This window comes from Oculina patagonica, chromosome 5, assembly GCF_052425735.1.
Source record: "Oculina patagonica isolate OP01 chromosome 5, crgOcupat, whole genome shotgun sequence".
Taxonomy (NCBI): Eukaryota; Metazoa; Cnidaria; class Anthozoa; order Scleractinia; family Oculinidae; genus Oculina; species Oculina patagonica.
In genome coordinates, this window is record NC_135762.1 from 10,490,686 (window position 1) to 10,560,884 (window position 70,199).

The window sequence follows — 70,199 nt, forward strand, 5'->3', positions numbered from 1 at the left end:
TTAGAATTGTGCTCCTATACTTTGTTTTTAAAAATTTTCCACCCAAACTGTCCAAAAACTTAAAGCGATAAGCCTCAACCGCAAAAAATGACCTCCTTGTATACGAAAGGAAAATATCTAACTTATACCTTTCTTGTCATTTACAACGTGCTTTATCTAAAATAGAAAAAAGTCTAAGATTTATTTTAAGAAAATTGCGACCAGTTTATTAGTAACGACTAAGTCAAACGTTTCTTTTTAGAGTAAAAATATATATTATTTTAAAAAATCATTGTCCCTGCATTTACGAAAACGCGTAAAAGACACATCCGTCTGTAACAGACTAACTTAAACCCGACCTGCGTAAATTTAGACCCCCCTGAAAATTGTGAAATTAAAAAAAAAAACTTGATTTATTATATTCCTGCCTGGCGAAATGCGCTGAACGCGTAAAAATTATTTGTGTAAGTAAAATTCGCAATACGTTAGCTTATATGCTTATATGCTGTCGTTCTCGATCAATACGAAAAAAGCCTATCAATCAGTACAAGCATCTTGCAACACATGAGAATCTGCAAAGGCTCCGCTAGACTGGATCGCCTAATACATTTTTTTTCTGCACAATAATTTTAAGCCAAACCAGAAAATTAGAAAATTGACTTCTACTTCTTCTTCACTGTTGACGTAAGAAATAAATAATTTTGGGTTAATACTGTTCTGATCACTTTTATTTATTATTCTTTGAAAACTAGCTAGACTGCTGTGGATCAGCTGTGATATATGATCATCAACTGACAATCAATGTAAGAAACAGTTCTTTTTCTACATTTTCTACATTTGGATGAACATATAACTTGTTTCAGAAAAGCATTTAGTTTTGAGAATTTTGTTATACTTTAAATTATTAATAAAATCTTACACTTCAAGCCAAAAAAAGATTGCCAATAATAAACAGTAAAAAATTCAATTCTACAAAGCTTGTGGGTCAGTGTACAAATTAAAATATAAAAAATACGTGTTTAATGATATTCTAAAACTGTTAAAAATTTCGAAATTTACTACAAACAATTTAAAAATTCAATAAAATTTGTGACTGTTAGCGCAGATAACGCCTCGAAGCTGATGTATTTGAGAATGATCTTGCCTTTCACTATATTAAAATAAAAACGATTTAAATGCTGTTTTTAAATCCATATTTTTTTTTCAGACGACGAATATGGAAGGGTCGCAAGTGTTGTCCAACCTCTCAACCAATAATCAGTCTGCTCTCCTTAACACCACAGAGACAAGAAGTCTAATTTACGTTTTCACACCAGCAGATTTCACCACTAAACTCGTAATAATCTCACTTTGTGCAGTTGTTGGAATTGTCGGATTTGTTGGCAATTCTTTCATGTATTACTTTATCTCTTCGAAGAAAGAAAGTGTCTCATATATGAAGTACAATCCATTTTTACGAAATTTAAACGTTTACGTTAAGAGTTTAGCTCTTTCAGATATCTTTTCTAATATAATTTCGCTTCCTTTGATTTGTATTCAGATTATGTTTGATGTATTCCAACATGCCTGAGCATGCAAAATTGTTCGATACCTAAATATATTGTTTACTTCTATTACAATGAATAATTTAATAGTAATAAGCATTGAAAGGTTCTTCGCAACTCGTGCCGTTCCCCGCTCGTTTAGTGTCTCCACTGTTCGTAAACTAGTGTTTAGCGCATGGATTGCAGGTTTTATTATCGTCTTACTTCCAGCATCAACAATCAATGGGATAAGATACGATCTTAACGACACCCATTATACAGTAATTTGTAAATATGATAGCAGTTATTTTGTGTTTAGTGTACTTTTTGCAAGTTATACAGTACTACAGCACCTTATACCTAGTGTTATTTTAAGTTATCTAAATATTTCAGTTGCAAAAACCATGTGGACAAAACAAAAAAGAAGAGTAGATATTCAGAGGGACAACGCGATCAGGGCCAGTGCGAGGGCGGCTACACTCCGAGGGACATATCTCCTTGTTGCTGTAACGCTTTCTTTCATCATTCCATATTCATCGATACTTTATGATGGAGTCTATGAAATGTTGGCGAAACCCTCCATTGATTTTCAAGCAGACTTTATAACAAGGTATCTTAGCGCTGTTCTGGTTTTTTCAAACAGCGTCATTAACGTCATCATGTATACAGTACAGATGAAAGATTTCCGCGCATTTCTTAAGAAGAAGTTTTGTGTCAAAGGGAATGCTATAAATCCTAACCCACCCGGGAAAGGGATTCAACTGCAGGCTTTATAATTCAAGGCAATCCCTGACTCCGTTGGGCCTATAAGAACATCCCCAATTACCGGGAGACCTCCTTTGAAAATATGACGGGGTGGTCGTCGCGCATTTTTCAAAGAAACATCTAAATATAATGCTACCAGTGTCTCGTTTTGTGGGCGTGGTTTCAATTTCGTCATTGACTGACAGTTTTACCATTCGTTGCAGCGATAGTCGTGATAGTTCCCTGTCATTTTATCCAGCTTAATACATTGAACGTGTCGAGATTACCTTAAGGAATCTTGTTTTTGCTTTGAATACCCTCAATGGTATCATCTAGAAATATTAATTCCGTTAAACATACGTACAACGATCACCCAGTCACATTTTATGGTTGTCTCCCTAGGAACGATCTCGAAAGTTAATTTTTAAGTTAAGTCAACAACTATCGCCTGGAGAAGGGCAAAATTAAAAAAAAAAATCAACAACTTTTAAACCTGGCCAGAATGTGGGTCTATGAAGCTAGTACTAAAAAGTATTATAAGTTCAGTTTATTTTTCAGCTCAATTCAATTTTTTCAGATTTTTCGTCTCAAACGACGACGATGACGGTTTGAGAGTTCTTACATCTGTTTTCAAGTGGTTTTTACAAAACATGACTTAAAGGGCACCAACAATTTACATAAATAATTATACAATAAATTTGAAAAAAAAAACGAAACAAACTAAAAGAAGGCTTTCTTTGATTTGAAGTAAGAGGAAACTAACCCAATCTAAGGTTTATCGAACTGCCCTCTTCTTTTGCTCGTTCGTATTAACCCGCTGCCAAGACATTTTCAAAGTGCAAATGAGAGTTTGTTGGAGAACGTAACAATTGCGTCGCGATCTGAAGTGGTTCTTTGCAACGCGCAAACAATAGGTAGAATTTACACATTTTACTGCCTATTTAAAGGGCAAGTTTCTGATTATAATTTTCACACAGAGGCTTTTTTCTCAAATGTTATATCGATGCACGAGCTCCTGATTTTAGGTGTATCTTTTTCTACAAATGGCGCGCTCTGGTTTACAAAGATCATGATATATGGGAAGTAACTTTTACAATAAAATCAACATACAAACAAATACCCCTCGAAAAATTCCCCGAGTAAAAATGGTGCATTTTCAAAACAATGCTACGTCTTTTTGATATCATCTGTCCACCTTCACACGATCCACCCATTTTGAATATTGGAAATTATGGGACCACAATGAAAAAAAGGAACCAGAGCTTTTAAATTTCATATTAGCCGAGTATTTTGAACAAACTGTCTTTTTTAACACAAAATCCACATTCACAATTTTTGTCTTTCAGGGCAGAGAATTTCGTGCAGGAATTTAACTTTTATATCAATGAATTCCAGTGCAGAGAATTGCGTGTAGAATTGGACTTTTATGAATTGAAGGCATGACCAAACACCTCTTTAACCGGTAAAGAAATTGTGTGCCTTGATTCAAAGAGATCTTTTCATAATGGATTTTGAAGCAAGCTTGATTTCGATTTCATTAGCAAGCGTGAGAGAAATAATGAATATTGTGAATACTGATTTTAAATCGTAGAGGAACGTTGAATGTTGTGCAAACTTTCTTACTTACGAAAGAAGATACTTTTTCAAAGGGAAATTAAATAAAAATAATAATTAAATAAAATAAATATTAATAAATATATCGACTCTAAAAAAATCTATTCATACTTGTGCGTTCTCGGTTTAGGATTAATGAGCAGTGCGTCAACCACTTCAGCCCTATGGCCACTTATGAAACGGACATACGATAGTGTCAGGTGAATTCAAACAATGATAAAGTATCCACCCAACCATTTGTGTCATTTCCGAGGTTTTCAAAACAGAGCCTGCTGCAAATCTTTCCTTTGAAAACGAACGTGATTCGCATGAAAATAAGATAACTAATTTTCATCTGAAAGCAAAATGCAACTAAAACGTCTGGAAAAGCTTCCACGAACTCGCATCACATTTCATTTTGTAGCGTGAAGATCAGTGCTACATGGAAGAAAAATATCAACTTGATACGAAGGGTATTTTACGAACGGTAAGTAAGCAAATGTGCACGATTTTGTTTAAATAAGCTTTCTGATTTGGCAAGCGTCAATTAAATACAGCTTTTCACGGTTAATCGGCCACAATTTACCGCGCTTCAGTGATCGAAAAAGGTAGTCGATCATAAACAAGGTAAGAAAGCCATATTTTACTAGGCCAAGCAAAAGGCCGGAGTATTAAGTTATTTTAACTCATATTTTACTTTTTCACGAGGCGAGCACGATTTAACTTGCCTTGCAACTTAAATTTGATCTTAACTTCTTTTTTAAAATTCTCAACTCAAATCGTCTGAAAACTAAAATCTTTTAGAAAAAGAAAATATCTAACTTGTAACATCAAAAGTTCTTGTAATTTATAACGTGCTTTATCTAAAATACAAACAAATTACTTAGATTAATTTCCTGAACATTGCGACCAGTGAATTAACAGCGACTAAGTCAAACATTTCTCTTTTTCAGTAAAATATATATTTTAAAAAAATCACTGTCCCGGCATTTACGAAAAACACGTAAAAGATACATTCGTCTGTAACAGACCAGGTTAAACCAGACCTGCTGAAATTCAGACCTCCCTGGGCCTTGTGGATAATTGCCTGCAGCCTGGCCATGGCGAGATACGCTGAACTCGTTGGCATTATTTGTATACATTGTCATTCACATCCCTGTTCTGGTAAAAAACGGGTAACGTAGTTTTTACGGTCATTTTGGCCAAGCTCGAGAAGGTGGGAGGGAGGGGTATGTCTTTTCCTCGATTTCGAAAGATTTGACTTTGATTTTCCTTTTACACATGTACTCTAAACTGTGATCTGCCTGAGATACAAGCAGTAACGAAAACGTTATTACGCGGGAACACGGAGAAGTAAAAAATAAATACAATAAATACAAAATGGATAAAATTTTGTAAAATAGTAAAATAGTAAAAAATAAATACAATGGATAAACACAATGATAGAGATCCACCAAATGTAACTTAAATTTACTCTCATCTCTTCGCCGTTTTTTAGTTCTTTTTTTTTTTTGTCAAAATAAAATTCTTAACACGACAGCTTATATGTTGTCGTTAAGTTCTCATACATACATACATACATACTTTATTTAACGTGGAAAAAAGTACACACTTAGCTGTTAGCTAGTTTACAGGTGCTCCACGATTAAAAGTTTAGTATTTACAAAAGTATTTACATCAAAACAAAGGGTATAAAAGTATTACATCAGACTATTTTAAAATGGTTAAAAAAAAAAAAAAAGAAACAAACAAACAAACAAACAACAACACCATCTAGCTAAATTAAGATTCCTAAAAAATATATATATATAAATATAAAAATCCTATCTAAAAGCGATAAAATATAATTATTAAACATTGAAATCAGTTTGTCTAATCTTTTTCAAAAAGTCCTTTGAGCCTGCCATGGAACGAATATCTCGATCAAAACGTAGCCTATCAATCAGTGCACGCATTCTGTAACACATGAAAATGTGGATAGGATCTGCTAATCTGGATCGGGTTATAGATTTTTTCGCCACAATAACTTCAAGCTAAACCAGTTGCTTATTGCTATAAATTCTCCTGTAAGTAAACATTTTTTTCTTTTTTTTAACTTAGATATCGCTTTACGTAGCTGAATTCGATGAAACTGCTGACGCTGGTAATACTATGTACAGTGTAAAACTGCTGGAATATTAATATTGCCTTCTCTCTTACTGTTAAGGTATGAGTAAATATCTTCGGTTAATGCTATAAAGTAAAATAAATTGCAATCGATTGCCACCATGAAACCAAGCAAGAACAAGTATCACAATTAGACAATTTATTTCAAAACATTTTGTGGGATATATTTTTAGACCACGAACCATAGTGTGGTAATATTTGTCTGTAATAAAAGAGTATAAAAGAGTACATGTTCTGATGATTTTTCTTTCTCCCTCCAAATCTAGCCGCCATTAGACTGCTGTGGATACCAGCTGTGATATATGATAATCAATCAGGGGGGGCCGAAGACTCGCGGATTTTTCGTATCACAATCATCGCCGGTAATTTGACGTCACATCCGGTCAAAAATGGGCAAAAATGTCGAGCACATCGTCTCCGCGAATCGCCGAAAATAATTTTCAAGTGGACGTGTTTGTTTCGTTTTTTTGAAGTGGACAGCCTCGATTAATTTGTCCATGCAGTCGAGGGAGGTGTGGGGACATCCGACTATTGTGGACAGAGTCGATAAAAGATAGCTTTACTGCAAATTGATGGCAAATAACGACGGCGTACTTTTGTGTCATGGCGGAAAATTTCGCTTACTCCAAATAATTGACCTGCCGACTTTTGGATCTAGCAATCACGGATGTAGCAAAAGTGATGATTAATAGCCTATTCGTGACAACACCAGGATCAAACATGTGGTTAGTTGCAGTGGCTATAGCGGGAATATCAACACAAGCCTGAAGTTAAATTGAGCGAGTAATCCGCAAGACGTCGAAAAGAATTTTAGCAGATGTTTTCGAATAACAGTTTTATTTGTATTGAACGGAGAGAGGTTGCAGAAAGAAGAGAAGACAGAAAGTTAGGAAAAGGAGAGAGACGCGGAGAGCAACGGACCCCGAGTCAAAACGGAGATTTTCCCGCGAAGGGATAGTCAAACCCCAACCGTCCAGAACGACTTGCAGGCAGGGGGAGGAAATAAAAAGGACAAAAAATAGGAGAAAAAAAAAAAAAAGCTTTGCCTGGCTAAAAAAATCCAGTTAGAAAAAAAAAGGAAAAGTGGGGGAGAGACAGGTTGCCTACTCAACCTCCTAACTAGCTGTTCTTATTTTGCATTTATAAATCTCAAACTGACCATTTTGCTAATATAAAATCTCAAAATTAATTCATTTTATTTATTAATTTATTGTGTGATTTTTTTTTATGGGTTGATAGAACAACATAAGACTTACAAACCATAAACCACAACCTAAAGAACAAATGCTGCTCCATATTTCATTATTATTTATTTTTCTGATGTATAGTGAATGATATTTTTAGGTAGCTCGATCAGTAATAGAGTTAAACATTGGCTGCCACAAGATAAGTGAATTTTTTTATTTTAACAAACAGAAGTCCCCTTTTTGTTTAAGCTGTTTATGTTTTATTGAACAGCCCACTTCAATGGTATTGGAAAGCTGAAAGGAGAGTAAGCAGAGATGAAACCATGTTTAAGGAGACAATGCAGGCAGAACAAAAGTTTAAAAATATTGAAGGCATGCAGTCAAGGAAAAGGAGGATATTGGATCTACCTTGATGGAAAGGTGTGGAAATACCATTTCCATGCATAAAGAACAAAAGATGACTGTTTTAAGAAAAACAAAATTGCTCACAAGTTTATAATAGAAATTAAAATAACAGAAAAGTTACACAAGATTCAAGTAGTTCCAGAAAATAGCTATCCCCCTACATTTTGACTCCCCCCCCCCCCCCCCCCGCATACCCTGGAATTTTTAATTAATTTATGATAATCCCCAAACCACCACCTCTTTTGGAATCAATCTTGTGGGGACAAATAAATTCATAAAAGTAATGATAAAACGGAAAAAAAATAAAAATGGGAGTAAAATGCCCAAATAAGGTTGAAAAGTGAGAAACACCAAAATATAGATGAGAACGAGAAAATACAGATTAAAGGTAGTAAAAAATGAAAAGTAATATCAAAGTATATGGTAAAAATAATTAATAAAATTATTTTTTTTTACCAGAGAAACTGCCCCTAAGTTTAGTGAACCCAGAAAGCAAAATGGAAGGCACCACAGAACAGAAAAACAACTCAAAAAAAAGAAAACGAGGGAGAAAAAACAATTGGAAAAACTAAATAGTCAAAAAAAAAAAAAAAACAAAAAAAGTACAAAAAAAAAGAAATAAAAAAAAAAAAATTTTAAAAAAATGACCTAGAATAATAATAATAAGTGCCAGGCGTAATTAAAGCGGTGGCTCCCAGGGGATGCAAGGAGGTGGGGTGGAAAGAGAAAGCGATAGGTCGTCGGCGCGTGTTGTAGTTGGAAGAAGTTCGGAGTCGCCGAGGAGTATAGTACTAAGTAAAGTGCCCAGAAACAAATCGACGAGAGACGCATTAAGGGCCGTATAGCCACTGAAACAGTGTATGTGTAGGTTCATGTCGTGAGAGAAAAGCGGAGGATTGGAGAGGAAGAAGTGCGGTAAGAGAAGGAAAAAGGAAGAGTCCCCACAACCCCCGACGGAGAGGCGCACTTCAAAAAAGATTCGGCGAGAGGCGAATTGCATGACCGGATGTGACGTCAAAACCGGATGAGGTGATACAAAAAAAGTGCCAGGCGTCGAGAAGTCTTCGACCCCCCTGTAATCAATTGACACCCAATGTAAGAGACAGGTCTTTGTATTTTGTAAAGGTTGTTTTCTATATGATCAGTGGAGATCGCTTGACTTTCAAGATCTGGGTCTCTTGTTATGCCATAAGCAAGTTATCAAGAAGGGCACACAGGATTATTTTTAAAAAACCATCCACTCCAAAATTTTTGATTTTTATAGAGTTTTAATTATTAGCACTTGGATGTACCGGGGGGGAGGGGTGTAGACATTGGGGAGAAAAGTTAGATGCTTAGATGCCATCCACTACGAGGTTTTTCCGTTACTTTTAGAAGATTCACTATATGATGCTTAAATTCAGTAGCTGTTCATTCATCTCTTGCGAAAATTTTGATGTCAACTATGTGACCATGATTGTAGGGGGTTGCAATGACGTTAATTACAAGCAGGTTTGGCCAAAAATCTTGTTGTTGTTTTTAAACAAAATTTTGCAATTTGTGTAATTTCACTTCCCATTACCTTCTTTCTTGCTTGTGCATCAATTTCCACCTGGTTATTTTATTTTATTTCCGTTATTTCCTAATAAAAGTGTGAAACCCAGGATGGCGGATCCAAAATGACGGAGTTAATGTGGTCATATCACATCATATGACGTCACAGCCAACCTGTAGAGTAGGGGGGGGGGGGGGAGGGGGGGAAGGTAGGAGCTTTCTACTCAGTCCACGCCGCGCATTACAACCACACCCCACACTAACCCCTCCCCCTTCCTTGTACCACGATGTGGGGGGGGGGGGTGAATTTGCATGTACGTCCGAGGGTTAACAATATTTGACACTTCAAGCAAAACATTGACATTTAATTCATAGCTTAGTAGAAGAAAGCTGATGTTCTTTTTGTTTTTTTCAGACGACGAACATGGAAGGGTCGCCGGTGTTGCCCAACCTCTCAACCAATAATCAGTCTGCCCTCCTCAACACCACAGAGACAAGAAGTCCAATTTACGTTTTCACGCCAGCAGGTTTCACCACTAAACTCGTAATGGTCACACTTTTGGCAACTGTTGGAATTGTAGGATTTCTCGGCAATATTTTCATTTATTACTTTATCTCTTCGAGGAAACAAAACGTTTCATATATGAAGTACAATCCATTTGTACGAAATGTAAACGTCTACGTTAAGAGTTTAGCTTTTTCAGATATATTTTCTAATATAATTTCGCTTCCTTTGATTTGTACTCAGATTGTGTTTGATGTATTCCAACATGCCTGGGCATGCAGAATTGTTCGGTACCTTAATGTATTGTTTCCTTCCATAACGATGAATAATTTAATAGTAATTAGTATTGAGAGGTTCTTAGCAACTCGTGCCATTCCCCGCTCGTTTAGTGTCTCTACAGTTCGTAAATTAGTGTTTAGCGCATGGATTACAGGTTTTATTATCGCTTTACTTCCGGCATCAGCAATCAATGGCATAAGATACAATCTTAACGAAACACATTTTACAGTAGTTTGCAAAATTGATAACAGCTATTTTATGTTCAGAGTAATATTTGCAAGTTACACAGTACTACAATACATTATACCAAGTGTGGTCTTAAGTTATCTTAATATTTGCGTTGCAAAAACCATGTGGGCAAAACAAAAAAGAAGAGTAGATATTCAGAGGGACAACGCCATTAGGGCCAGTGTGAGGGCGGCTAAGCTCCGAGGAACATATCTCCTTGTTGCTGTAACGTTGGCTTTCATCATTCCATATTCAGCGATGCTTTATTATGGAATCTATGTAATGGTGGCGAAACCCTCCATTGATTTTCAAGCAGACTTTATAACAAGGTATCTTAGCGCTGTTCTGGTTTTTTCAAACAGCGTCATTAACTTCATCATATATACAGTACAGATGAAAGATTTCCGCACATTTCTTAAGAAGAAGTTTTGTGTCAAAGACAATGTTATAAATCCTAACCCACCCGGGGAAGGAATACAACTACAGGCTTTGTAATTAAAGACAATCCCTGACACTGTTGGTCCTAAGAGCTCATTCTCTCAATTACCCGGAGACCTCCTTTGAAAATATGACGGGGTAGTCGTCGCACATTTTTCAAAGAAGTATCTAAAAATAATGCTACCAGTGTCTCGTTTCGTGAGCGTGGTTCCAATTTCGTCATTGACTGACAGTTTTACCATTCGTTGCAGCGATAGTCATGATAGTTCCCTGTCATTTTACCCAGCATAATACATTGAACGTATCGACATTACCTTAAGGGTACTTGTTTTTGCTTTGAATACCCTAAATGGTATCATCTAGAAATATTAATTCCGTTAAACAGACGTGCAACGATCACCCAGTCACACTTTTGATGGTTGTCTCCCTAGGAACGATCTCCTGCCTTTTCTCAGACAGGAAGTACCGTAAAATCCCGATAAACAGCCAACCAATATTTCATGCAACCCCCGCCTGTCCAAAAACAGAAACGTCTCAGACGGGAAAACCCTTTGGATAATACGCCCTTCCGAATACAACTCCCGTACGATTAGATTTAGTTCGTAACGGTCGCACATTTACCAATCAACGGTAGTACGTTAATGAAGTTTTACGGTATCTTCTGTTCTCCTTTCAGAACAAACGATTTAATAACTATTGATAAAAAAAAGAAAAAAAAAAGCAAGTAAGTAAGTAAGTAAGTGAGTGAGTACGTACGTACGTACGTACGTTAGGTAAGTAACTTTAAGAAAACCAGAACGGTACCCGGTATTCAACCAATCGCATAAACTTAATAACTGCGAACAAGGCAATGATCCAATTAATACTCGGCACTGGGTTGCTTACAGTAGGGGTATCAAATGGTCTTTGCGACCATTTGCGAGCATGCGAGCACAGCGACATTTTGAGGGACCATTCATGACCCCTTACAGTTTAAAATAAAATTCCGTCAAACCGTTTGAGATGTAAATGGAGCATGGGTGTTTACCGTTTAACCAAAAATCCCGGAAATTCCCTGGAAATCAAATGGAGGAGTAACTTTCAGGGGGATCCGTTCGGAAATTGTTGATTACATTTTATTGTGGTCCTTTTATTCCGGTTGGCAGGAATCGTCGGAAAATTCTGTACCAGAATTTCTCCTGCTTCCATTCTCCCGGCAAGCGAAACCAATAACCGGATACTCAATTATAGCTGAATGGTAAGCACAATCTGTCTCACACTTCTTTCTGTCGATCGGTTTGCTCATTTTGGAAAAACATTTACTATAGCATTATTTGATGGGCATTCCAACCGGTTTATTTTGGCAAATGGTTAACACCTAACGACAATTTGGTTCGTTCTACTTGAAAAGGTGCGGAAGGAACGAAACTTCTGAGAAGGTAGTTCCTTTTCTCGGTTGGGACTTTCCCAAGGGAAATTTGTGTTCTGCATACTGTTTGCATCTTTTGCACCATTACCAGTCCTTTAGGCTCTCAAGGTCGTGCCAAAATTCCGACATTGGAAGAAACCTTAATGTCGGGTTGTTTGAGTAATCTTCAAGTGCAGCACATTCTTTCCGAACAGAAATTCCCAACCGAAATCTACGGGGCGATTCCTTCTTGACTTGACTGGATTAAAGGTTAGTTAAGCAATTTGAATTTTACCGTGTATTTCTGGCCGTATTCTTACTTAACCTTTCATTTACGACCCGGGGTTTACGAGCCTGTGATTCTCCCTATTACAGCGATGAAATTCAGATTATGCGGCGGTGCGGCAATCGCATCTTCCATATTTTGAATTTTGCAATTCAGTTTGAAAATTAGTTTGGACCATTTTGTTATCGTAAAAAAACAAATTGACAACAGTTTTTTATGCGTCTGTCCTTGTATTGATGATAAATTTCGACCTAACATTGTCAAAGTTTGTTGTAGAAGGCGTGTCACACAACTACAGTGAAAAACCTAATTAATTAAATGAAAGGTGCTCCCTAACGACCAGGACCCCTCAGCCAGCACCAGATTAGAAAATCGTTGAATAACTTCTTTCGTTATTTCGCCACCATCCCATTTTCAGCCCCGTGTCACTTGGTACCAGTTTACCGTCTTTATAGCTGATATTGTTAAAAAGTTAGAATTTTTTCCCAACATTGATAAAGATGAAATGTTTCACGAGCGTGGGACAAAGAAAAATTTAAGTCGACGACGGGAATCGAACCCATGGCCTCCCAGATAGCGGTTGGGCGCTCTAACCAACTGAGCTACGAGAGACTCGTGATGAGCTCGGCCATTTACTAGGTTCATATGTGACACGCGTCCTGCAACTGCAAGCTCGGCGATGTCGAAATAAAAAAACTGAAAAACGTTTTGCCGAAAAAAGACTCTGGGCGGGCAACATTGCAAAGTCTAAGTCGTCAGAGGGTAACCGTTACCAAAAAACTGTTACCAAAAAAATTAATTGTGCTATATAACAAATCACTTAATGACTGGTCCCTCCGGAAACCAGTAAAGTTTGTTTTCTTCGAATCTCAATGTTTGTGATTCTTGGGAAACAAAATTAACTGTTTCCGTCGGGACCAGTCATTAAGTGCTAATTATTCACTGGTTCTTTCACGTGACACGTGGAGCAAACGATCTTCATCGATACGATCTAAGAGTTAAACATGATAACTGAACAAATACAGTAATTTCCGCGAGTAAGAACCTATTGTTTTTCAGATTAGCCTAAACAGGTTCTTACAAAAATGGCTATTAACACAAACTTAGGCTAATTAGGTTCTTAAAAGGTTCTTAATTTCTGAGGAAAAACTTTCAATGTCGTTTAATAGAGATTTTAGTGGTATTCGGCCTTTTTCTTAATAAGGCTTCAAGGTTACGTATCTCCAAAGATGATCCATAATGGTGACTTATTATATTTTTCCCAAAAGTAAACATATTTAATCAATTTTAGAAAATAAGAACCTGTTTTCAAATTTTAGGCTAAAAAGGTTCTTATAAGAATGGTATCTAATTTGCAAATTTTAGCCTAACAGGTTCTTAAATGTTAGGTTCTTTCTCGCGGGTTTTATCTGTAGTTTATCTGATTATCCGAGAGGGCTCAAAATTCAAGTCTCGAAAACTGTACTTGACAGCGTAAAATTTTAACCGATAACTTAAAAGGGAAGTAAAAGTATGACATGTACTCCTTTATTTAATTATTTATTCACGTTTTTCAATATGTACTTGTACATTTAATATCATATAAAGTATTTATAATACTAAGTTTACTAGCATTCTTTGCCTTTTCCTAAATACTTATGAATTACTGAACCTTTATGTCTTTATTAAGGTAAATATCTGAGCCTGGGTTTTCCTTGCAGTTGCCCCCGCCAGGAAAACTAAATTTCCAACAAAGTGTTTAATTTTGCTGGGCCATTTCTTGTAGCTATATTGGAGTTTGCCCCGCAGCAGAGTTTAGCAGAGTTTGCCCCCGCAGACAAAAAATCCTAGGTACAGCCCTGGTATGTCCTTGTTCTAGAAAAAAGCGTTGTTTTTACAGGCAGCAAAAACGTATTTTAAAGTTTTACGGACGGTCAGTGTAAAATGAAAACTGCGCACTAGGGGTAAAATGCAGACTAAGGGTAAAATGCAGACCGCAGACTGCAGACTAGGGGTACAATGCAGACCTAAAGTAAAGTAAATGAAATTTGAGTCACAGTGCCATTTTACATCGCCGGCTCCAAAGTTCGAAGGAATGTTCGTCAGTCAAGGTTTCACATGAGTGATCACGAAAATAAACTGGCGATAAATAAATTTTTTGCCCATACAAATTTTATCAAATTTAACTTTTTGATACTGCTAAGGCATTTTCAAGATTTTTGTGACACTTTAACTTAAGTCTCAAGTCTTCTGAGTTTATAAACTGAATTAAAATGAACGGCTTACAGATCTTTTAGGAATATTCACTTTTAGCTGGGCCAGTTGCAATCGAAGCCGACACAGCCAGATCATGTTAACGGCTCGCTTACGATTTGTACTTTTTAAATAAATGTATTTATCACTACTTCAACTTAGGCAAATTTTATGATGGCTCGTGCGAAACTTCGTCTGACGTGCATTTTGTCAAAGTTTTGATAACCATTTTTAATACGCAATGTCAGATTATGTTCTTTGCATCACGTGTTGTTCACTCTTAGGTGGAGCAGGCAGGAAAAATGGCTTTGTGAATCATATTTCGTTACTAAACCCGAGGTCTGCATTTTACCCTTGGTCCGCAGTCTGCAGTCTGCAGTCCGCAGTCTGCGTTTTACACTGACCGGTTTGAAAAACTCGTTGTATGAGGAAGCTAATGTAAACAATTCCCTGTTTCTTCTTTCCTCGAGATGCACTTGCCACAATAAGCAAAAGGGAAGGCTTGAGCCAGACAGTTACGATCAAAATCTCATTATAATAGATGTATATCTCTCTTTAAAATCTAGCGAAGCTCTATCACGTCAACATTGTCTGTTTGAAAAGATGCAATCCTATTTCCAGACAAATGCAATGAACGACATTTAAAAATGTCACAGAGATGAAGACTCAAGGTTTTCAAAGCGTGACGATAATTTGAACTGAACGTGAACAGAATAACTGGGTTAATAGCTGTACTGAAAGATGGAAAAACATAGAAAAACAAACCTGTGAGTATAGTGCATCTATCTTTAACAAACAATGTAGGATGAAACATTTTCAAAGACAGATAAATGCAAAGTGGAGTCCAGCAGATAAAAAACGCCGCAACGATAGATATCAATATTTTTGTTATCTTCTGGTGCTGTTTTTGTCTTCGGTTGTTCCTTCGAACTTCGTTATTTCTCGGCCTTTTTCTTAGTGCCTTTACAATGCGAGTGTAAAGGATAACCATTGCAATGAATGGAGCGCAGTAAAATATAACAAAACCAACAGCGTTGAAAATTGTGTGTGCTGATTTATCCCAAACTACTCTGCAGAATGTTTGATTTTTCACTTGCACAACCTTAGCGTAAAGAAAATAAGGGAAACAACAAAAAAGTGGTATGATCCATGTAAACAGTGATAAAATAACACGAGGTGTTCCTTGATCTAAAATCGTCATCTTCAAAGGAAACACAATGGCGACATATCTGTCCACAGCGATGAGGACCAAGCTCAAGAGGGACACAACTTGTGATATTACTCTAAAGCACAGTCCTAGTTTGCATACAACTGAAGCCGCAGGTTCGGTGATGAATACTTTACTTGACAGCATCCCTTCAGTTGCATAAAGCGGCCAGTTAAAACAGGCGCAAAAGAGATCGGACACCGCCATGTTGACTATGTAATAGTTGGTACTCGTTCTCAGGCTTTGGGTCTTTACAAAGGATACTATGACAAGGATGTTGCCAATAAAAGCAGCTAGGCTTACTGTAGATAGAAGAACTGTAAACAGCGTGGAAACCACGTCAGGGCAAGGACGTTCATGATTGTAGATATCCGTAGGTTGAAGTGAAGAATTGTTCATGGTATTTCAGTGCTGCCAAAATCATAAATGATACTTGTTTAGCTTAAGACAACTGAGATGAGAATTGATATCAGAGTCGGTATGATTAGACACGCCGTGTACTATATGGCAATTGTGGTAATATGTCTGAGAGACGTAAATACTGTGCCACAAGGGTCTAGCTCGGACATCACATTTCTCAGTGCCTTCTCTGTCTAACTGTCCTAACTTTGAAAGCGGTTAACCATACAAGACAGCTACTTCTCTCCCGGACAGGGAATGCTTTTCTCTGTGGTTCAAATAACATTAAAAAAAATTCTAGTTTGCATATTTGTCTTTAGTCGTTTAAATATAAGTTGCTTTACAATTAAACCTTATACATGTATATAGATGGAATTTTTAATTAAGTTTTTTGAAACGTATTTGATCCAACTGTGAGATAAAACACAAACAACGGAAAGAATTATTTAACTTTTAATCAAGATGCATTAAAGTTATTTTGAACCGGACAAAAAGAATTCTGAATATATTCATTTACCGATTGCGAACGTCATAATTCAACGACAAAATTGACTTGTTCGTCATGTATTTACATATACATATCTTAATAAAAAAAACTGTAATTCATCTTTATACCAAAAAGTATTATCACCTTATTTAAACATAATCAATAATCTTCCAAGTATTAAGTAATATTCAGTGTAATACATTGAGAAATAAAGATAATGCTAAAAAAGAAAGACATTTTTTCTGATGATAAAAAAACGCAGTTCAAGCTACATTCTATTTACCTATTAAAATAAGATCTGTCACCGACAAAAAGTGTATTAAGCTAAGCGGCATAGTTCTTATAATTTCTTTTATATAATGACTGACATTTGACGAGTAGCGACCGGTCAGGCTAATTTTGGTAATTGTTTTCCATGTGTTGTATAAATAAAGACCTCTCTCAACTTTAATATAAAAATGAAAATTCAAGGTCTAAAGAGTCAATGAAAAACAAGCGAAACTGCGCCGATCAATATTCAGGCTCAGTTAGCTGAAACAACAATACGATCTAAGTGACAACTATATGAACACAATTTCAACGAGGTTAATTGTTAAATATTCGAAGCTTACGGTCCAAAATTGCCCGGCACAACGCGGTTCCGAAGCATGAAGCGATTACAATACTGTTGAAGTATTTCTAACCCTCCATGCATGGGATGCTAGTCCATCGCAGGCTACTCCAGCATTTTTGTTTTTCAGGTTGCCCTAACTGAATGTGGACCACTAAGCTCCTGGGTGGATATCCACCGCAGTCAAACGACAGAAATATGCAAAAAATAAGAAAAGTACTGCAAAGATAAGGTTTTAATTTTCACAGTTCAAAGTTCGATACATAACGGTTCCTAGGGTTTATTAATTTTTTTTTGTTTTATAAAAAATTTTTTTTTTTTAAAAATATATTGGTGGGCGCTTTTAAAATTTTTTGGGGAGAAAAAAATTTAAAAAAAAAAAAAATTTTTGGGGAAGGATTTGTCACTTTTTTTTTCTCCCTTCTCGTAATTACACTTCAATTTAAAAAAAAAAAGGGGAAAAAAAAAAAAAATAAAGGGGGGGGGGGAGGGGAAAAAAAAAAAAAAGAAAACAAAAAAAAAAAACAAAAGACGCTTGAATCAGATAGAGGACAGCAGGATCCAAAGTCAAGCGCGCTAATTATTGGGCAACCACTATTTCTTATATCTTGGCATGTATATGATAATGTTTAGTAAGTACAGAAGGATAAGGATCCAGAACTAGGCAATAAGGATTCAGAACTATCTAGAACTGTAAACTTACAGTGCAAGGAAGTTAGAAATTCCCGATCTGGACCATCTTCTGGTTTCTTTCGTTTCGCCGTGAAGGCGAACAAGGGAGAAGAAAACAGGAAGTTTTAGACGTGGAGTTCTTTTAAATTGCAAACTTAAAATTAAAATAATAAGCAACTCTCGTTGTTGATGACAAATAGCCTTTATTATTTTTACGTATATTTTTCCCTTGCTCTTGATTGGTTGAGAGACCACTGTCTGCAAGTACTTTGTTTTAGGTATCAGGAAGTACTATAGTTGATTGCTCCGGTCTGACAAACCTTGTCCAATACGTTTTTATGCCGTTATCTAGTTAACAGCACGGTTCTCCCGGCTGAGATAACCAAAAAAAAACAGGAAGTTTGAGAAATTAAGATGTTTTCTGTAAACAAAAACAAGCAAAATTAGCATACTAATTACTGAGCATTACTCGATAATTATTGTATTCTTTACTCCGTTATCTGGAAATGGAAAGCATATTTTACTTTCAAAGTATGCTCTATTATTTTGTTTTAAGCAAATCCTAAAACAAAAAGAAGAAAACAAAACACAGGTCCTCCGAATGGACTGAATAACGTGCCCGAGTTTTTGTGAGGGAGTAATCGACGATGCGCAGCTGCTCATAGAAAACAAAGGCGAGTCGTTTTCGCACAAACTATTATATAGGATGGCAGTCAAAATTCTACAATGTCAGGATTTACCTGATTACTTTTTATAATGAAAAAAGGTTAAAGCATTTTTTTTTTTACACGTTTTTTTTTTAAATTTAGTTGGGGGGCCGGTATATAAAAAAAAACAATTATTTACCCCCACCCAAGGGTAACTTGAGTGTGGGTCGTAATCTATCAGCGAGTGGTAAAAGATGAGAGAACCTATCAAATTCGCAGATCTACAACAGAACACGATGAGTGTTTATTGATATTAATGTACCCTTACATTAATCGATTCAAATAAATTATCTTAAATTGATTTTGTCAGTGAGGTACTGTTTCAAATCAAGGCGGATCGAAGTTATAGGCGACAAAATCTCCCCCCCCCCCCCCCCGCCACCCTTCAATGATTTTTCTGCATGCCTTGTCGCAAAGATATTTCGCTTTACAAATTACATTGCTTCGAATTCATTTTTACACCAGCTTTGCGCGAAATTTAGTTGTTCGAAATGACGAAGGCATAGGGGTGGAGTCTGTGAGGATTTATGTAATTTAAAGAATGAAACAGTTACTTCAATAATCTTTAAAATTACGAAACAAATAGGAGTCAGGGATACCGTATTTTCTCAATTAAACGCCCCCGGCGTCTATTTCAAACTTGGCTCCGTGGATCCGGCGTTTATTTGAATGGCGCAGTTTATGGAAGCAAAATTTTTATTAAACAAGGGTTTTAAATCATTATTTGCGACATGAACGTAATTTGCCATCATACCTAAACCATATTACACCTCAAATAAATGCCTGGAAGGCTTACTTACAAATCTGCTCGGAGACCCGGCGTTTATTGGGGGCCCGGCGTTTAATCGAGAAAATACGGTATATAAAATAAGATTGAATTGATTTTGAGTTAGCCTGAGTTTCATCTAGATCAAGCTCAAGATATTAATTTTGACATTCGTTTACTTTTAATGGTGGTGCATCAAGGAAGTGTTTCTTACTTGATCACGTTCTGTATTCTTTTTAGCCAAGCCTAAAAGCGGTCGTCCCCAGTTAGTTTTTCTATTTAAATGAGCGAATAGTCAACGAGGCGCAGCCGAGTTGACTATCGATCATAGAAAAAGAGGGCGAGTAGTCTATTTGTTTTAGTAGACACTCTAAAGGATTGCAGACCAAAAGCTACATTTGTATGTAATTTTATGTCAACATTTGTCCCTATAAAGAGCAACGGGCTCACGATCGTGTTCTATCAGCGAGTGGAAAACAATGAACAAACCAATTATATTCGCGTACTTCCATAACAAGATGGCTTAGATTCCCTGACTATTGAGAGCCGTAACCAGACCTTTGCCATAGGCGACACTAGATCTTGCTAGGGGTTCTGGCGGCAGGACCTCCCGGAAAAAATTTTGAAATCTAGAAGCTCCGAAACTCTTTTAGATACATTTTTAATGACGTATTTCTTGGGAAAACTCAATCTTGTTTCACTTGGGATTTTTTTCCCATTAAACATATTTTGTTTTTAATTTTGGGTAAAAACTCTAGACGAGGCAAGTGCCTCGTCTTGCCTCTTGGTAGTTACCCCCCTGCTATAAGCTTTATTTAATTCTGCATTTACGCCATGATATCATTTAAAGTTTGATTAATAACTGAGAGAGATGTCAATAAACGCGAGATTGCAGTGCATTTTTATTCTGTTTATTGGCTAAGAATTTGTAATTAAAAATTTACTTGTTTTATTTAAATATTTACATTAATTTAACCAAAGCAATCATTAAACGTAACAAAAACAAAAAACAAAACAACGCCTGCTGTCTAATTAATACTTCAATGCAGATAATTCATTTCAGGCATTTGCCCATAAACTCTCCACCGAAAAAAGTTGTTTTCTTTTATTCTTCATAGTTTTGAGTCTATTCTTAAATGTTCTTCTGAGATTGTTTTGATGATGAAAACGGTTTAAACTGCCACTAAGCGCATCTTATAAAGTACCAATGCGTGCGGGTCTAGGACCCCTCTAAATATAACGTCAGGTCACAAAGTAGCCGTTGAAAAAATTATTGGGGTATAATAGAGAGAGCAAAGAAGCGAGTCCCCTGACTCGACCATGCATTTATACTGCTTGCTAAAAAAAAATAATATAAGGAAAAAAACTTAAATTACTTCGAAGGCCTTCCTTGTGTCCCTTCTGTAATCTGGCGTAGCTCAATTGTGTCATGGTTGCCGATATGCGATGTTGCAGTCATATTTCTTTCCGTGTTAAGTAAATGATCATGGTTACATAGATGAAGGCACCAACTCTTTAACGCCTGACGATAATTTGTACTGAACAGAAAGAGAATGAAAGGATTAATTGCGGTGCTAAAAGATGGAAAAACATAGAAAAACAATGCTAGAAATAGCCTGCATTTATCTTTAGCAATGAGCGCTGGATGAAACATTTTTAAAGCCAGATAAACGCAAAGTGGAGTCCAGCAAATAAAAAACGCTGCAACAATCGAAATCAATATCTTCACAATCCTCTGGTTGTTCCTTTGCCTCTTATTACTTAGATGATTTTGCAATTTTAGTGTAGCATTGTTTGGTCGCTTCCCTAACGCTTTTACAGTCCGAGTGTAAAGGATCACCATTGTAATAAACGGAGCGCAGTAAAATATGACGAATCCAACACCGTTGTAAATAGTGTTCATTGATTTGCTCCACGTAGTTCTGCAAAATGTCTGATCGCCTTCTTTGACAATTTCGGTGTAATGAAAGAAAGGAAATCCCGAGGTAATTGGTATGATCCATGTTAACAATGCCAAGGCTAGTCGAGCTCTTTTTCGGCGTAACATGGTCATCTTCATAGGGAAAACAATGGCGACGTATCTGTCCACGGCGATCAGGACCAAGCTTAAGACGGAAACAACTTGTGATATTCCTCTAAAGTACATTCCTAGTTTGCATACAACCGTCGCCATAGGCTCTGTGATGAATACTCGACTTGTCAACATCCCTTCAGTTGCATATAGCGGCCAGTTGAAACAGGCGCAAAAGAGATCGGAGATCGCCATGTTTACCATGTAGTAGTTGGTGCTGGTTCGAAGGCTTGGGGTTTTCAGAAAGGATACTATTACAAGAATGTTGCCAATGAACGCTGCTAAAGTTATAATGGATAAAGCCACTATAAACAGCGTAGAAACCGTTTGAGAACAAGGTGGTTCCTGATTGAAGTTATCCGGTGTTGGCGCCGTAGAATTATTCATGATTTCCTTTCCAGAGTTGTAGTATTTGGTATAAGACGCGGTGCAATTTCAAGTTGTACACCTGTTAAGAAATTTAACGAGAATCATTCCTTGTCAGAACAAACTGAGCTTTAATTACGTAACGTAAGCACAGGACTTAATGAAATAAGTGCAATTTCTGTACTGATAACCACATCTTTAATGACACTGGAAAGAGTTTTTCTTTCCTTTTTTTGGGGGGGGGGGCGGGGTTGGTGGGGGGATTGGTGTTTATTGGATTGCCCCAATCGGTGGAGAACTTACGTCTCAACAATTAACCACAAGTCTAAAAGGTAATTAGAATAAAAAACAAATACATGGACACGAACCAAATTAGCCACCTATACAAAATTTTACTCCTCGTCCCTTTGATGAAAAAATTCAGGCTTTTAATTTCAACTGGATACGTATACGGTTTAAAAAAAATTTAAAAATATATAACAAAGTAAATGCTACCATTTTAACATGCTTGCAAACAGGACTTTGAGAGCGATGCTCAACGAGTTTGCCAAAAAGCAGAGAGGTCTATGAAGAGTCCATTGGCAGGGACGAAACGCTGCAACAAAGTACGTAGAGAAACTAGCGTGTCATTCAAAAGCAGCAAAACAAAGATGTTTTCAGAACAATTCATTTAGATTCATGAAATGTTTTGTCTTTAATGCCCAAAAATGGCGTCAGGATAAGTCCCGTGCAAACCGTGAGTAGAATGGGTTTGGGTGTTAGCCACAGCGTCAGGTTAAAAATTTTGGAGAATGTTGACATTTTTTTTTTCTCATTTTTCTAATGCTTATTAATTATTTACTTGGTAATAAACGTTTTTTAGGTGGTCTTTTGTATCAAGTGCCTTATTTAATAACCCCATGCAGTAATATTCTCTCAGCTGTGTTTGAACAAAATCTTTCGATCCTCTGACTTGGGTTAAGGTCGCGGGGGATACCAACAGCATGAATAAATTCATGAAGGGAAATTTTGCTTGACCTGCACCTTTTAAAACGCTTATTTCTCGGCTGTTATGGGTGCGATTAAGCTCAAAATTTACAGAGACATACAGAAATGATGAAAGACTATGAATGTGATCTTTTATTTGGTAGATTGCATTTTACGGTGATGTTATAGCCTCGTTAGTGCCAAATTGGGAAAAACATGATTTTGTGGCAGAGTTTGCGGAACGAGTAGAAGACAGCACACTGCGATTTTGACAAAAACTAATCAGTCAATACCTCTAGAGTGTCATAACAGAAGCGGATTTTTTAATTTAAAGTTTGCCAGCAAGTTATGGCGGTTTAAGTGCGCAAATTTGAATTTAATGTCTTCTACCTCTTTCTAAAAGCGCTCTTTTAAAATTCCGCTTCTGTTATGACACACTACAGTATTCATAGTTTACCTATCTGCAGTGGCAAGTCATGAAGTTCTGTATCCGCGCTGTATTCTCTGCCACAAAATTGTCGGAAAAGTCCAAACTTTGATATTTCCGAAGGTGTCCCGACCTAAATACGATCATTTTGCCAAGGAGAGATGTAATTATGGTAATTATATTCCACGCTTTTATGGTGAGAACAATGCGTTTTCAAAAAGGACACGATTGTTTATGCCGAATATTTTTGTGATTACTCTGAGTACACTAGTTACAGAAATAGTCAAATATAAATCAAAATAAGCTCAAAGACTTCCTACAATCTATATGAACGTATATCGCTAAGTGTTGTTTTAAATTGGTTAAAATATCAAAGAAACAGGGATTTTTTACAAATCACGCGCACGCGCCCATATTTTTCTCCAGTCATAAATATCTCGTAAAGTTGTCGATGTGAGTCGTTGTACTTCGTGCATACGCTTTAAATAAATGCATAATGATGAGCCTAAGGTGTCCCCCGCGACCTTAAGTTTCGTTACGTAAATAACTTTGAATCCAGCCACAACAGCAGAGACTATAAATTCTCGATAGTATTCTTTTTAAACTAGCTGGCAAGAAATGACAATGATCTGATGAGTATGGCGTTCTTCTCCAGCAACTGTGATGCTTTTATTTGGCTTTAGAAGAGCAGACTTAATTAAACAATACTCTTTTTGGTATGCATAATTTTTTTTAATTGAGTTGAGGTAAAAAACGGCCCAACTAATTACAGTCTAATTACACAAAACCTTTTTAAAGAGTTAAAGAATTAAAATTGGCCATATCATTACTTGTTTCGTATATTTTTTCGTTTTAATTTTATCGCACTCTATGGGTGGTTTCAAAATCATTGCGAAAATTTCAAATGCTAAGGCATTTTAAAAGTTCACGAGTATTGCAAAACACCCAAAGAAAACAATGACAAGTATATGATTGAAACATCATTTCAAAGAAACGAGTAAACACCTGCTTCTTTCAAGGAGTATTTGAGTTTTGCATTTGATAAACTTAAATTAGCATTAAAAAACAAAATTTATTTTTCATGCTTTTGGTTTACAAATAGCAGGAATTTGTTTTTAATGACTATCTAACGCTAATACGCACAGGCCTATTTGACCTAATTGTGACTTTCTTGACTAAACGCATATTAATTTGTTCGTGGAGTTTCTGTAAAACATACTTCCACATTTTTAGTTCAAGTTGAACGTGAGATAACGGTTAGAAAAGCGAAAAAAATCTAACAACAAATGAAGAACAGTTTGACAACAACGGTACGTTGGAGCAGAGAAGGACAAGGGACTGAGTTTATTTAAACCCAAGTAGGGAAATAATAACAATTATGACTAAAGACAATCATGGCAGTTCTTGTTCGAATTTTAAGCAACTGGAAAGGATCGTTAATCAAAAGATAGCGGGAGACAATCTTTGCAATGTTTTAATTGTAAACAAACTTGTCAGTGATGCTGTCGATTATTTCAAGTGTCATTTACGGTTCGCTTTTTTAAGTCTTTTGAATCATGCAAGTTTTTGTTATTTTTCGTTCAGTTGTTGCTATTCTGACACAGTCCGGAAAGGTAAAAAACGATATACTACAACAGTACCGAGTATCGTTCAGAAACTGCGCGATATGATTGTTTTATTAAATAATTTCATTTTGTCCGTGTGGATGAAAAACGTATCCATTTAACAACCCATTTTGGTTACTGCAGTTGATAAGTAAATTAAATTAAAAGTACAGTTACTTACTTGTTTTAGCTCAGTCGTTAGGTCTTGGTCTCTGTAGAAGTCCGTAAGCGGTTAACAAGACGAAACACGTTCTTTAGAAGACAGCGCGTACACGTCTGTACTTCGATTGAACAAATTATTTAAGGGTTGATTTTGCCTCGAGAGATTTGCATATCAGATTGCTTTTTAATGAAGGTGTTAAAACTGATGTGATAAAAATTTCTTGTCATGTTTCCAACTAAGAGAATGGAGTTCAAACAAAGATAATTATTGGGTTTTTCATAAAATTCACGATGAAGATTTTTATCTAATTTCTTTCGGAAGTAACATGGCACCATTGTTGAAATTATTCAAACAAAACAAAAAGTCTATTTTTTCCCGTTGTAGATTTTATTCTATGTTGCTTTGCGTTGACCAAAAGTTTTACTGAAATAGCAATATTAAGTATAAAAAGTACGATAAGTTCTCTTTGTTATTCAAATTTTCTCCCAGTTTAAAAAAATGACTTGCTATTTTTACAGCTGATTGCTCTGTGGTTGGCAAATCAACACATCGACAGGCAAGATTGTCAAACCCATTGAAAAGCAAATTATCCCTGTACTTGGAAAACATTTATGTTATCCCAGAAAGCTTTATTAAACTCTTATTAAGCAACACCATTAACGTAATTGAACTACTTACCTCAGTTATCGTGAAAGTCTTTCTATCATTTTTTTGCTTTTATGAGACATTCTCAAATACATTGTTGTGTGTAAAAACGATACACATGTATTTCATTTTCACGTTGAGAAACAATAGGCCCAACCGAGAGCATTTTGCAACTGTTTCATTTGATTCCGGTACAAATTCTACATCCAGCATGAGATCAGGCTCTAAGTTTAGTCGCTTTTAATTAACAACTAGGGGTGGCTATTTTATATATCATCGCTTAATTCGTTATGTAAATAGAACGCAAGAGTAACTTTCATAAATCATCACAATTTTGCTGAAAACTCCAGTATCCGCTCGATAAAAAGATGTGGGCTATTTGACGTCCCCTTTTAAAATAAGTGTTTGTTTTCAAATGAAGTTCTCAAAAGGGTTGGACTTCAAGCAAACGGTGAAAATTTTAAACTGTCAAAAATACCAATAAGTTCTTTTCACTGTCAACAACAGACAACAACAGTCAACTTAGTGCAAAGTGTCATAAAACCTTTAAGCTGGTATGTGTGGTGTGTGCAGCTTTTACTGTCAACCGTCAAAAAACGTTCAGATGGACTTAATTTCTCGGGGGGGGGGGACTCCCACATGAAACGGACGGGGATGCTCGTCGGAAATTTTGAAAAGAACCCCGAAAAGAGACCAATCTGGGTGTGGCTCAAGCTTTTCTTGACCCCTAAACGATACCAAAAAACTAAGAATGGAGTTTATATTTGTATATTTCCTGGTGTGTAACCCTAAACGAGACCATTATGGCTAAAAATATTGGCGTTTTGGGCGTTTTGCCCGGAACACCCTAAGCGAGACCGAAATAAATCCGAAAGCGAGACGACGAGCATCCCCGTCACTTCATGTGCGAGTCCCCCCCCCCCCCCCCGGGCTTAATTTGGTGATGGCTCCGACTATAAGCTGACAAATTTATTATTGTCAACAGTCGAAGGATTCCGGCTTAGGTGTAGAAATATTTGGGTTTACCTCGGTGTAAAAAAAACATGACAATATTTGCTTTGTTTTAGAACTATTGTTTTCCTGCTTTTATTCTTTTTTTTACGTTATTTGTAAGTCTGACAGCATTTTACTACGAGGATGTAATATATCAAACACGAGACAGCGTTTTTCGCTTATGTTTTGAAAGAAGGGTCTGGCTTAATGCTAATTTAGTTGCCCTTGGCCACTGACTAGGCCATCTTTACACACTCAGAAAGAAGCATAAAATTACTCGAATTACGTTACGCTTGCAAACTTACATTGATTAGGAGTGCAGAGTTTGTTTAACGGTCCACTTTGCATTCCTCCTGTTGCAAAAGAATCCATCGATGGAACGAGGATCAGGGCGAAAAGGAACACAGCAACCCAGAACAGCTTCATGCGTTTAAATTCCAGTAACTTCAAAATCAAAAACAAAATGTTTATGATGAAAATGAAAGACTGCATGAAGGCATATTTAAGTAGAGCGCTGAAAACTCATTGCAAATTCTGAAGAAATATTTAAAGGGACTGTGTCAGGAATTTTAGTGGAATTAAGGCATGGGAAAATGACCATCAAGCTCAGTGAAATATAAAAATAACCTCTTAAAACAGTGAAGGAGCATTTCAATATCACAGCAAATACAAAAGAAGGAACGGATGGCCAAAAGTGACGAAGATTGAAACGGATTGCGATATGAGTTTTTGAAATGTTGTTGGGCTGAACAGTTTCCAAAGTTACTCTCGTTTGCTTGTAACTTTAAAATTTTAACGCCCGGGAGACAAATTCGGTTTCAATGAAGCTACGGTTTTCTCATTTAGATCGATAAAAGTAATTACCTTGCAAACATTAGGATTCATAGCGAGTATTTGGCAAAACTAAATAAAATAAACTTCACTCACCCGTGACACAGTCCCTTTAACTCAATATGGCGTGAGCAAGAACTGGGAAAACATTTTTTTTTAAGTTGAAACTGATGTCTACTTACAATTTTGCTGGCAATTGTTCTACTAGTAAAGGAGCAGTTCGCTGATTAAAATTTCAGCTGCTGTCAAACCTCGCGGATGGAACTATATCAAATCTTCAAACGACCAAACGGTGAGCTAAAAGCCGAAAAAACTCAAATTTATAGCTGCCAAAATTACTGACACGCCTTTGAAGGCGTCACAGAATATTTTCATACATTCTCCAATTTCCCCCCGAGAGATGATCTTGTTAGCACTTCTGTTTAAGTCACTACAATAGTAAGATCCAATTTAATATAATGTGTCAGAGTGTTACAGTTCATAAATTATATGATGATGTAACTTTTCAAAAGCTATTACGAGTGCTTTGAAAGGGTTGATGCGCAAAAAGCATAATAACAGGTGAAAGCACAAACACATACTACTTATTAACCGAGAGTGAGGTCATTACAGGGGAATCTCAGACCTCGGCCTTGATGTATTGACCGAGCGATAGCGAGGTCAATACATCAAGCACTCGTAATAGCTTTTGAAAAGTTACATCATCATATAATTTATGAACTGTAACACTCTGACACATTATATTAAATTGGATCTTACTATTGTAGTGACTTAAACAGAAGTGCTAACAAGATCATCTCTCGGGGGGAAATTGGAGAATGTATGAAAATATTCTGTGACGCCTTCAAAGGCGTGTCAGTAATTTTGGCAGCTATAAATTTGAGTTTTTTCGGCTTTTAGCTCACCGTTTGGTCGTTTGAAGATTTGATATAGTTCCATCCGCGAGGTTTGACAGCAGCTGAAATTTTAATCAGCGAACTGCTCCTTTACTAGTAGAACAATTGCCAGCAAAATTGTAAGTAGACATCAGTTTCAACTTAAAAAAAAATGTTTTCCCAGTTCTTGCTCACGCCATATTGAGTTAAAGGGACTGTGTCACGGGTGAGTGAAGTTTATTTTATTTAGTTTTGCCAAATACTCGCTATGAATCCTAATGTTTGCAAGGTAATTACTTCTATCGATCTAAATGAGAAAACCGTAGCTTCATTGAAACCGAATTTGTCTCCCGGGCGTTAAAATTTTAAAGTTACAAGCAAACGAGAGTAACTTTGGAAACTGTTCAGCCCAACAACATTTCAAAAACTCATATCGCAATCCGTTTCAATCTTCGTCACTTTTGGCCATCCGTTCCTTCTTTTGTATTTGCTGTGATATTGAAATGCTCCTTCACTGTTTTAAGAGGTTATTTTTATATTTCACTGAGCTTGATGGTCATTTTCCCATGCCTTAATTCCACTAAAATTCCTGACACAGTCCCTTTAAATATTTCTTCAGAATTTGCAATGAGTTTTCAGCGCTCTACTTAAATATGCCTTCATGCAGTCTTTCATTTTCATCATAAACATTTTGTTTTTGATTTTGAAGTTACTGGAATTTAAACGCATGAAGCTGTTCTGGGTTGCTGTGTTCCTTTTCGCCCTGATCCTCGTTCCATCGATGGATTCTTTTGCAACAGGAGGAATGCAAAGTGGACCGTTAAACAAACTCTGCACTCCTAATCAATGTAAGTTTGCAAGCGTAACGTAATTCGAGTAATTTTATGCTTCTTTCTGAGTGTGTAAAGATGGCCTAGTCAGTGGCCAAGGGCAACTAAATTAGCATTAAGCCAGACCCTTCTTTCAAAACATAAGCGAAATTAAACACCGTTTTATTTTTAACAGTCTTCAGATTAACAATGTTTTCAAGGCAACCATGCGAAGAAGCCAGAAGATCTTAAAAAAAGGAGGGAGTTGTTTAGTAGATATGAGTGGTTTAATTTGAATTAGGGTTTCAAGGGAAACATAGCAACGCCTGGTAAACTAATTAATTGCGATTTGTTCTTCTAGTGATGAATTTCATTTCCTAATTATTTTCGAGAATTTATAATCTCGGGTAAAGTTATCGATGAAATTTGGCTAGTTAATGTAAACAGTTACTCTTAGGAATAGAAATCATAGTAAATGTAGAGTAAGGGGGCATTTAATGGCCTTCTGTATCAGTAGATGTTATATAATAACATTAAACAATGCTGTCAGTTTCAGAATACCGAATGGTGTTTCCAGAACGCACTAACAAAAATTACGCGTTGAAAGAAAACGCCTTTGGGAATGGTCTCAAGGCAGTTACGTTGTGTTTCTTTGCAAAGGACAATCCAAACGACTCCAGTAAGAAGTTTCAGTGCCCTTTCAGTTACGGAGTTTCCGTATCACACAACGAGTTGACTTTGTGCACCTCCCCTACGCTACGAGTGATGGTCAATGGAGAAATAAGGTTTGTATAAGCTTTATTTACGGTATTCAGCAATAATAAGTACCAGAAGCTTATGTAAGTACGGATAAAATCCATTCTCGGAGACCTAGGAGCAGTTAGTGGGGGTGAGGGAAACGCGAAACTGCGGGGAAAAAATAATACAAAGGGAATACAAAGAACTTTTCTGCTCAATCAGGACATGCAGGAGGCAGTATTCAGATAGCTGTTTGGAACTGGCCTGGTAAGACTCTTTCCCCAGGGGCACCTTTCACTCACTCCAACTTTTCTTTGCCGATTTTTTTCTCGAAGTTTACCGTTTCTGTACATGCATTCTGTATGTGCTTCCAAATTTCATTGCCAAAATACCATAAAATACAATTAATATTTTTCTCTTTATAGGGATACCGACGTCAACATGGAAGATGGTAACTTTCATCACATTTGTTTCATCTGGAAAAACTCCGGTGGAGAATACCAGCTTTTCATGGATGGTAAGATGGTGGCCAATGGCATGGGCCTCAAAGCGGGGTACACGATTCAACAAGGAGGTTCCGTGGTTCTCGGACAAGATCAAATCAAGCTTGCTGGAGACTTCGATCCAGATGAAGCTTTCGTTGGCGAGCTGACAGAAGTCAATGTGTGGGACACAGTTCTTTCGCGTGGTGCTGTTGTAGCCCAGCACAACTCCTGTCGCGTCAGAAAAGGATCAGTCACCAGGTGGTCTCAGTTCAAAACTGCTGTTCACGGCGGAGTGCAAGTGGTTGACTCCACCTCAATCCCCTGAGTGTTTATAGCAAGCAAATGGAAATAAATGATGATTAAAGTGAGAGCATCTTGAGAAGTTTTCTAAGTTTTTGTGTTCACTATGCTAGAATTATGAGGGTGTACTCACTGATCAACAAAAAAACTTTAAACAAACATAAAGGCATAAATTAATTCTCTAAGATGTGAATAAACTGTGATTAATGGTTTGTAAAAAAAAAATTTCTTCAAAGTTTAACTGTCAAACTTGAAAACGTCGGCCCGACTTTTTCATTTTAGGCCAATTGTTTTCCTACCAGTCCGTAGCCACACCACTTTCAAACAATTTTTCGACAATTACAACTTACATTTTATAAAGGCAAGGGCCTGGTTGTTCAAGATATTAAGCTAATCCAGGATTAGCGTGAATTTTGATTTCAATTTTATATAATTTCGTTGAGGTTTTCTGTTAATATTTTCTGTCCAACAGTTTTGACATGGACCAATCTCAAACTTAACAAAATATTAGCTTTGGGAAACCCTTTAAAACAAGAGAAATTAAAATCTTGATCATCTTTTAATCCTGAGTTAGCGTTAATCGTCTTTCGAACAACCCAGCCCAGGCCACTGTACTGTAAGTGGATTTCCAATTTATACCAACACCTTTATTGGATTTCAAGTAGCATTTAATGTTGATGATACTTCCCCTTTAAACAAATGATAACTTTGATCGACTTACAATTTAAAATAATACACGCAAACAATAAGTTGACCCAGCATCCACGATCTTGTAGATCTTTGTAGCCGGGTTCTTTAGTCCAGTTCTTTCGCCGTTCTCACCGCGCGCTCATCGATCGAAAAAACACGAGAAAAATAGAGGGCTGTAGACAGTCTATTTAGTCACCGATGGATTCATCATTCAAAAACTCCCTTCCCTTCTTGATCCCTTTGCTAAACTTAACGTTTTTTTCACACCTGATTAGCTGATTAACTACGAACCAATCCCAAGAAATTCAAATAACGACTAGCCGGCGAAATCGCAAGAACAAATCAGACAAGCCAATTAGAGATTTTTTGTGCCTGCCAACACAATTAGGACGTCACTTGCAATGCAAGAATAAGGTTTAAAATTTAAAATTTCTTCCATTCAAAGTCGTAAAGTTTGGTTTTGGATTTTCGTGTTGTGCAAATGGAACTGAAAGTCAACAATCGTATAACAGAAGGGCCAATTTAAAAAAAAAAAAAGACATTTTTTTATACTGCATCAAAACAGAAGAAGAACTTCGTACGTTGAAAAAAATTTATAAACCCAGGAGGGCTATCAACCGCTTATATTACATAAGTAAAAGTCCTGTTGTAGAGTTTTGTTGCCTTAGAAGCGTACTTAGAGTGAGAAAAAGATTGAATTTCGGTAAAGCTAAAAATATGATTATCTGAATTTAATTTGTTCAAGAAAAACTTCTTATCCAAAACGAAAATATATGTTGACCGTGTGGATTGCAAATAAAAATTGCTAGGGGAGATTTTTAGCATCTATTTTTAGCCATCATCGAGTGGCATCTTAAAACACACTCTTTGAAATGCAACGACTTGGGTTCTTCAACCGAAAAATTCTGTCGAGAAAAGCACTAGTGCAATTTATTTAGCGATAACTATTTCTGTGAATACAAACCGTTTTTTGCCAGAAGCACTAACGAAATCCATTCTGAAACACTAACACGAGACATTCAATATGAAGAGTTTATTGAGGATGCGTCAGCCAGTCATCTGAGCTGATGTAAAATGTATCCTAATACAGTGCATCTGAATGTACCCTGATTACCATCTTGCAAAAAACAACAGTTGGTTCTAAAAGTATTAAGGTGTGTGCTACGCCAGATACGAAAAACTAGAAAAAAAACATCCTTTAGATGTGGCCAAAAATATGTGGAAACGTATCCCTCATCTAATGCAGCAGCACGAGATCCCGAGAAAAGGGAACAATTAAATAAGCTAGAACATTTTACAATAGACTATTTACAAAAGCTGTACAAACAAAACTTTAAAGAAAAAAGAAAAGCAAGCGAAGACGAGGACTGACGACCTAGAATGACCTAAATCAACCGCCAAAAACCTATTTATACCTACACATGCATCCCATAACATCCCGCGAACCAGTCTCAATAGTGCCGTCAAGATATTACTTTCTGACTAATTTATTCATTTAAACGTCAGAAATTACATTTCCTGCATGTCAAATAATTACAGACTACAGGTGGTCAAACTCAACGTTAAACAAATAAACGCCATCAAGCTTTTACTAAAGCAAGATGGCATATGGTCATTTTTTTAAGCGTCAGTCCTTCTTAAAGATCTCTTTGAAAGGATTTGACATCCAATTTACTCCCTTATATCCCGATAAATGTGACTGACAATGTGGGTATTGTCAAACTGCGACGCATAAGAAATAAAAGTGCCTTGTACCTATTTATTCTCCAAACAATATCGAAATATTGTCCAGCAGACAGGTAATAAGAACACAGAAAATCATCAGCAGGCGAATTTCTTCTGTATTTACCGCAAAATTATCAGATCTAACGTCAAAAAAAAAACGAACGGACTTAATTGATACTGTGTGTTTACCTTACGCAGAAAACATAGAGCAGATTTTTAGCCATCTTTATAGCTTGCAGTTTCAATAATCAAAGAAAAAAAAAGCTAAAATAGGTTGGATCAAACCCAGATGGAACGTTAACAAACCTTCACAATGAACAACTCCACTCACATCCGCGATCCCACTGAAATCCGTCCTGCCCGTACGCCGTCTCTGTTTCATTCACAACGGCCATGGCTTTTATCAGCACAGCAGCCTTTATTGGTAACATTTTGGTGATTGTCGCAGTGTACAAAACTCCAAACCTTAGAACGAGCACCAACTACTATTACGTCAACATGGCGGTTTCTGATTTTCTTGCCAGTCTCGCCACCTGGCCGTTGTACCTTACTGGCGAGGTCATTACAAGCAGTGGAAGTCTACTCCAAGGTTCTCTGGCAACTTTTAGTTGCAAACTAGGAACGTATTTAAGAATTGTCTCTTTTGCAGTATCGATTTTAAGCCTGGTGTTGATTGCTGTCGACAGATTCGTCGCTATTGTATTTCCTTTGAAAGCGACGCTGATAACACCAAAAGTAAGAGCAGCTTTGTTGTTTGCAACGTGGTTGATACCAATAGCGCATTGTATTCCTACGTTCTATTATTCCAGGCTTGAAGAAATCGGTCTACAAACATTCTGCAGATCTGGACTGAATACTTTGTTAGTGATCTACTACATAACTTCTGTGGCCATATATAACGTTACACCGTTGATTGCAATTATCATTATTTATTCTCGTATTATGCGCGCTTTAAAAAGAAGACAGCAACCAGATTTAACCGATGCGAACGATACTAACTCTCAGCAAAGAAGAAGCAAGCAGATCAGAAACGTACTGAAAATATTTAAATCAGTTGTTGTAGCGTATTTTGTATGCATTTGTTTGTTTGGGATATATTCAGTTCTAGACATGACATTACCTGAACTTCATAACACAGACAAGTGCAACCTTATTCGAGGTCTTTTTGATTTTCTCCTCCCATTACTTAGCACAGCTATTAATCCAGTCATTTTATTTTCACTTAGTACTAATTTTCACCACGCTCTGCAGACGCTGTTTCCTTTTTCACTCGGTAATTATAAATGCCGTTCATGTTGTCATGTTTCTCTGCACCGAGAAGATATTTCCCTACCAGAACTAGTGACATATAGGCACACCTGATCAAGAGCCGTGAAATGTAAAGATAAGGACGAAGGAACAAAAAATGGTGAAAACGTAAAGCGCAATAAATACCAAAAGCAGAAAATCTTGCGAAAACATGTTGCCTTGGAAAAATTACGTCACGAAGGCAAAATGTATAATTATAATCATTGTCTCACAAGTCATATATTATACAGTTTCATATATTGTATTCTTTTATGAAAAAAAAAAAAAAAAAAAAAAAAAAAAATTTTTTTAGGAAAACATATTAATTAATTTTTATTTTTTTTTTTTTTTTTTTTTTTTTTTAATTTTTTTTTAAAAAAATATTAAAAAATTTTTTAAAAAAAAAAAAATTTTTTTTATAATTTTATTTATTATTTTTTTTTACCCCTTTTTTTTTTTTTTTTTTTTTCTCTTAATTTTTTTTTTATTTCTTTTTTTTCTTTTTTTTTATATAAAAATAAAAACAATTTTCTATTTAAGATCTTTATACTTCCATATGGTAGTTGTATCCTTTAAACCCTTTTTCGGGTTTTTACATCAATAACTCTGGCAAAATTTGAACAGCTTTTAAACGCAATCGTGTAAGAGGTAAATTAAAAGTTTCGGCCTAACAACACATGCACCGTTTGTTCAAGAAAACCTTCATATCGAAAATGAAAACAAATATCTGATAAATGAAAACTGGATTACTGCGCTGGGGGATTTTCATCATAATGTTTCATTTTTGAAAACAATGCCATTAATTTGACGCCTCCTGTCCTGAAACCTTTAATCAGAAAATACGGTTGAGGAGAAGACTATGTCCATTTTTAATAAATGGTTTTGCAATGTTCATTTTACATAAAAAAAGGCCACAATTACAATCTTATAGATGCATGCTAGCGGTAGTTTCATTTAATTTCTTTGTATATAAGCCATCATAGTGTGGCAATGTAACGCCTTCAATGAAGCCTTTAACAGAAAAATGCCGTTGTGGAGAGCACTAGAGCATTGATTTGTTTGGCAAAAGCTATTTTCTGTGAAAACTAGCACAAAATATTTTTATTCCAGAAGCTCCAGAAAGAAATCCCTTTCATCTTGCTATATGTCAAACGGGACTGCAGGTGGTCACACTTAAGATAAAACAAAAAACAAATAAACGCCATCAGGCCTTTTTAGAAGCAGGATGGTGTGATCATTTTAAGTGTCAGTCTTCTTAAGAGGTCGTTTTAAAATGTTCGAAATCTTTTTTATTCCCTTGCACCATAAGTGCCAATGACAAAGTGGCGTATGGAGCTATTATGACTATTATTATCAAACTACGACACCATTTAACCTGTGAATAACAAAGAGTCGTTCTTATTAATTATCCTAACAATAGCGAAACCTTATCCAGCAAAAAGGTAATAGGAAATCATCGACAAACGAAGGAACATTTTTTTTTTGATTTACCGCCAAATTCTCACAACTAAAGTCAATTAAAAAAAGCGAGCACACTTAATGGATGCTCTGTGTTTACATTTACAGACAACGCATAACACATTTTAAGCCATCTTTGTAGCTTGTAGCTAACAATGATAAAAGAGCCTTTACAAAATAGTGAAAGGACATTTTTCCGACGAAAAATAACATTGTTCATTGAGACACTGCTAAAGTAGCTTGGATCCAAAGACGGAACGTTAACAAGAACCGTCAAAATGAACAACTCTACTCTCATCGATCGCATTGAATATCCATCCTGCCCGTACGCCGTTTTTATTTCCATCACAACGGCCATGGCTATTATAAGCTCAGCAGCTTTTATTGGTAACATTCTGGTGATTTCCACAGTGTACAAAACGCCAAGCCTTAGAAGAAGCACCAACTTCTTCTATGTCAATATGGCTGTTTCTGATTTTCTCTCCAGTCTCACCACTTGGCCGTTATACTTCATTGAAGAGATGAGAAAAGGCAGTGAAAGTTTACTCCTAGGTCCTCTGCCAACTGTTAGTTGCAAAGTAGGACTGTATTTTAGAATTATGTCTTACACAGTTTCGATATTAAGCCTGGTGTTGATCGCTGTCGAAAGATTCATCGCTATTGTATTTCCCTTCAAAGCGACGCTGATAACACCAAAAGTAAGAGCAGCTTTGTTGTTTGCAACGTGGTTGATACCGATAGCGCATTGTATCCCCCTCCTCTTTTGTTCCACGCTTGAAGAAGTCGGTCCCGAAACATTCTGCAGAGCCGTTGACTGCAATAGTTTGGCGATGTTTATCTACTACACAACTTCTGCGGCCATATATACCGTTGTTCCACTGACTGCAATAATCATTTTTTATTCTCGTATTATGCACGCTTTAAAAACAAGACAGCAACCAGAATCAAACGATACGAACGATGCTAACTCTCAAGCAAAGAGAAGAACGCAGACTAAAAACGTAATGAAGATATTTAAATCAGTTGTTGTAGCGTACTTCGTTTGTATTTCTCTTTTTGGCATATATTTGGTTCTCGAAATGACATTACTTAAACTTCATAGCATAGACAAGTGCAAGTTCATTCGAGGTCTTTTTAATTTTCTTCTTCCATTGCTTAGCACAGCTATTAATCCAGTCATTTTATTTTCACTTAGTACTAATTTTCGAAACGCTTTACAGACGCTTTGTCCTTTTTCACTCGGTAAATGCTGTTCGTGTTGTCATGTTTCACTGCATCAAGAAAACATTTCCCTACCAGAACTGATAAAATATAGGCAGACCTTATCAAGATAAATGTAAGATTAAGGACAAAAAAGAAGGTAAATCGCAAAAACTGAAAGCCCATTAAATGACACTTGAATAACAGAAAAGCTTTTGAAACATTTCACGTGAGTTTCTTCAAAGTATAATTATTATAGAAAACGTCTGATCATTGTTATATCCAAATCTCTTGAATTTCGGAATAAAATGTTCCCCAGCACTAATTAAGATGGTCGAATCATAAAAAATCGATTTTTAAAGTTTCAAAGGATATAGCTATATATTGTTCATACTAGTTATACAACGCTTTCGAGTGGTATACTATGGAATATCGCACGAGTCACTTGTATTTTCTCGGTATACACACGAGCCTTTAGGCGAGTGTGTATACGAAGAAAATACAAGTGACAAGTGGGATATTCCATAGTTTACCACGAGAAAGTGTTGTGTAACTATTTTATACCATGCCATAGAAAATACGTTTACTTAATTTCATCGAGAATAAGATCGCAGCGCACGATGGGAAGGTTGGGTTGAATACCGTCGAATATACAATGGCTTTCCTGTATTCTGATTGGCTGTATTTTCTTTGGCATGGTATAAAGGGTGTTATGAACGTTAAAAACATTATAGCGAAACCATCTGTGTCCATTAACTTAACACTCTTATTTTTTTGTTTAAACTTCTTTGAGACCAAATAAGCAGTAATTCACCTGAAACAAATAAAAGTTATCTCAGCAAGAGTTTTTGTCAAATTAGACCACCATTGTAGATGAATTTTACACAAAGAAAGGACTAAAAACAAATAAAAACAACTCCTTTGTCTCTAAATAAGTACATGGACGTTTCGTTTCCCTTCTGCCATATGATAGTTGCAATCTTTTAACCCCTGCTATTTTTGTCACTAACTCATTTATTTCATTTTCTTTTTTTTCCAAAAATATTTATTAGCATACTGGTCTCTTCCTTATTAACTATGTCCTTTAATGTCAACGAATGGCTAATAATACAGCTTGCATTTCTTCTCCGCTTTATTCGTGAACGTTTTTGAAAAGTTTAATGGGAAAACCATTTGAAAGAACTGTGAATGAAAATCAGAATAACATGTGGATTACAAAGTGGTATGGGATTTTACTTCAGTTATACCAATGTGCCACCACAGTGCTGCTTTTATTAAATACAACGCGACTAATTTAACTTCTGCTTCAACACCTTTTACCGGAAAATACGATTGCCCAGAAGGCTTTTAGGATTTATTCGGCAATATCCATTTTCTATTTAAATTCTCAACCTGGCCAATGTCAAATAGTTAATGCAGGTCAGGGATCGGTGTCAACGTTAAACCAATAAATGCCATCGAGCCTTAAAAGCAAGGTGGCACATTATTTGTTCATGGCATGATAAATGTTTCATTTGCAGTGTCCTGCCCGTGAAGTTGCATTAAATTGGGGCGAGAGCTTTGAATTTCATTGCCTCATGTGCCAATGACAATGTGACGTATATATATGAGCTATTATTGTCAAACTGCGACACGTCCATTAACAGAGGGTTAAAGAAGAGTCATGAACATATTAATTCTCAAAACAATATCAAAACATTATCCAGCAGACGGGTAATAAGAACAGAAAATCATCAACAAGCGAATATATCTTATTAATTTACCGCCAAATACTCAGGTCTAACCTAAATATAAAAAGCGAACAGACTTAATTGATGCCTTTTGTTCAGTTTATTACACGGGAAATGCAGAACACATTTTAGCCAGCTTTACAGTGATGTCTAGAATTTATTTTGAGTGATCAAAGAAACAACATAGGAATCAGCCAAAATGCATTTTTGTGACGTAAAATACCATTGTTCATTGAGATATAGCTGAAGTAGGTTTGATCAAATCCTGAAAACGGAACGTTAACAAGAACCATCACTATGAACAATTCCACTCACACTGATCATAATGAATATCCGTTCTGCCCGTACGCCGTCTCTGTTTCTCTCACAACGGCCATGGCTATTCTCAACTCAGCAGCTTTCATTGGCAACATTCTGGTGATTGCATCAGTGTGCAAAACGCCAAACCTTAGAACAAGCACCAACTTTTACTATGTCAACATGGCGGTTTCTGATTTTCTTGCTAGTTTAACCAGCGGGCCATTCTACTTTATCGGAGAGAGCAGTAGAAGACTACTCCAAGGCTCTCTAGCAAATCTTGGTTGCAAAGTGGGAGCGTATGTTAGAATGGTGTCTTTTACAGTATCCATTCTTAGCATGGTATTGATTGCTGTCGACAGATTAATCGCTACTGTATTTCCCTTGAAAGCGACGCTGATAACGCGTAAAGTAAGAGCGGCTTTCTTGTTTGCAACGTGGTTGATACCACTGGCACATTCTATCCCTGTTTTCTATCATACCAGGCTTAAAGAAGTCGGCTCCGAAACATTCTGCAGATCAGTGGGAAATAGTCTTGCGATGGTGATCTACTACATAACCTCTTTAGGTTTATATAACTTTGCACCACTCATTGCAATTATCATCATTTATTCTCGTATTATGTATGCTTTAAAAACAAGACAGCAACCAGAAATAAACGATGTGAACGATACTAACTCACGACGAAAAAGAAACAAGCAGACCCAAAACGTTATGAAGATCTTTAAGTCAGTTGTCGTAGCGTATTTTGTTTGCCTTAGTCTTTTTGGTGTATATGCCGTATTATTAATGACATTACCTGAATTTCGTAGAATAGACAAGTGCAAGTTTATTCGAGGTCTTTTTAATTTTCTCCTTCCATTGCTTAGCACAGCTCTTAATCCAGTCATTTTATTTTCATTCAGTACTAATTTTCGTCAAGCTCTGCAGAAGTTATGTCCTTGTCCACTCGGTAAATGCCGTTCGTGTTGTCATGTCTCTCTGCACCAAAAAAATATTTCCCTACCAGAATTAGTGGCATATAAGTAGACCGTATCTAGATAAATGTAAAGGACGAAATAACGCCGACATAAATGTAAATAACAAAATCAAGAAAAATGTACAGGACGAAAAAACGTTAAGGACGAAAAACCTCTTAATGGTTAAAACTAAAAATCCATAAAAAAGCAAGAGAAAACAGTTTCATTATTTAAACAAATACAAATTGTGATTTTGATTTTTATTCCTCATAAAAAAATAACCTTTTGATCAAACTCTCTTGAATCTCGACAGTTTCAAAAGACAGAGCTACTGTAGGGGACCCGGATTTTAAAAATAAAAAATAATAATCAAAGAACGATGAAAACATTATAGCTTAACCATCAGTGTCCATTAACTTCACATTCTTGTTTGGTTGCCTCTCTTGGTTAAAACGTGTTTGAGAACAAATAAACTGTAAAAACTATCTGAGCAAGTGTTTTTGTCATATTAGAAAACTATTTTAGAAAGATGTGGCAATAAGCATGGTCTTCATGATGAAAGCTTGTCGAAAGAAATTTTAGGAACCAAAAATCGAGTGTGGATAAATAGGTTATTTTAGGCTAAATTTTACACCGATTGGAATTTTTGCAGCAACCCTCACGGGGTTTTCACCGTAATATTGCAGAATTTGTTTGACTATCCTTGTAAAGATATTTCCTTTTTTTCATCACGTGGAAGTCATCGAAACGCTTCCAACGCTTAGAAGCTTATAGTTTTTTTTATCTTTCTTCCCGGAACCTTCTTAACCAAACCAAATATAATTATCGTGAAAACTTCCATTTAAAAGTGATGGGACAAAGACCGTTTTTTTTACAAACCTCTTATTGAAACGGTCCCCGAGAAGCATTGGAATACGATTTCTTCCACGTTGTTGAAATTGAGTCTGTTAATGCAGGAGTTCTATACGTCAATTGTGCAAAAAAAGCGAGATTGCATTGGAGGCCAGAGTCTTAATTGTTTCGTAATCACTATTCTGCGTGTGCGGTCGCTTCAATACTGAAAGCAATATTTTTTTTTCCAATCCATTGTCTCATAAATTGCAAGGACAATATCGCATGCAAAGTTTTCATGGGTAGGAGTTCTTTCATTATCCCTATGGGTGTCACGACACCTGCAACGCTTAGGAGTCAGAAGGCAAATTACACTTTGTTAAAGAAACCCCTCTTGTTAAAAAGGAAAACAGATATTTGCCGTATTCAGTATGGATTGCAAATTCAGAGTGCTGGTGGAGTTTCATTATAGTGATTCATTTTTGTATATACTGTTAGTAATTTGACACCACCTGTTCTGAAACCCTTGGAAAATGCCTTTGTGAATAAGACTATATCATATGGTTTGGCAATTTTCTTTTCCACCAAAACGGTTACTATTGCAATCTTCTAGATACACAAAAAAATAACTTTTTTCCACCTCAGTACACGTCAAACAGTTAAAAATGTCAACATAAAGAAAAAAGGAGGTCACCACACTAGGAGCAAGAGGGCGCATGATTTTGTTTCAAGTGTGCTTCGTGTGAGAATACAGAGAATCCTCAAAGGCGAACTTCGCTTGATTCAACACCACATGTTTAGAAATATCTTTAATATAAATGTTTGGCAATCAGGCAAGGGAAAAAGAAACAAAAAAACAGTAATTGTTATAATTCTTCATTTTGTTATAGTTAAAGGAAGATGGACAGGAACCTTTATCATGAACAACTCCACTCACATCGATCCGAGTTAAAATCTTTTGCTTTGAATAGGTGCCACATCTTTTAATTCCCTTGCTTCAAAAGTGCCATTGACAATGTGGCGTATATAGCAGAAATTATTGTCAAACGGAGACACATCCATTAACCAGGGAGTAACGAAAAGGCATGAACATATTAATTTTCCAAACAATACCAAACTATTTTAATAGGGGAGCAGGGATGGCGCAGTGGTGAGAGCGCTCGCCTCCCACCAATGTGGGTTGAGTTTGTTGTTGGTTCTCTCCTTGCTCCGAGGGTTTTTCTCCGGGTTCTCCGGTTTTCCTCCCTCCTGAAAAACCAACATTTCCAAATTCCAATTCGACCGGACAGAGGACCCGCATGAGCGCTGATGTGGCTTCCTCTCTAAATGTAGTAGTTTATTTTTTTATTTTCCAGCAGACTGGTAAGGAGAACATAGAAAATCGTCACAAGCGAATAGCTTCTTGATTTACTGCCATATTCTCCGATCCTAAGTCAATAAAAGAGCGAACAGAGTTAATTGACACTTTGTGTTTACATTACACCGAAAACACCCAACACATTTTTAGCCATCTTTACAGCTTGGAGTTATCAATTATCATAAAACCTAGACAGAAGAAACAACGAAAAGAAACTTTTTCGACACAAAATATCATTGTTCGTCGAGGGAATGTTGAAGGAGATTGCATCAAACCCAAACGGAACGTTTACAAGAACTTTCTCAATGAACAATTCTACTCACATCAATCTTAATGAATATCCGTCCTGCCCGTACGCCGTCTCTATATTCTTCACAACTACCATGGCTGTTATCAGCTTAGCAGCTTTCATTGGTAACTTTCTGGTGATTGTCACAGTGTACAAAACTCCAAACCTTAGAACAAGCACCAACTACTACTACGTCAACATGGCGGTTTCTGATTTTCTTGCCAGTCTCACCACCTGGCCGCTGTACGTTACTAAAGAGGTCACAACAAGCAGTGGAAGTCTACTCCAAGGTCCTCTGGCAACTGTTAGTTGCAAAGTAGGAATGTATTTCAGACATGTGTATTTTACAGTATCGGTTTTAAGCTTGGTATTGATTGCTGTCGACAGATTCATTGCTACTGTATTTCCCTTCAGAGCGACGCTTATAACGGCAAAAGTAAGGGCAGCCTTGCTGTTTGCAACCTGGATGATACCATTAGCGCATTGCATCCCGCTTTTATATTATTCCAGGCTTGAAGACGTCGGTCCCGGAACATTCTGCAGATTTGGTTGGAATAGTTTGGCGTTGGCGATCTATCACATAACTTCTGCGGCTATATATAACTTTGCAACACTTGTTGCAATTATTATTATTTATTTTCGTATTATACACGCTTTAAAAACAAGACAACAACAAGAAGTAAACGATGCAAACGATAAAAACTCACAGCAAAGAAGAAGCAAGCAGACCCAAAACGTAATGAAGATATTTAAATCAGTTGTGATAACGTATTTTGTTTGCCTTTTTCTTTCTGGTATATACTTAGTTCTAAAAATGACATTACCTAAACTTCATAGCATAGACAAATGCAACTTAATTCAAGGTTTTCTTCATTTTTTTCTTCCATTACTTAGCACAGCTATTAATCCAGTCATTTTGTGTTCATTTAGTACAAATTTTCCGGTCAAGCTCTGCAGAAGCTATGTCCTTTTTCACTCGGTAAATGCCGTTCGTGTTGTCGTGTTTCACGGCACCAAGAAAATATTTCCCTACCAGAACTAGTGACATATAGGCACACCTTCTCGAGATAAATAAAACATTAAGGACGAGGGCGGAATTATAAACGGTAAAAACTAAAAGCAGATTAGAAAGATAAAAGCACAAAATCTTGTAAAAATGTGTTGCCTTAGAAGCACACGCTCAAGTTGTTTGAATGTATAAAAAAACTTTAGTTATATCCAAACTAGAATCTTCTCATGGAAGTTTTTTCAAGCACTAGGACTGTAAAAACGTTGAAAATCGATTGAAGTTATAATTAAACAAATTCGTCGTGTGGGTTCTGTTCAAAGCTTATTACAAACGCCAAAAGAAGCATCCCTTGGCCTTTCGGTGACAATTGCCATAATGTGATAGCGACCAAAATTGAACCTTTTGAAACCCTTTCATATAAACACAGCAAAACAGTCTTTGAGAAAAACTTCAGAAAACGGTCGCTTGAACAGTTAAGTCAGTTTGTGCATCCGCTTTTGGGAAATATAAGGCAAACCAAGCTAACTTTCCATTAATAGACCAGAAAAGGCTCGTTACGAGAGTTGCTTTCAAACACAGATGGTCAAAAGCTGACTATACTTTCATTGTAAAAATGATAGTTTTTTTGTCTTCTCTTGAAAATCTTTCCTGTATCTTCTATTATCGCTATGTACCGACAGTCATTGCAAACAACTCGCGGCAGTTTCGTTTCTCCGTTATCCTCAAGCACATAGTAAGTTTGTCTCACTTGTTTTTCTTTTCTTCCAGTCTCTGTCACGGTTTACGCCTTGGTGTGTTTTCCGTTACGACTACACTAATATGTAATACAACATTACCAATTTGCCATTCTCGGCTCTAGATTATGTTGCTACTTTTTCTGTATATGCCGCACCCCAACGCTTTTTCATTTTGGACTTTCATTGTCTCCATACAAATACAAACTCTAAATGTTCTAAGATCGTCTTCAAAGATTTCATCTTTGTCTCTATTATCGGCAGATTTGTTGCAATGCCAGATTTAATGTTAAAACTTATCTAGCGGTTTTCAACTTTGTTTTCTTTACTGTCAGGCCCAAAATTTGTTGAACCAATCACTTTAGGAAAGCGTTTCACGAGCCTTTTGTTTGCAGAAGGTAGACACCACCAGTCGCTATGAACAATTCCACAAACATCAATAACGATGATCTCGCTTCTTGTCGGTACGCCGTTTCTATTTTCCTCTCAACGGCCATGGCTATTATCAGCTCAGCAGCTTTCATTGGAAACATTTTGGTGCTTGTCGCAGTGTACAGAACTCCAAAGCTTAGAAATAGCACAAACCACTACTATGTCAACATGGCGGTTTCTGACTCTCTTGCCAGTCTCGCCACCTGGTTGTTGTACTTCACTGAAGAGATGATAACGAGAAATGGAAGTCTACCCCAAGGTCCTCTGCCAAATGTTAGCTGCAAAATGGGATTATATTTTAGATTGGGGTCTTATATAGTATCAAGTTTAAGCCTGGTGTTGATCGCTGTCGACAGATTCATCGCTACTGTATTTCCCTTGAAAGCGGCTCTGATAACGCCAAAAGTAAGAGCAGCTTTGTTGTTTGCAACGTGGTTGATACCATTAGCACATCTCTTATATTATTCCAGGTTTAAAGAGGACGGTCCCGAAACATTCTGTAATTCTGGGTGGAATTATAGTTTGGCGATGGTGATCTACTACATAACTTCTGTGGCCATATATAACTTTGCACCACTAATTGTAATTATCGTTATATATTCTCGTATTATGCACGCTTTAAAAACAAGACAACAAACAGAATTAAACGATGCAAACGTTACTAACTCTCAACAAAGAAAGAGCAAGCAGACTCAAAGCGTAATGCAGATATTTAAATCAGTTGTTATTGCGTATTTTGTTTGCATTTTTCTTGTTGGCATATATTTGGTGCTAGTAATGACATTACAAAATCAACATACTGGAGCAATAAAACGTAGCTAATTATAAACGAATAATCTTCGTTTCATTCGCTTTTATAAAGTTTAAACCACTGTTATTCAAAATGTGATAGTTACATTTGACTACAATAGTGGGTCGTTAAAACTACCATTTGAATGGGTAAATGTGTAAGTGTGAAAAATGAAGACCACATTAAACGACTTCCTCCCTACGGTTCCCAGGTGATAAACTTCTTCACATGAAAGAATAGCGACCTTATTCTAGTTAGGTAAACGTTCAAACTGTAAATTGACTCTTCAAGTCCGTCGTGTGGGTTCTGTTCAAAGCTAATTGCAAACGTCAAACGGAGCATCCCTTTGTGACAATTACTGTGGCACTTGATAGCGACCAAAATAAACCTTTTGAAGTCGATATTAAAAATTTCCATGTAAACACACCAAAACATCCTTTGAGAATAACTTCAGAAAACGGTCGCTTGAACATTTAAGTCAGTTTGTGCATCCGTTTTTGGGAAATACAAGGTAAACCAAGCTAACAATTCATTAAAAGACGAGAGAAGGTTCGTTACGAGAGTTGCTTTCAAACACAGATGGTCAAAAGCTGACTATACCTTCATTGTAATAATATTTTTTTTTTTGTCTTCTCTTAAAAATCTTTCCTGTATCTTTTAATTTGTTAACGCTATGTACTAACAATCGTTGCAAACAACTCGCGGCTGTTTCGTTTCTCCGTTATCCTCAAGTACATAGTAAGTTTGTCTAACTTGTTTTTCTTTTCTTCCATTTTCTGTCACGGTTTACGCCTTGGTGTTTTTTCCGTTATGATTACACTAATATGTAATACAACAATACAATAGCCGCACCCCAACGCTTTGTCATTTTGGACTTTCATTATCTCCATACAAATACAAACTCGAAATCTTCTTACGTCTTATCTGGTGGTTTCATCGAAGTACAACTTTGTTTTTCTTTACTGTCAGGCCCAAAATTTGTTGAAGCAATCACTTCAGGAAAGCGTTTCGCGAGACTTTTCTTTGCAGAAGGCAAACACCGCCAGTCGCCATGAACAATTCCACAAACATCAATAACGATGATCTCGCTTCTTGTCCGTACGCAGTTTCTATATTCTTCACAACGGCCATGGCTGTTACCAGCTCAGCAGCTTTTATTGGTAACTTTCTGGTGATTGTCACAGTGTACAAAACTCCAAACCTTAGAACAAGCACCAACTACTACTACGTCAACATGGCGGTTTCTGATTTTCTTGCCAGTCTCACTACCTGGCCGCTGTACGTTACTAAAGAGGTCACAACAAGCAGTGGAAGTCTACTTCAAGGTCCTCTGGCAACTATCAGTTGTAAAGGAGGAATGTATTTTAGAATGGTGTCTTATACAGTATCGGTTTTTAGCCTGGTGTTGATCGCTGTTGAGAGGTTCATCGCTACTGTATTTCCCTTGAAAGTGACGCGGATAACGCGAAAAGTTAAAGCATCTTTGTTGTTTGCAACGTGGATGATACCATTGGCGCATTTTACGCCTGTCTTCTATTATTCCAGGCTTGAAGAAGTCGGTCCAAAAACATTGTGTAGAACTGGGTGGAAAAGTTTGGCGTTGGTGATCTACTACATAACTTCTGCAGCCATATATATCTTTGCACCACTGATTGCAATTATCATTATTTATTCTCGTATTATGCACGCTTTAAAAACAAGACAGCAACCAGAATTAAACAATGCAAACAGTACTAACTCTCAACAAAAAAGAAGCAAACAGATCCGAAACGTAATGAAAATATTTAAATCAGTTGTTATTGTGTATTTCGTTTGTATTTGTTCTTCTGGTGTTTATTTCGTTCTTCAAATTACATTACATGACTTCCAAAGACTAGACAAGTGCAGGTTCATTCGAGATGTTTCTACATTTCTTCTACCATTGCTTAGCACAGCTATTAATCCAGTCATTTTATTTTCATTAAGTACAAATTTTCGTCAAGCTCTGCAGAAGCTATGCCCTTTTTCACTTGGTAAATGCCGTTCGTGTTGTCATGTTTCACTACAGCAAGAAAATATTTCCCTGCCAGAATTAGTGACATATAGGCAGACCTCATCGAGATAAATGAAACATTAAGGACATTAATTCAAGCATGGAATATCGATTGAAGTTTCACAGGATACAGCTTTTGTAGGGGATTTCTTCAATAAAAAATCATTATCAAAGAACGATGTAAACATTATAGCTTAACCATCAGTGTGCCTTTACTTCACGTTCTTAATCTTCTCTTTGTTCAAACGTCTTCAAGAAGAATGAAGTAAGTTGTAGTTCACCTGAAAGAACGAAAACTTATCTCGACAAGTGTTTTGACATATAGACCACTATGTTACATAGATCTCGCAAAAAAAGAAGGACTAAATTGGACTTAAAAGAACTTGTCCTTTGATTACGATTTTTGCCTTCCCTAAATTAAGTACCTTATTCTCACTTAATTTCGCGAGTACTAAATTTCGCGATTTTCGCGATTTTGAAAAAAACGCGAAATTTAATACTCGCGAAATATAAGACACGCGAAGTTTAAAATCGCGAAATTTAATATCGTGCTGATAATATAAAAAAATAATGAAACTCGATGTGTTTTATCATAGTTATTCTAACATGTCTGAGCTTTATGTTTAGGAGTTTTTTGTTTGATTTTGTCCATTAGTTATCTCCCACTCGATCAGTGGCACTGTTCGAACTGTTCTCTGTCGCCAAGTTCCTCAAAATCTCGCTCTTGCAGTCGTAGATGAACCTATTAGGGATTTAGACTGTTAAATACGTTATGTTTTGTTTGCTGTTTTTACGATGACTTTCATATTAATTATGTTGTTACAGTTTCGAGGTCAAAGCTTCATATTGAAGAATAGGTAAAAATCGCGAAATTTAATACACTCCAATTGTACCTTCCTCTCAAAATCGCGAAATTAAGTACTCGCGAAATATGGCTCTTGATTTTTCGCGAAATTAAGTACTCGCGAAATTTAGTGAGAATAAGGTACATACACGATTTTTTAAGCTTCTGCCACATGGTAGTTGTATCCTTGTAACCCTATTTCGGCCACTAGCCGATTTATTCCATTTTCCTTTCTTAAAAAATGCTCTTAAGCACCCTGTTTATATGTTATATTCTTAACATGATTCCATGAATGGCTAATAAATTATACAGCTTGTATTTCTTCTCCACTTTATTCGTGGATGGATTGGAGAACAAAGTTTTAAGAAAAAACGTTTAAAAAACTGTTAATGAAAATTTATCGATATAGCTGTCAAAACTGTAAATGAGGTAATCTTGGTGTGGGTCTGGTGTAGACCTAATTTGATGCCCTCAGTGACAACCAATACCTTTCGATGTATATAAACCAAACAGTTTTCACGAAACACGATGACTTTCATTTTAGTCAATTTGTTCTTCACCTTTTAGCAAAGTTGATCAAAACCACACTGGCGCATGTAATACAACCAGATCGCATTCATTTCATAAATGGACCGTAAATATTGACCATATTGTTATCGAAATAATAGCCTTTTCTCGCTGATCACCATCACAAAATCTTAGGCTTTGCTTTTTTGTATCTTTCGTTGTCTTGAAGTGTATAAACAAAGTTAGTTTCTAAGCACAAAATCTCTATTACATAAACAAAAATGACACTCTTATCTCCACATTATGAAACTGATGTTGTCTCTCAACTCACCGCTTACGCAGAAAGTCCCAGAAGTTCTCTGCAGTTTTAATTTGGACGTTCATCAACTACATTTAAATATAAACTTGGAATATTCTTAAAGTTTGTTTCATCTTTTCGCTATATATAGACAGTTTTCCTTTCTTTCTGATTTCCTACAATCGTTTTTTTTTTTTTTTTTTTTTTTTCCACATATTTATTGCCATTGTTTTGCAAACAGAAATTTTACAATTTTACAGACTTATATACAAGTTTTCGGTGCATATATACCAATGACACCGTTACAATACACCTATGTACTATCTTATCTATTTACCATTATCTTACTCGTAAGAACTTATGATTTAGCTATTATTACTTATATATAAATGCCATCTAGTCTGAAATTTGCTCTGCATATTATTTTTTACTGCTATATACTTCTCAGTTCTATATTTTACATTAACTAGTTCTTTAAATACATCAATATTTGGGATTTTTGAATGTTTCCGACTCAACCAGATATGCAATTTTGCTAGAATTAAAAAATAATTCAACAAATCACTTTTTTCTATTTTCCCAATGAACACGTCTTTTAGCGTAAGTTCCTCCTGTTGGCCTGTTAATACAAACCAGAAATTTTTAAAGTGTTCCCAAAAGAGATGTGTCAAAGAGCAGTGGTAGAATAAATGATAAACTGTTTCTGACTCATTTTTACAAAATGTACAAGTATCATTTGGAACATAACCGATTTTTGCTAACCGCGTATTAGTGAATGTAATATCATTTAACAGTTTAAATTGAAAACTTCTAACAAAGGTTTCCGATAAAATAGACTTTAAATTAAGAAAAGCCTTTGACACAGTTGTATCATCTAATCCAAAATCTTCTTTAAGTTTATTAAAACCCCTCGATACCGTTGCCCTTTTTGAGAGTAGCAGTTCATAGAATTGCTTACTTTTACAAGTTACTGGGTCAAGTAGCTTTTCATTAAAATGAAATGTTAGTGAATCTATTTCACTTTCATTTCCATCTAAGGCTTTTAAGTGGGTGGGAATTGCACATCGAATCCCTGACCACGTTAAAAAATTTGTGTGTCTCAACCCTTCATTTTTTGCCCTATTATATGATTCCACGTTATCCTTATTAAATTGCATCTGATTGGTTAGAATGATTCCAGCTTTAACGTAATTGTCAAAATATATACTCTTACCATCTATTTTAATTAGCTTATTGTTCCAGATTATACGTTCAGATATAAGAGGCCTGGTAGAGGAATCATTTCTAAAGTCAGCCCACCATTGGAGAAACTCGCTATAGAAAGGGCATTGAAAGTTGTAATCGTTAACATCATAATTACATCTCAATAGAAAAGTGCCACCGTAACTGTCAAGCATTTGATTAATATAAGCTTTCCATGGTGCAGAGCCCTCAGAAAATATTCTACCAAGCCAGGCTAATCTTAAAGATTTAATTGAAGTTTCTACATCTATCAGCCTTAGCCCTCCAAATTTAATGTCATTAATTGTTGCTGCTCGTGCTATTTTGTCAGGCCCATTCCATAGGAAGTTATATATAATAGTGTTAATCTGCTTGATGAAATCTTGTGGAGTTGGGAGAACTGAGAATACATATATCATCTTCGAAAGCAAAAAGGATTTAATTATTGTAACTTTTCCAAGCAGTGAGAGACCTCTGCAACGCCACAACCGCGTGTGCAACTTAATATCTTTTAGCTTTTCATAAAAGTTTTTCTGCAATTGTTCAGTTTCGTTATATGTAAAAACTATTCCAAGTGCCTTCACTGTATTTACCCATTTAAGTCCCAAAGGTGCCGCTGTATTATTTCGACAAGAGCCAATCCACATAGCTTCAGTTTTGGTATAATTGACCTTTAAACCCGAACAAGTTTCAAATTGATCTAGCAAATGAAAGGTACGTTGTACACAATCAAGATTTGGCACAAACACAGTGAGGTCGTCAGCATATTGTACAAATTTAAATTCCTCTTGCCCTATTTTAAGTCCTTGAATTTCTGTTTTACTTCGAATCGCAGTAGCTAAAATTTCAGCTGCAATAATAAAGAGATATCGTGATAATGGGTCGCCCTGCCTGACTCCTCTCTGTACATCGAAGTAAGATGTGCACATCCCATTATTTATCACACAGCTAGATATATTTTTATAAAATGTTTCTACCCATCCTTTAAAACTAGGTCCAAAACCAAACACGTCTAAGCACTTTAACATGAATTCCCAATCGATGCTATCAAATGCCTTTTCGAAGTCAATAAAAAGTAATATACCTGGTATATTTTGCTTCTTTGTATAGTCCATAATATCTATAATTGATCTTGCTGCTTCGCCAATGAACCTACCCTTTACATAACCGGTCTGATTACAGTGAATTATTTCCGGTAGGACTTTAATAACTCTAGCTGCAATTACTTTAGATGCAATTTTCGCGTCTACATTAGTCAATGATATTGGTCTCCAGTTTTCAAGATAGTTTCTTTCTTTTCCTTTCTTTTCAATAAGTGTTATAACAGCTTGTTTCTGTGAGTGAGACATTTCCTTTTTGTAAAAAGCCTCATTAAATGAATCAACCATAAATTTGCCTAATAAAGGCCAGAATGCTTTATAAAATTCTATTGGAATTCCATCGTTTCCGGGCGTTTTACCCGTGTGAAAAGAGCCTAATATATTTTCGCATTCCTGAAGAGTTATTTCTCCCTCACAATTTGTGCTTAATTCCTCGGAGAGTCTTTTTAAATTTGGATTTTGAAAGAAGAAATTAGCTTCATCACCGTTTAGATTAACTTTTTGTTTACTATAGAGCTTTCTATAAAAGCATTTTTCAGCGTTGAGTATTTCGAAAGGATCAGTTGAGATGGACCCACTGACAAACAGTTTACGTATATGCTTCTTAATATTATTACGCTTTTCTAAATTTAAAAAATATTTAGTATTTTTCTCACCATGTTCGTGCCACCTTGCTCTGGAGCGAATGATAATTCCCTCTACTTTTTCGTCATATAATGCTTCTAACTCACTTTTAAGTTTTTCAGTTTCTAGTCTAGTTGTTTCGCAAGGGTTTTCCTGAAATTTTCTTAGCATGTCTTGATGCCTGGCGTTAAGTTCTTCCTCCCTTCTCTGTCGATCTTTTGACAGCTGCTTTGAATAAATAATTGAGCTAGTTTTGATTTTAAATTTAAGCCAGTCCCATTTTGCTCGCTTGTCTGACAGATCTCTTGCATCTTCCAGCCAATTGGGTAATTCTTTACTTATCATCTCAACATAATCAGGCCTGGCCAGCAGGGAAGTGTTTAGTTTCCAGAAACCTGGTCCCCGTTGACTATCTTTAATATCTTCTAGTTCTAATATTATGGACGAGTGGTCAGTTTTTATTGAAGCTTGAATATCAACATGCGTAACTAAGTCATTTAACTTGTCTGAAATTAACCAGTAGTCAAGTCTGCAAAAGATGAAAGGGTGGCTTTTGCTCCATGTGAAGCTACAAGTGTTCGGATTTTTAATACGCCATATATCATGAAGACTAAATTCATTTTGAATGTTTTCTATTGAATTGATCACATGTTGGCGTGGAATTAGTATTCCACCCTTTTTGTCTAAGGTTGGATTTAAAGGACAGTTGAAATCTCCGCCTATGATGATATTGTCATCACTGTCAGGATCCATTTCTCGCAATGTTGCCGACAGATTTTGATAAAATCGAACTGCCTCTGCATCTTTATTTGGACCATAAAGATTTACTAATAAATAATTTTTGTCTTTTATTCTCACCTTAAGTACTATCGACCTGCCATTGGACTTTAGAAACTCATGTTGAATTACAATGTCCAGACCGCTCTTAATTAATACAGCAACACCTCTAGCGTTCGAGCTCCCGTGGGAGAAAATGATTTCAGAGCCCCATTCTTTTTTCCATTTACACTCATCATTTTCTGTTGAATGCGTTTCTTGAAGAAAGATAAGATCTGCTTTTTGTTTTCTACACCAGGTGAAAATAGCCCTACGTTTTCGAAAGTTGCTGAGGCCCCTCACATTAAGAGATAGCAGTTTCAGACTATCGGGTTTGATCTTAGAATTTGCCATTTGTCATTTGCCTAGGAAATGTTTTTCCCCTGAGAGATGTCATTGTTGAAGTTTTCAAAAAATTAGCATGTCTGAGCAATTGATAAGTTCGCAATTGGCAAAATATGTGGACTTTTGCAGACACGAAACAAAAACAGTACAACAAACACACACACAAACAAGAAAACGAAAGCGTACTCACCGCAGCTCTGCCTGCCAGGTATCCGGTACACTTTCGCCGAGATCTCTAGCCAATTTCGCCGATAGTTTAAGTTAAGCTAAGTTAACTAAAGGTTAAAGAAATTTTGAATAAATAATTGTCATCACGGTCTTGTAATAGAGTAATGTCTTGACAATGTCTTCTACACTTTCGGTAAATAGAATGACTTTAAGTTTCCTGCACTTTCTTCCTTGTACAAGATTTTGGCGGGAACACTCCAAGGTATAAATGCGAACTGTACTCCAGGCTTTGCTTTGATGTTTGGAAGAAAGTCTTTCCTCAACTTCGATCGTTCGTCGCGTACAGTTTTCGAGACATCATCCGATATGAAAATTCCTGCTTCTTTATACTTGTTATCCTTTAACTTGCTTGCCGCTTGCTTGAGAAGAAATACCTTGTCGGTGTACCTGAGAAGGTACACGTGTATTGGTCTTGGTTTCGGCGTGTCGTTCTCAGAAGGATTTCGTTTAATGCTGGTTCTGTGCGCCCTCATCACTTCAATTCTCCTTTCAAAATTCATGTGGTTTTGAAAGAGTTCAACCTCAATAAATTCTTCCATCGAGGTATAATCTTTCTCACTGCCTTCTTGAATGCCCCAGATGACCACGTTGTTTCTTTTGGAGCGGTTTTCTAGGTCGTCAATCTTCTCCTTCAGAACTTCAACCTCCGTCTTATCCGCTTTCAGCAGTAAATTAGACTTAGACTCCTGGATTTGCAGGTCTGTTTCCTGAAAGCTTTTTTTCAAGTCTTCCACGTCCTTGTTAATTGTGCTTTGCGCCTTCTCCAGCTTGTCAAGCTTGTTTAACATTTCGGTCTTCGCTGTAATAAGCACGTCCATCTTTGCAAGAATGTCGTCCAGTTTGACAGAGTCGGCCGTCATTTCCAATTTTCGCGTTCTAGACCTTGTTTGTATACTCATAAATAGATTAATATCAAAAAAAGCTGCAACATCTGCGATTAATTGCGGGAAAATAACAAAAATGGCAGAGAGCTCGGAGGAAACGTCCTATCCACGTGGAGTCATGCGCACTCCAATCGATTTCCTACAATCGTTGTATTGATTAGTTTTCGTCCTTCATTACTTTATTGGCAGGTAAAGAATGTGTCGGACCTATAACCGGTACAACAAAACATCTTTTATGGGTTAATTTAAGCGACGTTTTCAAAATTGACATGCTAGAAAAATGAAACATAGCTAATAGGCGACGAATGTTCTTCGCGTCATTTGCTTTTTTATAGTTTAAACCACTTTTACTCAAAATTTAGTTTTTACATTTGACAACAATAGTGAGTCGTTAAAACTACCATTTGTACAAATGTGCAAGTGTGAAAAATGAAGACCACATTAAACGACTTCCTCCCTACGGTTCCCAGGTGATAAACTTCTGCATATGAAAGAATCGTGACTTTGTTTTGGTTAAGTAAACATTCAACCTGAAATTGACTTCTTATCTTAACAAAAGTCCGTTGTGTGGGTTCTGTTCAAGCTAATTACAAACGCCAAATGGAGCATCCCTTTGTGACAATTGCCATAATGTGGCACTTGATAGCGACCAAAATTTAACCTTTTAAAGTCGATATTAAAAATGTCCATATAAACACAGCCAAACAATCTCTGTGAAAAACTTCAGAAGACGGTCGCTTGAACAGTTGAGTCAGTTTGTGCAATTCCGCTTTTGGGAAAATAAGGTAAACCAAGCTAACGTTTACAATTAATGAGACAACGGCAGAGAAGGTTAGTTGGAATGAGAGTTGCTTCGATCACAGATGGTCAAAAACTAATCATACCTTCATTGTAATAACAATAGTTTTTTGACATCTCTTGAAAAACCTTTTTCTGTATCCTTTATTATCATTATCTTCTGACCATCGTTACAAACAACTCAGCTGTTTTGTTTCTCGCTCCGTTATCTTCAAGCGCGAAGTAAGTTTGTCTCACGTATTTTCATTACTGTCAGTTTTTGTCACGGTTTACGCCTTAATTAAAGTATTTTCCTTGATGACTAGACTAATATGAAATACAACATCAACAATTTGACATTCTCAGCTGCACATTATGTGGCTACTTTTTCTGAAAATGCTACACTCCCAAGCTTTGTAATTTTGGACTTTCATTATCTCCATACAGATACAAACTCGAAATGTTCTTTAGACCGCGTTCAGAGATTTCACCTTTGACTCTTTTATCGGCAGATTTGTTGCAATGCCAAATTTAATGTTAAAATTTATCTAGCGTTTTTCATCGAATAACAGCTTTGTTTTTCTTTACTGTCAGGCCCAAAATTTATTGAAGCAATCACTTCAGAAAAGCGTTTCACGAGACTTCTGTTGGCAGAAGGTAAACACCGCCAATCGCAATGAACAATTCCACACACCCCAATAACGATGATTTCGCCTCTTGTCGGCACGCCGTTTCTATTTTCTTCACGACGGCCATGGCTATTATCAGCTCAGCAGCTTTCATTGGAAACATTTTGGTAATTGTCGCAGTGTACAAAACGCCAGTTTTAAGAACAAGCACCAACTACTACTATGTCAACATGGCGGTTTCAGATTTTCTCGTAAGTCTTTCCATATGGCCGTTGTACCTCAGCGACGAGATCATAACAAGCAGAGGAAGTTTAATGCCTGGTCCCCTGGGACTTTTTGGGTGCAAAGTAGGGGCGTATTTGAGAATGGTATCGCAAGTGGTATCCATTCTAAGCCTGGTGTTGATCGCTGTTGACAGATTCATCGCCACTGTATATCCCTTGAAGGCCAGGTTCATTACACGAAAAGTAAGAGCCGTTTTGCTGTTTGCGACGTGGTTGATACCAACAGCCTATTGTTTCCCCATGTTCCACTATTCCACAGTCGGTCAGAAAACATTCTGCACACTTGCCTGGAACTATTTGGCAAAAATGATCTACTACGTAACTGCAGCTGTGATATACAACTTTGCCCCTTTGATGGCAATAATCATTATTTATTCTCGCATTATGCAAGTTTTAAAAAAAAGAACAAGGCCAGATAACGCTGCAAGAGGAAATGACTTACAACGAAAAAGAACAGAGCAGAACCAAAACGTAATGAAGATATTCAAATCCATTGTTGCAACGTATTTTATTTGTCTGCTTCCTTTTGGAATATATTACATTCTAGATAGCACTATAACTATCATAGACAAGTGCAAGCTTATTTTAGGTTTTTGTGATTACGTCTTTCCGTTTCTCAGCACAGCAATCAACCCGATTATTTTATTTTCATGCAGTACCAATTTTCGTCATGCTTTTCAAAAGCTGTGTCCCTTTTTCCATGGTAAATGTCGCTCATGTTGTCATGTTTCAATTAACCAAGAAAATGTTTCCATACCAGAACTAGTGAGTTACAAAAAGACAACAGGATACTATCAAAAGAACAAACGAACTTTTAACGACAGAAAACGTAAAATTAGACTGTGAAAAATATATTCAAACTCACGCAGATAATATGTTTCCTTAAAATCAAATCGCTGCCTGAAAAAGTTCGGGAAATTCACAGCCCAAACATTTTTTTATCAAATTATCTGCTAAAGGTTTTAACAACCGTAAAAATTTTTAAAGCCTAAAGTGGTTAAGGAATCCAAACATGAATCTGGACAACAAAACCGGTTTCGTCGATTATGCAACATATATTTTGCAGGTTTGGTTATATTTGAATATTTGAACAATTTCTACGTACGTAGGTAGATAAATTAGTTCCACCTACTCACTCTAATACCAACATATGTTATTCTCACAAAGCAATTATCGATATTATACACGTCAAGATTTTTATATCTTTCCTTTTATTTTGGACCAGAACATGCGTGATAACCGTTCGAAGAGTGTCAAAGTCGCCACAAAGTACATTTCACTTTACACTAGATACCTTGTACCTGAATAGCTTTGTAGAGCTCTAAGCTCAATAAAACACTGTTGCTGGGAATTTGACGCTTATTTGTTTCCCCTGTTTGAGTAGCATGCCTATAAACTAGCTTTGAGCTAAGTAAATAACCACTACAATTATTCGTTTATATTTTGCATTTTTGATGCGGCGTTTCATAAACAGAAAAAAAAAATGATAATACGGGTGTGAAAAAACGATTTTCTGTTGGTTTGTCATTCACTTCAGGATTGCCAAACATTAACAGTAAAATTTAGTTTCGATGTAGCAAAACTCAGCACAACCCATTGATTGCATGAGTGGCTCGCCAGCTACCTTCACAAAGCAACTCTGATAGCTGACTTGCGTGATCAACAGCCAGCAGTTAATAGGGCAAAGAAGCTCGAAATTCCTGAAAAAGGTGCTCAAACGTTGCTCCAAAATCCAAAAAGTTGCTCGAAAATTGCTCCAAAAGATCCCAAACGTTGCTTTTGCAGAAAAACATCTCCAGATCTATGCTAATTTCCCTTTGAAGGTAAGATCTCTAAGCAACATAAATATCTAAATAACATTTTTAGGCCAAAATCTGTTGAATTACAACAATCGTGAAGATACCGATGACGTCATGTTTGCTGACGAGTTTTCAATGCTGAATGATCCGAAAGTTGCAGCATCTTCTGAACTTTCGTAGAAATTTTTGTCAAATTTCGTTAATCTTTGGAGGTGTTTGAAAAATGCTCGGAAACCTTCGTATGGCCTTCGAACAACACTCAGTCTTGAAATGAAAAATATTCGGAAATCTTCGGTCTTGAAAGTTGCAAAGTTGCCAAAAATTGCCGGGCATCTTTGGGACAGCCCAAGCTGTTAAACGAATCTCGATTCGAAATACGTAATGAAGCCGTCTAATTGTATAGAATATTATAAAAGCTCATAAAGTACAGTTCCAGGGTAAGTTTTAAAGGTCAAGGAAGGGAAAACACTGTCAATCTGTTGGTCGAGTCTTTTTACAGCAGGAATATAATTAGCATTCAAAGGCAACTAGCAGGAAATAGAGCTAAATAGATTTGCATGGATATAAACAAATGATAAAACCTGCGGTTTGCAAAAAAACACGTTCATACTCTCTATGTTGTTGCAAATCCGTGAATTTCAAAAAAACTTCTTGTGTATTTCTTTTTGTAATTTAGACTGATCTTTCTCTGAATGAATAATTCGTCAATTATAATAACTTTTAATGCAATTAAAGTTGGCATCTTAGGAGACAGAAATGTTTCTTCCCATACCGTACTTCAGTGACTTCCTTAGTTATTTTAATGGGGGAAAAGGGTGAGAACCACAATTCCTAAACGTTTTTTTGTAATTGTGGGACGAACGTGCTCTTGAAAACGGTATCCGTGACTTAAGCCTTCCTGTTTGCGTTGCTATCTCTTGTTTAGAGTGGCATCTATTTGTGTTTTGATTGTTTAGATTAAAAGAAACGTAAATGGAATAAAGATTATTTGCATAACGAGCGACATATAGTTTGGCAATTTATATAGTTCTAATAATCCTAAAGATTTTAAACAAAGCATCTCCAAGTTTTAAGTTCCTGTTTGAGTTTACCTGCTTTTGTTAGCAAAGCACGGTAATTATTTATAGTTCTATAGTTGAGATAATGTTATAAATGGAATATAAATTATTTGCACACAGAAAGCCAAATAAGCGGAAATAAAACTGTTTTTCTATATAAAGCAGACTCTTTGCAAGATGGACACCTCAAACTTATGAAAGAAAAAAGGAATTTCTTGGATTTTACTATGACGTCAACAAAATTTTAAAACCGAAACATCCGATTGTAAAAAGAATTTCTTTTATTATATTTTCAAAAAATTATGGCATTTACCTTATCCGAAAAAATTATTAACTCCAGAAACGTGTTCTAAAATTAAAAAAAGCAGTTAAAATTTTTTTTCTCGGTGATTAAAATGCGATATTTTAACCATCAAAAATGATTTCTTCTAACGAACCTTCAAAATAGTGTACTCAAAAAAGTCCAGTAATTTACGGAAAACTCAGCTTTTCTTGATAATATGCACAATTTCTTTATTTCTATCTGTTCTATAGTTTCTACGATTTTTTCATAAAAGGGCAGTTTTTAGAGTTGTGTACTGTGGAAATAAAAACGAAATTGGAAAACTAAGTACACTCAGCAGTTCTTTGTTCTAGAAACAAGATGACAATTTCAAGTAAAGGGCAGGAAAGCTTACATTTGCATATGTGAATTCTTATTTCACAGTTGGAATGCGAGATTGAAATCTTGTACAGTTTCGGGGGTTTTAAAACCTTTTTTTATTCTCCAACCCACAACGAAATAAAATGGTGGTCACCCAAATTGTTTAGGTTTTTAGTCAGTTATTTTGGGTGACCAGCAACTGTATGTATTTTTAATTTATTTATTGTTTAAGTTGTTACTTGTAATTTACAGTTCAAATAAACCTTGTTGCTGTTGTTGTTGAAAGTATCGGACCAAGTGTCTCTACCAGTACAACGAGGATTTTGCTAACGATTGTCCTCACTCGGGGTATTTGTCATCGATCGATCGATCGATCGATCGATCGATCGATCGAGAGAAGACTAAGGTCGAACGTTTCTATATACTGTAGTTAAATACGGACGAAACATAACCAAAAAAGGAATTAAAATTTAATTAGTACCCTTACTTCCTTGTCGAAAATTAACACACGACAAATTACCCCTGAAATGACATAACACCTTGATTAGGTGATGATTAGATATTGACCTTCAGCTGGATATTGTCAACACTTCCCTTTTACAACTGGAAACGTGACCATATGAACGAATTCAAATGAAAAACTAATTAATTTAGCATGACTTTCCTCATTGGCGGACAAATTAAATATTTATTTAAGCTAAGCTAAACTACGCACGACCCATTCCTATTTAAGAAACGGGAAAATTGTTTTTTCTTCTTAACCACCAACACTAGCCATCCCATAGCTGACAAGAAGATTCAAGGTAAGTTTTGTGTAGTCTAGTATTTTAAACTGTAGATGTATATTTAGTAAAAGTTACGCTCAATCAAGCTTTTTTTCTGCACGACTGACTTGGTCTTCCATTGTCAGTATTGCTGTAAATCTGAACTAAAAGTCGCAAAGTAAACCCTGTTGGATCGCATAGTACATCCCGCTAGAGACACCCACTTTCGCTACGAGACGCACAAAGATCTGTCTCAAAGAAACTTTCATTCAAGTTGAAAATGATATGCCGAAGCCCTTTCTTTGCGCAAAAATGGAGATGAAAAGAGAAATGGTGACGATATCCATAAGATCAGAAATTTTTTCCACGGTTTTTCCAAATTGTAACATTTGCAAGATAATCCAAGCAGCATGTTCTTTTGTCGACATCAATTCGTTATAAACTTACAAACAACATTTCCTTTCTGTTATCATTTGCTAAGCCTTTCAATTCCAAACAACGCGGATCGACATGTTATTTCCCGTTTACCATATTAATACATAAACCGGCAGGTAGACAGAGGGATTCAGTGAAATTAAAAACGATATATTTCCAACAGAAAAAAACGATTTTAAAATATTTCGAGCTAGGGACTTCAATAGTTTTTTTTTAAAACGCTTGAATTTTATGCTATCCCAGTCGGGAAAATAAAGATCGGCAAATTTCAATCATAGCGGAGTTAGTTTAGCTGTTCCTTCATAGCATCATTCGTTTTGCTTCAATCGCAAATAATTGATTTTTGTTGTTGACTGAACAGCTTTGAATTGATTCAAACATGTTGCCGCCAGAATTAGAATGAATACAGGAAGTGTTCTACTCAATAACAAGGAACTGAGTGTTGTACAAATTCATTGACATTCATTATATCGACACATATTGTTTCTTAATCAAATACTAAAGGCTGTGTTCTTTGCATAAGCAATAAAATTGACAGAGGTCACGTAGGCATGGATGAACAAATTTTCGTCCATAATTTAACAGGTAAAACTCACAAAAAGCTACAAACGATTTTATCATAATGTTATATATCTTTTTCATTGTTTTTAAAACTACCTTTTTTTTAGAACAAATCCACAACCGACAAAAAAGTACAGGCAGTTGTAATACAAGTTTATCAAGTTTTGTTGGCGACTAAAATTAAGTCTGAATAGCCGAACCTGTAAATAAAAATAGGGGATCATCGTGCTTCATTTAACCATTCTCCGGGTGGAGAATTAGGCTGTAGGCTCTCTGCCTCCAGGCTGTCCTGTCTTCCGCAGCCGATGCAGCCTGCTGTCCATGTTCTTAAACCGTTCTATTTCAGCTCCCTTTCGACAGTCCTCCTCCAAGTCTCACGTGGCAGACCCCGTTTGACAAAAAGGGGGATAGCCTAAACAAGGGGGATAAATGCCATTTTTGATACATGTACTTTATTTATGTTGCTCTCGAAAGACCACTAGTTTTAGATCATCCAATGACCCATTTTTTATCCGGACTTTTACTTCAGGCTTTTCATATTGAAAGTAAACGCTGTGACGCTAAACCGTTGCTGCATTCAGCAAAATGTTTAACCCTTACCAGAAATCCAATACAAGCAAGACGAAATGCATTTTGCTGCTTTCAAAACGGGGTAACTCGCCATCTTTCGAAATGGCTATGATTCCCTTTTAATAAGCGCAAAGGAATGGAAACGAGCATACGATCGTCCATGCATAGAATAAATGTATAGAATGGTGGGCCCAATCGTCGACCATCTTTGGCCTTTTCCTGTGTGAAATCTTTATAGACACCTTTCCAAGGTCAGTTTTGATGCGTTTACACTGAAATTAAAACTGTTCGCTTAAAATCAGCCATTCTAGATCTCGAGCTTTAACGTTTGTAAACAATCTGCGTTTTGTATTGAAAATCCGCCAATATAATTGGTTCTCTTATTGTTGTCTATTCGTTGATCGCGTGCACGTTGCCTATACAGAGAAAATTAAAGGGGCTGTGTCACGAATTTTAGCCAAATTAAGGCATGGGAAAATGACCTTCAAGTTTAGTAAAATATAAAAATAACCTCCTAAAACAGTGAAGGGACATTTCGATAGCACAGTAAATACAAAAGAAGGTACGGATGGCCAGAAATGACGAAGATTGAAACGGATTGCGATATGGGTTTTTGAAAAATGATCCGGCGGAACAGTTTTCAAAGTTAATCTCGTTTGCTTGTAACTTTAAATTTTATCGCCCGGGAGACAAATTTGGATACAATGAAGCTATGGTTTTGTCATTTAGATACATAGAAGTAATTCCTTTGCAAACATTAAGATTCATAGCGAGAATTTGGCAAAACTAAATAAAATAAACTTCAAACAACGGTGACACAGTCCCTTTAAGTTACTCTTGATTTTTGGCCTAAAAATAAAATTTACTTTGCTTTGCAAACCTTTAGAATGTCTACTCAAGCAATAAGACTGCGAGCTTGAGTTTATTCAGCTCGTGGTCTAATTGTTAATTACAATCGTCCTCTGATAACAAAGGAAAATATGTTTTTTTTCTGCGGTTCCCATTTTCCCTGTTGGACAATTAAGTAATGCTGCCTTGCGTGTCGTTGTCATAGAAACCTTTCGGAAATTATTGATATTGTGGGATTTTAACTGTTTAATGTTTTTTAATTCGATCTCGTACGCTTTATGGCAACAGGACTGAAACAATACTTTGCCAAATGTTTATATTTTAAATTGCTCGAGGGACTCAAATACGCTTTGTTATTGCATGGGAAATTTATTGTTTGCATGTACAGGTACCCCATTGCGAGCAGTGTTTTGGCTCATTGAACGCGTCAGTTGAAATAAAAAACAATATCGTGAATACTAAAAAAATAACAATGCGTCATAAAGGACGTCTTTGTATCCTAAACTTCCCTGATTCCAGCCTCACCTTTTTAGCGTCACAGTAATTATTTTATTCCTGCCGCACGCATTGGGGGGTGACACACATGCAGCGTTTTGTTAAATTATTGAATTCACTCATTCAGTTTCAAAGTGGATAAACTCGAGTCTTGGATCGACAAACTCTTCGAAGTACGCTTGCAACATTTATATACGAGAGTTTCAGAAGGTAAGAATCCGCTAAAAAGCTTATTCACTTTACCACAATCGAAAACTTCGTTTTTTACGCAAAATAGTTTCAGTCGCAGAACTCGAGAACGACTTGTTTGAATCCGCTGAGCAGAGAAGCATTGTGTTGGTTGTTTGTCTATTTGGCGCTCGCAGAGAAAATTGTAAATGATGAAGTCGATATGATGAAACAAAGTTACTTAGTGCAAGATTTTGAAAACATTTATGTAATTCCTTAGTATCAGGGTAGTTAGCAAAGTTTGGGGTTGTTAAAGTTTTGCTTAAGCTGAAGTTAGAAATGGTATACTTAATAAAGGCACCAAATGCAACATTGCAATGTTTATACCAGTTTGTTGTTGAATTAAGGATTAGATAGATAGCCTTTAGATAGTTAGATTAGTTTTAAAAGTTACGGCTAAAGTTCCACCCCATTATATTTCGCTACAATTTCCGCCTAAAAACTTAAGCTACTATTAAATATCAAGCATTATGTGGGGATGGGGGCTCGAGATAGCTTTGCTTGTTAATAATTTATAATTTAAAATATACATTACCATGGAGCTCCCGTAGAGTTTTAAACGAAGGAAATTAGTTGGAATGCGAACACTACAATATAACAGCAATATAGCAAGTCGATATTTGATCATATTGTTAACAATTCTTGGCTGGCTTCGCTTGTCATGCAACAATTCCAAGCGGTACTTAGCAGATTAGGGACGAAAAAGACAAATCTAACACAAGAAATGATCTTTTAGGGCATCAATCTTTTATTTTGTGTGCCTTTCGTAGATTACAAAATTGTTACAGCATTTTTCCTCGTTACTGAGGTCCTTGTGTTTTCGTGATGTCACCTCAAGGATATAGGGAAACCGCTTCATCGTGATCACGCAACTGTTTATCTATTAAAAGGAAGTAGTTAAAAGCGTGCTTTTCGCGGCCGTGAGTACCCGGATAACGTACGAGGTGGTTTCCTTTTCAGAAAATCAAAAAAATGCGGGATCATTGTAACAGCGACACAAGGGTGCGTTCGATTAAAACCCATTTCGGAATAAATTGGAATAACTCAAATGTCCGTTTGATTGAGTCGCTTTTCTTATTTCGGAGCTGACCCATAATTTATTCCAACCATTCTGCTCTAGGGCTCAGAATACACCGGAATAATTTTCACATTGTGAACTTGTGAATCTTGGTAAGCGCGTGATCTGCTTATTTTGTTGACCGTGATTTGTGATTCCGGATGACCGTTGGAACGAAGATAAATAACGTACTATAAACCATTTACGGCAGTGAAACAAAATTAACGAACGACAGGAATCGCGAAACCAAAGACTGATTTTGTGTTCAGGAATCAGGAAGTTTTCGGCTTATGCATTTTAGGACTTTACTCACACTGTAAACTCGCCTAAGAGATCAAGTCTAGCTACTAGGCTATTGAAAGGTAAATGCCACGCAAATTAAGGTTAAAGTTCATTTTTTTCAGTAATGTACACTAAAAACCTGATTCGAGAAATGGTCTAAAACTACACGTGACTCGTGATTTAAAGAAACATAGGCTCGTGATTCGCTAATAACATTAAACTACACGGTGGAAATTTTTGTTTTTAATATATATTTGTCTAAGGTTAGCCACCATAAGAAATGCTACAAATTTTGGAAAAATATGTTAGCAGGGTTCAGAGATGTGCTAAGTTACACAAATTTAAGGTGGCTCTGAACTTTACCGATATATAGGTGTTGTTTTTTTTTTAAATTGTAATAACGTTTCGTTTGCCGATTAGACAAAAACATATCAAAAAAACAAAAACTTTCGCCGAGTTGTTTTTATAATTAAGTTGTTAGCCTCCGTGCAGCCGTTTTTCTACTTCCTTACGTGTAAGGAAACAGGAGACAGCTGAACGCAGACTATATCAAGTTGTTGTAAATTGGGTATATTTTAAGGCTATTTTTACGTTGCCACTGCAACTAACATTATCTTTTCCGGCTTCTATCCTGCAACAAAGGGCTTTTCAATTGTCAGGTTTGCAGCTGAACTTGGACCTTTGCTACTATACTAAAGAACAACGAAGTAACAATATAACTTCAAGAGCTGAAAATATGAACAATTCTACTGTGCAACCACCGAGAATCTACAATCATGAATCGTCTTGTTCTGACGTGGTTTCCACGCTGTTTACAGTGCTTCTATCTACAGTGAGCCTAGCAGCATTTATTGGCAACTTGCTTGTGATAGTATCCTTTGTAAAAACCCAAAGCCTAAGAACGAGCACCAACTACTACATTGTCAACATGGCGGTATCTGATCTCCTTTGCGCCTGTTTTAACTGGCCGCTTTATGCAACTGAAGGAATGCTGACAAGTAAAGTATTCATCACCGAGCCCGTGGCTTCAGTTGTATGCAAACTAGGAATGTACTTTAGAGGAATATCACAAGTTGTTTCCGTCTTGAGTCTGGTCCTGATTGCCGTGGACAGATACGTCGCCATTGTGTACCCTTTGAAGACAATGCTACTGGGCCGAGGAAGAATTCGCCTCACTCTGTTGGTGCTTACATGGGTTATACCAGTTGCTGGTGGTTTTCCGTATTTTCTTTTCACAAAAGTTGTCAAAGTGGATGATCTGACTTTCTGCAGAATTGTATGGGATAAATTGACACACGGTATCTTCAACGTCATAGGGTTTGTATTAGTCTACTGCGCTCCACTTATTGCAATGAGCATCCTTTACACTCGCATTGTGAAAACTGTCAGAAATCGGCCAAATACTGCAGACAAAACGCAGGAAGAACTTGCCAACAAGAGACAAAAACAGAACCAGAAGATCACGAAAATCTTGATATCTATCGTTGCCGCCTTTTTTATCTGCTGGACTCCACTATGCATTTATCTTTCTCTGAAAATGTTCCATCCAGAGTTCTTTGTTAAAGATAAATGCCTGGTAATGGTAGCTCTATTTTTCTACCTTTTTCCATCTTTCAGCACCGCGATTAATCCTTTCATTCTCTTCCTGTTCAGTACAAATTATCGTCAAGCGTTGAAGAACTTGATTCTGCAGCTTTGCCACTACTTCAAATGCCGTTTATCGTACACAACTAGGCGGGTTGCATCGTCTCACGTTGAAGAAGATAACGTTGCTATGTCGACAAATCTCGGAAAGAAAACTATTTCCATTCGGCAAATCTCCGTAAAAGGACTTGGAGAGGCCGATTAGTATTTTCCAATCGAAACATGGCCCGAGCACTTACGGCAAGTACTGCGAACGTTTCACGACAGTCAGAAGTCGTTAGGTTATGTCAGGAGCTTTAGCACTCAGTTGATGTCGTGAGACAATAGCGAGACACCTCATGACATAATTATACCACACAACACTCAGTTCATGCAGGAAATACTAAACAGTACTGCGGTTAGCCTAATTAGCGCTCCGGGTAGCCTGAATAGCACTTTGGTTAGCCATATAGCGTTAGGTTAGCCTAACAAGCGTTCCAGTTAGCCTAAATAGCACTCCGGTTAGCCTAGGGTTAGGATTTCTATCTAAAAACATCTGGATTCTGGCAGCTGGCCGTCGGTGGCTTAGTGGATATCATTACCGCTGGGCATGCCGTCGACCCGGGTCAGGGAAATCTTCTTGGTCGCAACTTTTTTAAACTTAAAAAAAAATAACAAGTTAAGTATGATTTATGTCTCGTGTATGAAAAAAGGAAGTCTCACGGCATGGACTGAGTGCGGAATAGTCACTCCCTATGTGTGTTTCTTAGCACCTATTAAAGCATGTTACACGAGGGGATTTTCCTTGCAACTTGCAACGCAACGACGATTAGTGAAAACTATTGCAAGTTTCAGAGGGGGTGTGACACGTTCGCAGTTTTTGTTCGCAAAAATTCCCGCAAGCAAAAAACACGCGCTGATTGGCTCATTTTAACAAAATTGCGTTGCAAGTTTTGTCACACGCGGCAACATGTCTCGCACCGTTGCGAAAAATGGAGGACCGCTCTACATTTCTTGAAAATTGCAACACAACATTTTCTTGCATTACAGGTTGCAAAAATGGGGTGTCACACGTGAAATGTTTAGGCAACAGGATGTATCCTTTTGTTGCCTTGTAAATGGCAAAGAAAATTGCCTCGCGTAAACAATTTTATGGCAGTTATCGCCCCCCCCCCCCCCCCCCCCCCCACAACTGGTATTGTCTCTTGGTAAGAGAATTACTTTTTCTTGAGTCTATATTATGCATTCATGTTACTTTCTGTGTATATTAGCTTTCAATACATACAGTTTTTTAGAATAAATTATGCTTTCTACGTTCGCTTTTTATTAATTTAAAAATATAGGCCTTTTAATATTGTGCCGCTCCTCAAAAGCTTTGTTAAAAAATATTTTTACTGTTCTATCGATAGCGAGTATAGTTTTTGGTATCTTACTCTTGTACTCTCAAGATTTTGTAAAATATTGGAAAAACAGCACAACAAAGTAATCTCCGACAGCTTTCTACTCCGCAGGCGTTTATTCAGAAACCATTACTTAGAGCCTTATTGATGCATGGAAACGAGGTCTGTCTTTGGGAGCGAGTCTCGTTCTCAGTTTCTCGCGTTCTCTTTACAAAAAAACAATATACAAAATCGTTGTATAGATTGATAATTATACCATTTACCCAGTTTGGCATGAAGCCGTACGTTTTCGCATGCTTTGATACATTACAGCTGCATTGACAGAAGCCTCAATAGTCAGTACTCTGTTAAACGAAACATACCTTCTTAAAACGAGTGACTAAGATGAGAAAAGAGAAATATAAACGTGTTAAAGAAGCCATATATTGCAGTATTATTGAAGACTCAGAAAAAGCGAATTTCGTTCATCTAATTGTGAAGTAGACGCAATTCGTATGTAAATAAACCTTTACATTGTTAGAGACATATTAAATAAATCTAAAAACACTTTGAGAAGGAATATTTAAAGGAGTACGTAATATAAACGTAAAAAAGAGGAGACTCGATGCCTAGCCTGCGTCATTTCCTTTCTTCAACTGAACAATTTTCCGGGGGGAAGGGTAACAAAAAAAGGCCTTAAAACGACGTCGTTGTTAGGGGAGTGCGTAGTTCTACTCTACAAATGAGTAGTTAACGTCAAGAAAAATTTAATGAGATGCAAACTAACAACATAATTCGACTTGTTTTGTTCCATATGCACGTTACACGCTCTAAACCCAAGACCACCCTGCCACTCCCCACCTCCCCACGCACGTCACGTGCGTTTTGCGTGCTTATCAAGCAATCCATTCTGCGATGTTCACTCATGCCCAGAGATAATATTTTTTCAGTTCAACATCAGAGCAATTTCGAGCAGTATGGAAAATCACTCAGAATTCTTATGAAAGATTCTCCGCTGGCTTACCAACTGTAATGAGCAAACTATAAGTACTACTATTTCCTATCCGTCGTGATGTTCAATAATAATAATAATGAAGAGAGGAAAACAGCGAGACAGAAGGCGCCAGCTAGAGAGAAAATATAGTCAGAATATAGTGAATTTAAATTTCTATGTCAAAAATGCAAATTTATGACGTCACGACTCCATAGAGGGTCACCTGTCAATCAAATATAGTGGTTGCCAGTTACGCTCGGCTACTTTTTCAGCTGCATACATTTCATTTTCTCAAGCAAAAGGGACAAGAGTCTTAAGGAATGATCTTGGTTTTAAACCGCACAGGGATCCACCCATTTTAATACTCCCTGGGGGGCATCCCATGTAGGGCTTTCCACAAGTTGCTCGAGATTTCCTAAAAAGTTGCCCGTAATTTCTCAAAAAGTTGCTCAAAAGTTGCTCCAAAAATCCAAAAAAGTTGCTTCTGACAATAAAAGTTGCTCGAAAGTTGCTCCAAAAAATCCAAAACGCTGTTTCTAATCAAGAGCATTTTTTAAATATATGCTAATTTCCCTTTGAGAGTAAGATTTCTAACTGTTTTATGCAATTTTACAGCAAAAGAAGTATCTAAATAACATATTAAGGGGAGCATTTGTTAAAAAGCAATGATTTCTTTAACTGAGAAAAATCGTGAATATATCTATGACGTCATGTTTGCTGACGAGTTTTGTAATGTTTCAATGCAGAATGAGCCGAAAGTTGAAACGTCTTCAGATGTTCCTCGAAAATTTTCGGCAAACTTCGTGGATCTTCGAAAACGTTCGTTTTGCCTTTGAACAACACTCGGATAATCTTCGGTAAACTTCGGTCTGGAAATTTTCTCAAAATGCAGCAAGTTGCTCGAGAGGAAAAAAGTTGCTCGAAGGGGAAAAAGTTGCTCGAAATACGAAAAGTTGCCAAAAAGTTGCCGAGCAACTTATGGAGGAAAGCCCTAATCCCATGTGAAAGGGACTGGGATGCTAGCCACTCCTCTTCTCGCTTAGGGGATGTTTATTATGGATTTGGTTTCACGAATGGTGTTCAGGACAGAACGCCAATATTTTTAGCCGTCAAGGTCTCGTGTTGGGTTACACGTGTAGAAAAAACGTCGTCATACTGTGTTGGTGGTCTAGACCGATCAGGTATAAAAAATGGTATTTTTTAGGGGGCAAAAAAAGCTTGAGTCATGCCCAGATTGGTCTTTTAGAGCAGTTTTCAATTGAGTGTCGTAAAACCAAAACCAAAGTAATTACAGTTGAATCCCGATAACTTGAACCTTCAAGGGAAATAAAAAAAGGTTCGAATTATCGGGAGTTCGAGTTATCGAGGGTAAACTTAGTAAGAAAATGACCTGAAGGGGAATCGAAAAAGGTTCGAGTTAGCGGGATGTTCGAGTTATTGAGGGTTCGAGTTATCGGGATTCAACTGTACTCTGGCCAA

At 36.6% G+C, this 70,199-nt stretch overlaps 11 protein-coding genes and 1 pseudogene across 13 annotated transcripts; 10 read left to right on the forward strand and 2 right to left on the reverse strand.

Moving 5' to 3' along the window:
- The first annotated feature begins 9,554 nt into the window (after positions 1-9,554).
- LOC144654044 (allatostatin-A receptor-like) lies at positions 9,555-10,637 on the forward strand. Its single transcript, XM_078514158.1, has one exon. The coding sequence runs from the start codon at positions 9,555-9,557 to the stop codon at positions 10,635-10,637; it is 1,083 nt and encodes a 360-aa protein (XP_078370284.1).
- Positions 10,638-15,047: 4,410 nt separating this feature from the next.
- On the reverse strand, positions 15,048-17,960 carry LOC144654045 (neuromedin-K receptor-like). The gene is made up of 2 exons (XM_078514159.1): positions 17,892-17,960; positions 15,048-16,103 (listed from the first exon to the last, which is right to left on the reverse strand). The coding sequence occupies exon 2, from the start codon at positions 16,089-16,091 to the stop codon at positions 15,048-15,050; it is 1,044 nt and encodes a 347-aa protein (XP_078370285.1). The 5' UTR covers positions 16,092-16,103; positions 17,892-17,960.
- A 2,716-nt stretch (positions 17,961-20,676) lies between these two features.
- LOC144655633 (neuropeptide FF receptor 2-like) lies at positions 20,677-21,812 on the reverse strand. Its single transcript, XM_078515918.1, has one exon. It carries the CDS (start codon positions 21,789-21,791, stop codon positions 20,706-20,708), a length of 1,086 nt encoding a protein of 361 aa, XP_078372044.1. The 5' UTR covers positions 21,792-21,812; the 3' UTR covers positions 20,677-20,705.
- A 6,695-nt stretch (positions 21,813-28,507) lies between these two features.
- LOC144655416 (neuronal pentraxin-1-like) lies at positions 28,508-30,733 on the forward strand. The gene is made up of 3 exons (XM_078515677.1): positions 28,508-29,122; positions 29,634-29,868; positions 30,247-30,733. The coding sequence occupies exons 1-3, from the start codon at positions 28,936-28,938 to the stop codon at positions 30,629-30,631; spliced, it is 807 nt and encodes a 268-aa protein (XP_078371803.1). The 5' UTR covers positions 28,508-28,935; the 3' UTR covers positions 30,632-30,733.
- A 1,173-nt stretch (positions 30,734-31,906) lies between these two features.
- LOC144654217 (QRFP-like peptide receptor) lies at positions 31,907-34,621 on the forward strand. The gene has a single exon (XM_078514303.1). The coding sequence runs from the start codon at positions 33,415-33,417 to the stop codon at positions 34,381-34,383; it is 969 nt and encodes a 322-aa protein (XP_078370429.1). The 5' UTR covers positions 31,907-33,414; the 3' UTR covers positions 34,384-34,621.
- A 1,401-nt stretch (positions 34,622-36,022) lies between these two features.
- Positions 36,023-37,119, forward strand: LOC144652939 (QRFP-like peptide receptor). Its single transcript, XM_078512831.1, has one exon. It carries the CDS (start codon positions 36,045-36,047, stop codon positions 37,098-37,100), a length of 1,056 nt encoding a protein of 351 aa, XP_078368957.1. The 5' UTR covers positions 36,023-36,044; the 3' UTR covers positions 37,101-37,119.
- Positions 37,120-38,959: 1,840 nt separating this feature from the next.
- Positions 38,960-40,022, forward strand: LOC144654046 (RYamide receptor-like). The gene has a single exon (XM_078514160.1). It carries the CDS (start codon positions 38,994-38,996, stop codon positions 40,020-40,022), a length of 1,029 nt encoding a protein of 342 aa, XP_078370286.1. The 5' UTR covers positions 38,960-38,993.
- A 2,297-nt stretch (positions 40,023-42,319) lies between these two features.
- LOC144653284 (putative neuropeptide Y receptor 11) lies at positions 42,320-43,546 on the forward strand (annotated as a pseudogene).
- Positions 43,547-44,589: 1,043 nt separating this feature from the next.
- Positions 44,590-45,426, forward strand: LOC144654047 (RYamide receptor-like). The gene has a single exon (XM_078514162.1). It carries the CDS (start codon positions 44,590-44,592, stop codon positions 45,424-45,426), a length of 837 nt encoding a protein of 278 aa, XP_078370288.1.
- Positions 45,427-46,519: 1,093 nt separating this feature from the next.
- LOC144653111 (RYamide receptor-like) lies at positions 46,520-47,593 on the forward strand. The gene has a single exon (XM_078513026.1). It carries the CDS (start codon positions 46,524-46,526, stop codon positions 47,496-47,498), a length of 975 nt encoding a protein of 324 aa, XP_078369152.1. The 5' UTR covers positions 46,520-46,523; the 3' UTR covers positions 47,499-47,593.
- A 7,844-nt stretch (positions 47,594-55,437) lies between these two features.
- Positions 55,438-56,938, forward strand: LOC144654593 (RYamide receptor-like). The gene has a single exon (XM_078514767.1). It carries the CDS (start codon positions 55,747-55,749, stop codon positions 56,827-56,829), a length of 1,083 nt encoding a protein of 360 aa, XP_078370893.1. The 5' UTR covers positions 55,438-55,746; the 3' UTR covers positions 56,830-56,938.
- Positions 56,939-60,251: 3,313 nt separating this feature from the next.
- On the forward strand, positions 60,252-67,485 carry LOC144654218 (neuromedin-K receptor-like). 3 transcript variants are annotated; one of them, XM_078514305.1, is made up of 2 exons: positions 60,252-60,286; positions 65,367-67,485. In XM_078514305.1, exon 2 carries the CDS (start codon positions 65,461-65,463, stop codon positions 66,571-66,573), a length of 1,113 nt encoding a protein of 370 aa, XP_078370431.1. In that variant the 5' UTR covers positions 60,252-60,286; positions 65,367-65,460; the 3' UTR covers positions 66,574-67,485. The 3 variants fall into 3 exon arrangements, with proteins under 3 accessions (XP_078370431.1, XP_078370430.1, XP_078370432.1); XM_078514304.1 differs by lacking the exon at positions 60,252-60,286 and adding an exon at positions 63,172-63,367; XM_078514306.1 differs by lacking the exon at positions 60,252-60,286 and adding an exon at positions 64,632-64,804.
- Positions 67,486-70,199: the final 2,714 nt, after the last annotated feature.

Excerpts from the sequence above, each read along its gene's own strand:
- LOC144654044 (XM_078514158.1), top strand. The coding sequence starts at position 9,555 with ATGGAAGGGTCGCCGGTGTTGCCCAACCTCTCAACCAATAATCAGTCT.
- LOC144654045 (XM_078514159.1), bottom strand. The coding sequence starts at position 16,091 with ATGAACAATTCTTCACTTCAACCTACGGATATCTACAATCATGAACGT.
- LOC144655633 (XM_078515918.1), bottom strand. The coding sequence starts at position 21,791 with ATGAATAATTCTACGGCGCCAACACCGGATAACTTCAATCAGGAACCA.
- LOC144655416 (XM_078515677.1), top strand. The coding sequence starts at position 28,936 with ATGCAGTCTTTCATTTTCATCATAAACATTTTGTTTTTGATTTTGAAG. Across the intron at positions 29,123-29,633 it reads ACTCTGCACTCCTAATCAAT|TTTCAGAATACCGAATGGTG; the intron begins GTAAGTTTGCAA and ends CAATGCTGTCAG. Across the intron at positions 29,869-30,246 it reads ATGGTCAATGGAGAAATAAG|GGATACCGACGTCAACATGG; the intron begins GTTTGTATAAGC and ends TTCTCTTTATAG.
- LOC144654217 (XM_078514303.1), top strand. The coding sequence starts at position 33,415 with ATGGCTTTTATCAGCACAGCAGCCTTTATTGGTAACATTTTGGTGATT.
- LOC144652939 (XM_078512831.1), top strand. The coding sequence starts at position 36,045 with ATGAACAACTCTACTCTCATCGATCGCATTGAATATCCATCCTGCCCG.
- LOC144654046 (XM_078514160.1), top strand. The coding sequence starts at position 38,994 with ATGAACAATTCCACTCACACTGATCATAATGAATATCCGTTCTGCCCG.
- LOC144654047 (XM_078514162.1), top strand. The coding sequence starts at position 44,590 with ATGAACAATTCCACAAACATCAATAACGATGATCTCGCTTCTTGTCGG.
- LOC144653111 (XM_078513026.1), top strand. The coding sequence starts at position 46,524 with ATGGCTGTTACCAGCTCAGCAGCTTTTATTGGTAACTTTCTGGTGATT.
- LOC144654593 (XM_078514767.1), top strand. The coding sequence starts at position 55,747 with ATGAACAATTCCACACACCCCAATAACGATGATTTCGCCTCTTGTCGG.
- LOC144654218 (XM_078514305.1), top strand. The coding sequence starts at position 65,461 with ATGAACAATTCTACTGTGCAACCACCGAGAATCTACAATCATGAATCG.